The 71324-nt window shown below is 46.1% G+C and overlaps 2 protein-coding genes across 3 annotated transcripts in view; one reads left to right on the top strand and one right to left on the bottom strand.

Moving 5' to 3' along the window:
• Nucleotides 1-12597: 12597 nt before the first annotated feature.
• BTBD17 (BTB domain containing 17) lies at nt 12598-30453 on the bottom strand. The gene is made up of 5 exons (XM_085884696.1): nt 29402-30453; nt 28078-28399; nt 18763-18909; nt 18398-18536; nt 12598-13795 (listed from the first exon to the last, which is right to left on the bottom strand). The coding sequence occupies exons 1-5, from the start codon at nt 29484-29486 to the stop codon at nt 12941-12943; spliced, it is 1548 nt and encodes a 515-aa protein (XP_085740822.1). The 5' UTR covers nt 29487-30453; the 3' UTR covers nt 12598-12940.
• A 40469-nt stretch (nt 30454-70922) lies between these two features.
• The window catches only part of PLPPR4 (phospholipid phosphatase related 4), a 122956-nt gene continuing 122554 nt past the window's right edge, over nt 70923-71324 (top strand). Inside the window, exon 1 of one of the 2 annotated variants that reach the window (XM_085884693.1) lies at nt 70923-71324. This exon is cut by the window's right edge and continues 301 nt beyond it. The gene's annotated coding sequence lies outside the window, so the exon portion shown is untranslated. The other variant, XM_085884692.1, reaches the window with a different exon arrangement.

Genomic DNA, 71324 nt, shown 5'->3' with positions numbered 1-71324 from the left:
CAATGACCATTCATAAAAAAAAATCTTCGGACGGTGGCGATGAATTTATACCCACACCTCACCATCAAAATATTCTGGATATCCTTCTCGGGAATGGCAATTTCAAATGCAGTGCCAGGGATTAAAAAAAAAAAAAACAGAACCAGGGAAATCCCCTTCACCCCTACCCCCCCCCCCCCGTCAAAATCGTCCTGTGGTTTACTTTTCATCGGTGCCAAATTGTTAGTACTTTTACATCATTAACTTTGTTCGAGTTACCTGTCCAACCAATGGCAGTAGTGTCAGAATGTTTTTTTTTTTAATTTGGTATCTGACCAATCATTTTGCCCCACACTACGATCGGGCTCTTGGAATTCCTGGGATGAACAGCGAGGAGGGCTTTAACAGGAGTGTGAGAATGCTTTCCTGCCTGGCGGCTCGTGGAAATTACTCGTGGACTTGAGTTTCACTGGAGTTAAACTAAAGTTCACTGGAGTTAAACTAAAGTTTGTTCGAGTTCACTGGAGTTAAACTGCTTTCGTGGCCCTGACCTCCTGTAGTACTTTGCTCTCTGCTCCCGCAGCTTCGTACCACATTCCACGTTGCACCTCTATCTTCAGTGGGTTTTCGCTCCTTTCAACCGTGGGTCTACTATCATTGAACCCCTTTTGGTGAGCAACTTATTCCCATGGGCACTGGCCATGTATGTACCAGTCACCGAGTAGATCATATTATTTCGTGGACATGGCGCCGAATTGGTCCACTGGTGATACGTCATTTCCTGCTTTTTATTGAACTTGTGACAGTATTCACCACACTCAAGCGTAACAGCTTATGGGACACCACTCAGACTGGACGAAGTCATGAACCTTTAGCGTTGAGTAGAAGTCAATAACTCGATTTTCTGTAGCACCATGATAAGATGTATAGTCCTTCAGTGTGACGAAAGAGTGACCTGACATCACTGGATGTGTCACTGTGTGGGAAAGTGAGCACATGTTGGTGCCAGCGGTCTTTTGCCCTGAGGAAGTCTGTTGGGTAGCGGATGAAATTGCTTGAGATGATATAAGGTTCTCGTTCTCGTTCTCTCTCTCGTTCTCTCTCTCTCGTTCTCTCTCTCTCGTTCTCTCTCTCTCGTTCTCTCTCTCTCGTTCTCTCTCTCTCGTTCTCTCTCTCTCGTTCTCTCTCTCTCGTTCTCTCTCTCTCGTTCTCTCTCTCTCGTTCTCTCTCTCTCGTTCTCTCTCTCTCTCTCTCTCTCTCTCTCTCTCTCTCTCTCTCTCCCTCTCCCTCTCTCTCTCTCTCTCTCTCTCTCTCTCTCTCTCTCTCTCTCTCTCTCTCTCTCTCTCTCGGTTTATTTATTACCTCCGCCACCAAAGGTGGACAGTGGTTACGTTTTCACCCCCGACTTGCTGCGTATCTGTCTGTCTGTTTGTTTGTCTGTGAGCAGGATATCTCAAAAAGTTGTGAACGAATTTGGACAAAACTTTGCGGATGGGTTCGGTGTGTGCCAAGGATGAATTGGCTCGATTCTGATGAAAATCTAGGTCCGGATAGTGGAATTTAAAAGTGATTATGTAAGGTGCACAAATAATGTGAGTGCACCTCACATGGTGACAATGCCTTGTTGAATGGAAGGATGAAGCAAAAAAAAATTTAAATTATCTTTTCAACAAGGTTGATTCCTTTACTCGAATTGTTTAATTTGCTTGGGAAGTAGTTGCCTGGGGAACGGAAGTTGCAGGACCTTCGAATTGGGGAGCGGAAATTGTGTGGTTGTAGATGCATGCTGGGATCATGCCCGTGTGCTGTACATGACGATCGCCTCCATTTTTCCATTCCATCCAATGGCCTCTGTTACTCCTTTTCAGAAATAAAGTGATTTAACAACTACTCGGTTTGTGCGAGTGAATTGGGAGTGTTACATTTGGTGTCGAAACCCGGGATGGCATCCCCCACAGAGAGATTGGAAAGAGATTAGCATACTATTTCCAAGCATGCCAATGGATAATTTGAAGCACATCTGTGTTGCCCTGCACCTGATAATGGAGGAAGCAGCAGGTACCAAAACAGAAAGAACTTGATTTGGTTAACAATGAATATGCTGGAGAGTAATACCTGACCTCTGGAAGAGGAAACTGAAGAGGGAAGTCAGGAAGCTCTGGCAAATGCCCTTGAAAGGGTGAAGTCCTGCCTTCCTGGAAGTATCAGTAGTAGCAGTGAGACTTGTCAGGAATGGGAACAGGATAATACCAACGGCATCTGATTCCAATAGATTGTCAAACCCCCCAAGCCAAGTGGCTTCAGTATCTTAGTGAGACATCAACACATCAAGATATGTTGCCTTACCAGGGCAGAAGGAGTGATTACCATTCATGAGTTTGATTCATCAGATGGAAGCTGATTTGAAGAAGGGGTACAGGAAGGAAGAGGTTGTTGAGGCTGCCATAAGAGCAGTGTGACCTTGTCTGAAAGTGAGGAATTACTTGGAAAGCTGCCCTTCTTTGACCTTTTTCCAAATCTAAGACGAATTCAGAGATCTCGTTATCACGAGAAATATCCTCCTGAACTTTATCAACTGCTGAGTTCTGCAATGAAAGAAACTAAAGTAACCCCACAGGATTTTCTTATCTAGGTACTTGAATTGAGACATGTCCTATTTGCTTCTGAAGAGGCAGACTCACAAATAAAATATGATCCAGGACTAGTGCAAACAATGATGCTATTTGTCCTTCGAACTGGGCTCATAAACGATTCAATTTGAGCAGAGCTGAAAAATAACTGAAAGTTGTACATATTTCATATGAGAAGCTTATCGAGAAGGTGAAATACACAGCAAGAGGAAGAGAGGAATTCCGAATTTGAAAGCAAGCAGAGATCCAAAGGTTGTGCTGCATGTGCCATTATTGAAGAAGAACATGTTGATAATCCTGGTATTACTCAGCCTGAACAATCCTCCACAACTAAAGCTTCAGCAGAAAACCTACACAGTGAAAGATTATATCACTGAACTCAAGAAGGGCTTTGGGGCTGTTAAGCAGTTTCAAGTAGATATTGCTCATATGAAGGAATTACTGGCAGCAAATCCCCAGTCTGAGGGTATCGAGGGGTCAGTCCGTAGTATCGAACCTGTGTTTGCCCACGTTGCCAAAGAAAGGGCACTATAGACTATAGAGCACTGCCACCATTATTGGAATTGTGAGTCATCTAACCATTATTGAAGAAACTGTCCCGGCAATTGCTTCAAACCACCAGTAACGGGAAACAGTGGATGGGCTATGGGGTGGGGTGAACTATAGCTGGCAGTAAATGTCACAGGAGCCCCAGCAGGAAAACAGACAACCTAAAGTCTGAGATAAAGTATGTCTCTTCAACCTGCCTAGACACTGGTAGAAGAAATAAGGTGTCTAAATTAGTTGGTGAAAGGTGCATCCTGACCTGTAAGCTGAATGACTTTGAGGTCCAGGCCCTTTGGGATACTGGTTCCCAAGTTAGCATTGCTAGTAGAGACTGGCTACAGGATAACTTGTCAGACACCATTGTTAGACCAGTGGAGGAAATCTTACTGGATAGATTGGAATTACTGGCTGTAAAGGGGCTGTCACACATTGTCGATTTAGCCAGCGTATGCAAACGTATGAAAAATTTGTCTAAAACGCTGGCACACGTCGAATACGTTATGGGTAAGTTTTGTATACGTTAAGAGCACGCTGAAGCACGCTGGGATACGTCGTAGTACACCGAGCTCGTCGACAAATTTTAACATGCTCAAAATTTTTCGACGTATGCCGGCGTATGACTCACACGTTCCGCATACGCTGGCCATAAGTTGTAGGCACGTTACACGATCGTTGACACACGTCGACACACGTTACTTGTAAGTTACTCATGAGTCGAAACACGTCAAGGTAATGTTTAGCATACCCGAAACTTATTTCTAACCAACGAGTAACGTGCTTTGAACCAATGAGTAACGTACAGTATCTCCAATGCATATTGACGTATGTAGATGTATTTGACGTCTTTCGGATGACCACAGAACTTACTGAACGTGTTTCGAACTTACAGCTACCGTATAATGGCATATTGGCAGCGTGTATGGGAATTGGCATATAAAAATGGGGTTCACACAGGAGGAACCTGTCAGTGTTCCAGACTCCATGGTTTTTTTTTTCTTCGGCATGACGGTGATGTTGACACTTCGATTTCTAGTGCGGTTATGATTTCAATCGTCGAGCGGCAGCCTTTTAATAGGCTACGCCACGTGATCGTCGGCGATACGCTGCCGCGCTATGCATAAGTTAGACTATCGTTGGGCATACGTTGTGAACACCGACAACACGTTAAGCATTCGTTGGTATAAGTTATCTATAAGTTATCGAAACGTTCTGTGTACATTACTAATATGTTATGCATACGTCCAACTCGTTATGAATACGCCAAAAACTTAAAAACACATCAATAGTTCAGTGTACGCCAGCGTTTTACATACATTTTGATACGTTGCCATACGCTGGCTAAAACGTCAAGGTGTGACAGCCCCTTTAATGGAAGCCCCATTCGATTTGAAGAATGGTTTTAAGGAGAGTTTGAAGCTTAAAAACGGTGGCAAAGAAGAGTCAATTTTAGTCCCTGTTTTGTCAGAAAGAGACTTGTGACAGACCCGATCCATCCATCCATCCATTAGGACCATACTCTGTGCAGAGCGTTGGTGCTGCCGAAGCAGTCTCCTTGGCTATTGGGAACAATCCTGGACGGGTCGCCACTCCGACACAGTATACCAGCATGCTGGTACTCATTTTGCCGACCTCGGAAGGATGACAGGCAGAGTCAACCCCACCTGGTGTTAATTCAACAGCTGAGCGGGATTTGAACTCAGGACCCTAGGATCCCAAGCCCACTACCTTAACCATTAAGCCAACACCAGGCATACAGACCCGATAATTGGCTTCAACTTAATTTCAGAGTTAATGGTGCGGAACAAGGTCACGTCTGATGATATAGTCGGTCGTACCACCGGAATCATTCATTTCTTCTTTTGCCGGAGCTGAGTCGATCACAAATATATACAGACTACCAGACTGTTCAAAATGGAGAGGAGGGACCAGTTTCCATACATTCAGGGCAATGGCATACTCAAATTCTTCCCAGGAGAACAACAAATATCCCTTGTCATGTTCATTCTCATCCACTCGTGATCAAAACACCAGCACTATGAGAACCCGACCAAGAACAGCGCTGGCCAGAATGGCTGACATTTAGTGAAGCACTTGTTGAATTGTTTGCTGGGAGTTTCCACAAGGTGAACATTCCAGCTTATAATTCCAATAAACAGACTTACAAGGACCCTCCTCAGAACATTATCTCTCATTCACTCGATTGCCTCTGCGTGACCCAAAGAAGTTGAGCAAACCTCCACAGTGACATTTGAAGAAGAGTGGGATCCACCAGTTGATTTGAAATATCTGAGTGATTAAAAAATAAATATTGATCAAAAATGCTGTGGCAGGAGAGTTCGGTGTTTCCAAAAGACTCCAATGATATGAGGTGTATTCCGAAACCACAAATGGAGATAAATCAATTGGAGATTGGTGATGGATGGATAGATGGAGGGATTGATTGAAATACGGATTGATGGATTAAAACACAGACCGATGAATTGATGGGTTTAAAGGATTAAAAACGGATAAAAAGGTGGAAATTCACACCGGGGATGAAAGATGCTAATCTCACAATGCATTTCCCCCAATCCCCTATACAAGGGGCAAGGACTTATTTAAACACACATACAAATGAGATAACTAACTCAGGATTTCCCTCATGGATGCTCTCCCCAGGGTCTATTTCCACAACCATAACACTACACCCCTCCTCCATACAAGACTGGTTCTGAGTCTGCCAGCTCCTGTGCACATATAATACAAGGTGTAGTTTCCTTTAGCACAATTTCCTCATCTATCAGATCTCTGAGTGTGACATTTGTTTGTACATGAAAATTTCATGCATGTCCCTCCTTTGATAATAATGAAACCTCATGCGCTTTGCCAGTTACTCTACACATTCATACGATGCATATCTTACCTTACACAGTTCTAAATTCAACACCACACACATATCCAGGTAGGTTCAAACATTTCACATTATCTACACTCCTCTCATGGTACAGGATCTGCAACAAGAAAAAAAAAAGGGGGCAACACCACTGGGCACTAACCTGTTAGTGGCTGGATAAGATAACCAGGGAACCGCTGGTGAGCATGGATGACCCACAAAATATGTAACAGGGAAGAAAGTAAATACCTATGGATTTTTTTTTTATGCCGTGAACAAACTTTGGTACATCACAGGTAATAAAGGTTGTGGTGAAGTTTCATCCAAATTGTGTGTGTGGTTTAGAAGAAGGCAAATACCTCTTTGGGGTGGTGGGGGGTGGGGGTGGGGGGTTGGGAACCTCCTCGTAAACTCCCTCCACAGACCCGCTCAGATCTCAATTTTTTGATGCCGTGAACAAACTATGGTACATCCTGGGTGATGAAAATTGTGGTATGCCTGGTGTTGGCTTAATGTTAAGAGTGGTGGGGTTGGCATCCGAGCTTGGCATCCCAGGATCCTGAGTTCAAATCCCACTCATCTGTTGAATTAATACCAGGTGGGGTTGACTCTGCCTATTATCCTTCTGAGGTCGGCAAAATGATAATATTGCCAGAATATAGCAACTGAGTGCCAGGTTGCTGGTATTGGAGAGGTGAGTTGTCCAAGATTGTGCCCAATAGCCCAGGAGACTGCTTCGGCAGCACCAATGCTCTGCATAGAGTATGGTCCCAATGAATGGATGAAAGGTTGTGGTCAAGTTTCATCAGAATTGCATGTGTAGTTTCTGAGAAGAAAGCAAACACCTATTTTTTGTGGAAACCCCAGTGAACCACTTAGGGTCCGATTTTTTTTCATGCCATGAACAAAATTTGGTGCATACATGGTGATGAATGTTGTGTTGAAGTTTCATTTAAATTATATGTGTAGTTTCAGAGAAGAAGTTGCAAGTATTTGTGGATGGATGGATGGATGGATAGACGGATAGACGGACGACGCACCATCCCATAAGCTGCTTGGATCTATATTCGAGGTGAGCTAATAAGTAACACAAATGCTCTTCAGCCCTGTTCAGGGCAGCAGGTGGCCATTAAATGGTCTTTCGCTGTTGAAAACAGTCCTTACTGGCAAACAGCAGGTCGGCACAGCCACACAACAAGTGGTCCTTGTAGCTCACAACCTTGAGTCCTTAGGAAGGCATGACAAAGGCAGCAGGCAACAGGCATGGTACAAAGGCATGGTAAATCCATAGTAAGCCATAGTACAAAGGTATGGCAAAGGCAAACAAGGCAAGACAAACTGGCAAAAGGCAGAGCAAGCCAGGCCAGCGGATGATGCTGGCTGGCCTCAGTGTTGTGCTCATTCCTCATGGGATGGTGGCGGTGCCGACTGATCTGAGTATGGGCTTGGCCCTTACCTAATTGGCCCCCTAATCCCATTGGCCTATCCATGTTATGTCCGTACCTACCAGTCCCTGTCTCTGCCTGCTCTGTACCGAGCCCCCTTCTAAATCGTCCCTATCTCTCCTAACTAGTTGTCTGTTGCAGCGCTCTCTGTCGAGTGCAGCCTGTGGCTGCTGATTGCATCATTGGTTGGGACGCGGCTATGCCGCTGATAGTGTCCCCCTTACCAGTACACTGGTGCTCATTTTGCCTACCTCGGAAGGATGACAGACTGAGTCAATCTCCTGATGTATTTTTTTAATGCAGCGGCCAACGGGGCTTGAACTCAGGACCCTAGGATCCCAAGCCGCCACCCTAACCACAAAGCCAACACCAGGCTTTGGGTCCCACTGCATCAAGCCAATTCATAAACAATCCTCCTAACCCCCTATAAATCCTTTAGGAGGAAAAGGCAGGTCTTTGGGAACCTCAGCACAAGTTTGAAATGTGTCTGCAGGACACAAAGTGCTCCAGGCAGGCCAGTCCAGCAGCCGAAAATCATCCAAGTGGTGGATGATGCGAAGAGGAAACAAACCATTCTAATTACTCCAACAATTATTACAGCGACAATCAAACTCCCCGAACACATGTCTCTAAAACATGTCTTTACCAACCCAAATTACCCATGGTCCCGTGCACTGATACTTCATCACACTTGGGCGTGGCCATAAAATTTTCTCTCGTGCCCTCGCACAATTTTGTGGCTGGGTAGTGTGGTTCCACCAGCAGGGCTGCCCATGTACATACTCGCACAAATGGCACCCCCGGGATTCTGAGGCCACCTCCGAGCTGACCTGTTCCACTGGCAATTGATGCCCATGTCCTCTCCTAGGTACCTGGGTCCACAAATTTAGCATGCCCTTCTGAGCTTATGGCCTACCCGAGCCGACAGACTCCGAGCACCTAGGATGCTCTCTACAACAATACTTGCCTCCAACGAGCCACACTCCCAGCCGGTCAATCGTCTCTTGTACCCTGAAAAACAAAACTTTCCACTCACAGCATGTTTGGGCAGGGTTTGTCTCGGGACGTGTCCCGATACGTGTTTATATCCGGATGGGAGTTTGTTTCCGGACACGTCTTGGCAGGGTTTGTCTCTGGACATGTCCAGGCGGTGTTAATATCCGGACGGTAGTTTGTGTCCGGATGCGTCCTGGCAGGGTTTGTCTCCGGACGTGTCTGGGCTGTGTTTATATCCCGATGGGAGTTTGTGTCCGGACGCGTCTTGGCAGGGTTTGTCTCTGGACATGTCCAGGCGGTGTTTATATCCAGACGAGAGTTTGTGTCGGGACGCGTCCTGGCAGGGTTTGTCTCTGGACGTGTCCAGGCGGTGTTTATATCCAGACGGTAGTTTGTGTCCGGACGCGTCCGGGCATGGTTTGTCTCTGGACGTGTCTAGGCGGTGTTTATATCCGGACGGAGTTTGTCTCCGGATGCGTCTGGGCGGTGTTTGTCTCCGGCCAGCTTGGCTTCGGATGCGTCCGGGCGGTATTTATGTCTGGACAGGAGTTTGTCTTCGGACTTGTCTGGACGGAAGTTTTTCTCTGGACCGTGTTTATAGTATGACCAGTAGAAAATGGATTTCAGATATTATTTTGTTTCCATCTTCACTGTTATTCTTTGCAGAATAATTTTTATGAAAAAGTATGAATCGTAATTAACACTTCACCACACGTCTGCCTTCCCTTTCTCTCACCTCACACTGTCTTACCTTCCCCTACCCCTCCTTACCCCCCCTCCCTCCTCTCACCTTTCCCCTCCAACTGTTCACTCTCCTTGCTCTCTCTTTCCCACCCCTCTCTCCCTCTTCCTCCCTCTTTTTCTCCCTCCCCCCTTTCGTATTACCATCAGTGAAGCGACGGGTGGTATTTACTGGTCTATAATATTGTTGCGGTTCTGCAAAACCACATGCCTCAAAGGCAATGGCACCCAACAAACAGTGATCCCCAGGCAGTTATTTCATTAGTCTTTGTGGAGTTAGACCTCCCCTCAAATCCAGTGGGTTAATTGGACGAAGTGCGTTGTGTCAGTCTTGTAGTTAGGTCTCGTAACTATCTCTAACTCATATTCTGATTCCTACTCCAACCCTTTGCTTTCAGCCATAGTACAAAACAAGCATGCAAGCACACCTGCCATTCAATGTGGGATTGATAATAAGCACACCATGATGCCTCTCATGGCTCGGATCCACCACACGCCCTCCACGACACACGATCCAACCCACGCACCAGCATCATGCGCCATTAATTCGTTCAAATCTGCATGCCAATCCCCAACCAGAACTTCACCTTACTTCACACCTCGCTCACCAAACCTCACCACATCGACCACAAATGCCTCCCGCACACGGGAAAAAATATTCCCCCACCCCCTGGTACTACTGCATCACGACATTTTGCCACTCTATATAGAGGGGTACTGCATGACTCTGGATGGCCTCAGCACCGCGCGATGCTTGGCCAAGCAACAGATGTTAAAAGCTCGACCGCATCTCACCGAAGATGTCCCAAGTGAGCACACGGAATTGATACGATCCTCATCCAGTCGCCAGACCATGGCAAGACAGGGGCAACGAGGAGGGGTCGCAAGAAGGGCGACCCAGGAGATTGGTATGGGGCCTGGGTATGCATTTTGGCTCATGGGGGGGGGCATGGGTGGTGGGGAAAGTCCGTTGCTATTCGACATTCAGACTGAACTCTGAGCACGTCCAGGGCTCGGGTGCCGACTCAGGAAGCTTACGCTATGTTGAGTCAGGAGCTCTGACCTGTGCCGAAACGGATTGGCAACTGAGACAGTTTCCAGTCCCGGAGCCTGGCAGGGTGTTGCGAGGGTCGCTATGGCCCAATAGAGGAGCAGGATTCAGGTCACAGTGCGTCACTTTGAGTCATCACCCCACCCTTCACCCGGGGCTTATAAAAGGGGGAGCGTGGAACCGTTAGCTCGCTTCTTCACTGCCTCCCCTTCGCTGTCTCTTCCCTCACTTCTCACCTCTTCGCTTCGATCTCTGTCTCACAATTGGTATGCGAATGCCAGGATGTTCTTCTGCTTGAGAGCCTGATCCAGGGCGACTTCCGAGACTCCCTGCAGTGCTGTCAATGTTCCGCCACCCACGTGCAGCCAGACGGACCAGCGCAGAGCGCATGTTGCCGCTTGCCCTGGCAAAGTAATTAAGCCAGAGATAGCGAACCATATCATGAGGTGGGAACGCTCAGGCGGAGCATCCCACAGAGGTACACGCTACACAAACACACCTTTACACAGCTCACACAACACCACCCCCCCCACATTGCACAACACCACACCTCTCACTCCCACACCTTAGACACCACCAGTATTCCTCCCACCTACCTCTCCCTAAGCGTTCTGGGTTGCGTTGGTCTGCTGACTGTGCCAGGTATTAGGAGGTCATTTGTCCTCATCTGCTCTCTTTCTTCCTGGACTATATCTCATCTTCCTCGGGTGTGTGTGTGTGTGTGTGTGTGTGTGTGTGTGTGTGTGTGTGTGTGTGTGTGTGTGTGTGTGTGTGTGTGTGTGTGTGTGTGTGATGGCGTCTGTCCTTGTATGAATTAAGATTGCAGAAGATATTATGGGATAAGTCTGCTCTGTGTCTTATGCTATAAGATTGCTTGCCTTTTGTCACACCGCACAAATTCATTGCTATCCCCTGCTGTACATAAAAACAAACTCAATTCAATGTGCCACATACTTTTCCTCACCTTTGTAAATAAATGCGTTGTATAGAAATGTTCCCAGCTCGTTTTTGTCTTTTCCTCCATTGGTCCAGCATCATTCGCACCCTAGTTTAGCCAGGACGTTATCCCCCAACGATCTGTTTCCTAGCCGGTATGTGCTTGGCAGTTCCGCTCGGCTGCATCTGATCTGGTAAAGTGATCCATTTTGAGCAAGTGTGTACCGAGGGCGTGTCCCCTGGTAATTAGATCTTGTGACCTTCAGGTAAATGTATTAGACGGAGGACCCTAAGTCACGTGGTAGAATTATTGGTGTTCACGGTCGATTAGTGACCCGCAGTGTCACAAAGTTATTCGTGTGCGACGGCCTGCGATTCCGGAGAGTCTGGTGGGAACCCGAGGTAGTTCACCCATCGTGGCCTTCACCCCCGACCCTGGGTCAGCGACAATATATATGGACCTTTATGACAGCGACATTGGTCATATCTATCTATAATTCCAGCAATCTCTGTATGTGTGTGTGTCTGTCTGTCTGTCTGTCTGCGAATACATTATTTAATCCCAAGGTTTGATTATTATGCAAATTATTAATTAATCCCAAGGTTTGAATTTTCCCAAGGGAAACAGCTGTTTCTCAAGGGTTTGAAAGCTGTTTTTTTCCCAAGGTTGGAATTAATCGTTGTGCTTGGTAGACATTTGTGAATACATTTACAGAGAGAGGGACGAGAGAGGAGGGGAGAGAGGGGAGGGAGAGTGGGGGCGAGGGGGGAGAGAGGGGGCAAGACAGAGGAGGGGAGAGAGGGGGTGAGAGGGGGGTGGCAAGAGAGGGGAGGGAGAGAGGAAGGGGAGAGGAGGGGGAGAGGAGGGGGAGAGGAGGGGAGAGAGAAGGGGGAGAGGAGGGGTAGAGAGAAGGGCGGGAGAAGGGGGTGAAAGGGGGGCAAGAGAGGGGAGAGAGAAAGGCGAGAAGGGGGTGAGAGGGGGGCAAGAGAAGGGGGAGAGGAGGGGGGAGAGAGAAGGGCGAGAGTGGGTAGTGAGAGGGGGCAAGAGAGGGAGGGAGAGAGGAGGGGGAGAGAGAAGGGTGAGGGGGGGCAAGAGAAGGGAGAGAGGAGAGGGGGTGAGAGGGGGGAAGAGAGGGGAGGGAGAGAGGAGAGGGGACAGAGGAGGGGGAGAGAGGAGTGGGGAGAGAGGGGGGGAGAGAGAGGGGGCATCACAATTCTTCTTCTAAGTTTGATATGACGTCACAATTGATGATGGGGACCTGATACTGCAGGCACGAAGCTGCACATACTGGCACGCCCGTACGGGCCCGCACTAGTATATTTTAATTTAACCAATGACTTTGTGACACTTTTACTTTCTTTTCAAATAAAATAGGCAATCACAAGCCAAGCCACGTGATGTGAATTTGGTTATGTTTGTTTATTTTCAGCTTTTTAAATTTGATGACTTCATGCATTGTTATTCTGATTTTTATAAATGATTGTCCCATGAAAGGATTACCAGGAATCCTCATGGAGCTGAAAATAAAGGTTAGATAAGAAATTATTCGAATGCATTTGAGTTCATCCCACTTACTATATAATTTACAACAGATCAAGAACACATGATTAGAGGCAGTTATGTGAAGGGAGTGTCAATATAGCAGCATAACCAAAAAGATCGTTCATAATGGAGAATATAACACTCAGTGAAGAACCTTGAACTCAACATTGACACTTACACACTGGAAGCAAGCAAATACAATCACGACTGCATCTTGTCCTTTCGATAAACTTCCTTGGGGAATTTGTCATTTTTAATATTATTATTGTGTCCATCATTCTCATCTCCAAGAAGGGGTTGGTAGACAGGCTTGACAATGATGTGAAGGTGTAGGGCACTGTCAACCAAGTAATCTGAGAAGCGGCTTAAGAGATCTGCGCTCTTGAGAAACCCTCGTGCCTCTTCTGAACTCTGGTGAAAACTGTAGATACCTTGGACTACCATTGCCCCATTCTTTCTTACACCAACTAGCACAGTCTTCTGATAGTAGAGACCCGGAATGTCTGCCTTTCTTGACGAGCTTATGACCACGAGATGGGGATTGAGGCGTGTAGGGGAAACCGAGGACCCACTATGACCATATGGGGCCTCTGATGTGCGTCCACCACCCAATACCTTCTGCCGTGGAGAGAATATAGCATTCCAGGACACGCTTCGACTCGTGTCACGACTGCTGGGGCTTAGCCACGTTTTGAAGGTCATACTGCGGTCGTCTCTTGCTGGATTCTGGATGGCCCATGCCCGTCCCCAGCCCAATCCCAGGTAGTTCCTTGGTATGAAGCTTGGTTGTGTTAAATCCACAAAGCGAGCAAACTCATGAGGTGAGACAGAGTGGAAGCGGAATGCTGTGTTGATAGCATGTTCGATGGTGTGCAGGTGTCTTTTAAGTGTCGTGGATACCTTCAGGAGCTCCAAAAGCTCCAGTGAAGACATCATGGGGTAACGGATGGAGCTGAGCAGGGCCTCAACAACCGATGAGTTTGGCTGATTGTGTTTGATCCACAATTCTATGGCAGAAAAAAGGGCCATCTCGCTTTCGACAACTAGATCGGAGCGCTGCAGACATGAAAACAAAACAAACAAACAAAAAAACATCAAAATCGATCTAGATATCAGGGTTGTGACATTATTCAAGAAAATACAAGTCATTTAAACATTTCTTCACTCTCCAAGTATTTCACAAAATACAGTACATAAGTTCAGTTTCGAACTGACACAAAGAATCTATCCAGCAGAAAACACAAGTTTCTTGTTTATATGTTGGTTGTGGGATTCACAAACAAATAGTGAGCCAGGGTCTTCAAGGGCCATTGGCACGATTTTGGGTTCATTTCATATTATGACAGTTCATTTATGTGTGAATATGACTATGAAATTATTTTTAGGATCTTTAAGGTGACATAAGCCAAGTTCTCTCCCCACCTTATTCATTGCTATCCAATTTTACCAGGATAGGTGGTGATGTCTGATTATGTAATGTAGAGGATGACATGCATCCATGCATATTGTTAATGCCCTGATGGCAGAGCTCTTCATAATGCGAGCTCGCCTGGCAATGTGGTCAGACCAATTTTCCAGTTTGCTTAATCCCTTAATATCCCAACAGGTTTAATTTAGAGTAGATCGCAGTTTCCTTAATATCCGAAATGGTTTAACTTGGATGCCAATTACACCATGGAAGTGAAAGAGTAACTACCTTGATTATATACATAGTTTATTTGCATTCAAGAAAAACAAGGTGGCACAGAATCATACTCCAGAATCATAATTCGAGGTGTGGTTGTTTGTGTGTTTGTTACTTGCGAAATCGAAGATTCGCAATATGTTGGTTGGTTTGGTCTGTTATTCTGTCTTTCTCTCTGTCTGTCAATCTCCCACAAGTCGTATTTTTACTCTGATCTTCATAAAACATAGCCACCTGGTAGAGGTAGTCACAAGCATGAAGCAATCGTTTTTAGGTCAATAGGTCAAAGGTCAAGGTCATATATCGTCAATTTTCATCCGATTCATTTGATATCTACACATACACTGCATTTAAAACCAAAAAACATGGACGGATGGTGAACCATCTCGTTCCCTGGAACTGAAGTGTGTGTGTGTGTGTGTGTGTGTGTGTGTGTGTGTGTCTTGGGTGATTGAGGATGCCAGTTCTCTCTATGTAAATGTGTATGAGATACAGCCACCTGATGGAAGCTGATATTCCAAGTCAAAATAAAATAAACCAAGGGAGAATTAACTCATTTGTAAGAACAGGTTGTGAGTTACAAGTAATCACCAATTATTATGGTATTGGCCAACAAAGAAGCTATCGAACAACATGGAAGAAATAAAATAAAAACATATGAGGGCGTGTTGAAAACCAATTGCTCCTATTATTTTTCATTACAACAGGTAAACATATTCAAATTAAACATCAGCGCAGTCTGCACATCAGTCCTTCTCATAACTGGGTGGGAAGTTTCATGATTCTGACACTCGATGTTTCAGTGTTACATTAGTCAAGATGACAGAGGAGAGCACGACATTGCCAGTGGTGTGAAGCACTGAAGCTGAGGGTTGGTATAACTGACTGGAGATGACTGCATATGAGAATTGGGTGAATCATTATGATCCTAAGTGTAAAAGACCATCAACAAAGTACCACCAAAAAGGATCACCAGCTCCGACTTGGCTCCATCAGATTTTCATCTCTTTCCCAATCTTCCCCCATGGTAGAATAGAGGATATGGCCATGGCAAGTGCGAGCCAGGCATAGCAGATCAGGATCAAAACTAGCACCGTTATTATTTATTTATTGGCTGCTCTTAGAGCACCCTTATTCTGCACATTTCCATCTGTCTGTCTGTCCGCGAAACTTTGGTTAAGCCTCGGGGCTAAACCACTCAACCGATTCCAATGAAATTTGGTAGGTAGGACCAATATTTCTGGGAATCGTGTGCTTTCGAATATGGGACCCCGGGCCCGAGCAACGGCCCTTTAAAGTGGTCAAAAAATCGAAAAAATCAAAAAAATTCGAAAAATCGAAGCTTAGAGTTCTGTGCGCAATCTATATAGCTCCCTTCCTGCCAATTTGCAGCCCTAACAAAAAATATTTGTAGGAGGAGATAGGTTTTGGGCGAGTACATGTCGAACATTTCAGAAACAGTTAATTGCGAATATCTCTAAGAGAAAGAGTCTGATTTTGATGAAACTTGGGTGAAATGTGTACAATGTGGCGAGCATGTACACAAAAATGAATGGTTGCTATGCACACCTCCGTTGCTTAGCAACAGCTAAAATACTTTATCGTACATCGTACACTTATTGTGGACTGTACAAAAAAAAATCAATACCTCCGAAACTGGACCTCCGAGGGACCTGTTTTTTGTGCCCAAGGAGAATGTCTAACAGCATCATATAAAAAAATAAAATCTTTGGCGAATAGATAAATGGAATTACCAGGGCTGCCATTTGTTAGAGTCTCTTTGGAAACATGCCTGAAATTTCACAAGGCGGGTTTCTGGGCGCAAACTAAGAGGGCTGTGATAATCATATTTATTGTGCTAAATTGATTGATAGCATGTACATGAATATCGGCTAGTCGCGTCCGCCAGCTTTCCATCTCGAGCAAGCGGCCATGTCACCTACTGGCTTGTTATTTTTTATTATTTTGTATGCAACATGTGGCTGCTGGATGCGTCATTGCTGGGAGTGCAGCTTTGCCACTGATGCAGTTGCACCTGTTTCCGCTAAGCCATTACTCCTTTTACCGACCTCAGAAGGATGACAGGCTAAATCAACCCACCTGATGTTATTTAACGAGAAGACAGGAGCTCAAAGTCAACACCTTAATATATTAAGCCAACCATCTTAACTGTTAAGCCAAGACCAGGCTTGTTGTTATTCATACTATATACATCAATTATTTGTATAACGGGGTTAAGAGTCTGCATTCCAAATTTGCATATGACACAAAATACAAGAACAGGAATATTTTTAAAAAAGAAAAAAAAAGTTGGACAGACTGAGAATAGACAATGAAGGCTCATTGGAGTGGCTAAGAAGTGGTCAGCTTAACTGGAATGGAGAATGAATCATTATTAATGTCCAAGACCAGGGACACTACACTCATGGCTTTAAGAAAATGGCAGGACAAAGTCAATTGGACAAGTGTAGCTTCTGCAAGGTAGAAATTAATTATGAGTCACCTCCTATCGGGATGTAAAAATCTCATGTCAGAACAACTGTACGCACAAAGGCACAACAAGGTATGTAGAGTAATCCACTGGCACATCTGCAGAAATTTGAATATCCCAGTTCCACAAAACTCATGGAAACATGAACCAAAACGATAATCGTAAACAAGGAAATAACGCACACATATGACCTGATGATCCCATCGAGCGCAAACGTGGAAAACAAAGCATTGTGACCGCATATAGCACTTAGGTACAAAAAGAAAAGACATCCTTGCTAATTGAGGTGTCAGTACCCAGCGATTTTCGCGAAACAACACAGAAATCAAGACAATGATCAAATACCAAGAACTCAAAGTTAAGTGAAAAGATCCTGGAAGCTGAAGAACGCTGAAATATTACCAATGATTATATTGGAGCATTGGAAATGATAAAGAAAAACCTCATGGGGATCTTAAAAAACATCCCTGGGAATGTTATTCCAAATGAACTACAACTGGAAGCTGTCTGGGGCTCGGTGATGATCTTGAAAAGAGCCCTCAGAACAAAATTCTGAGAACAACAAAACTTCACAGCATGGTCCATGAATCATGGATACCTTTCCGGAACTGATGTGGATCTCCTTCGAGAGTCGAGACCTGGGAGGACCCTGTTCCACATTCTGAAACCCGCATATGAAGATAACAACTAACACACACACACACACACACACATACTCTTTCTTATCCTTTTACTAATAGAAGGTTATCTAATGTTCAGAATCCCGAGTATGTACATCAGACGAGTTTATTGCCGCTGACAGTTTATCGCACAATTGCGCCAATAACACAAAATTATACATGGGAGAGGGGTCGTGTGAGGGTAGGATGAGCTTCATCTTGTCACACCCTACTTTGAATGCCGTGAGACTGCTTGTTTGATTCTCTTATTCAGTGTTTATGTTTTTTCCTTTGAATGGTTAAACTTGTTAAACTCCTGGTTAAAGTTCCATCTCCTTGAAACCCAAACACTTCATGAATGCATGGTCATACATCTGGCTTGTTGATGGATAAATGAGAACGTTTAGTTTAACCTGGAATCGGGTTAAGAAGTGAATTTCTGCAAATATGAAAAAATTATCTCACTCATTTGGATATGATTTTTTTCTTTGTTGATGTTTTGGTTTTTTTTCAATGTTTTGGTAATACCATCCAGGTTTTTCATGAAAGGATTGTCCACAGTGTTAATGGGTTCGCTCCATTAACTGCATTAAGTTTGGTTCCATGAGTGGTCTGGTTTATTGCATTCAGCTGCTCTCAGTACGATTTTATCCAATGCATGTTGAGTGTGCTTGCCATCAAAGATGAATACCAAAAGTACTAGGAAAAGACAAAGGAACCACCCATTGAGGAGTACGTCCACTCATGAATAGTAGATCGGTAACTTTTAGCATCCAGCATTATCAAACAATCATCTTTTTTTTCCTGAATGTAAAGAGAATCACCTGAAGGAGTTGAAGAATATGTGTGACTGCGAGCTGAGGCCACTCTGATGAAACAGCAATCGTTGAGAAATTCCAGGCCATGAACCGGCTGCAATGGCTCACCAACATTTGGTCCTTGGCATGTATTGCATACGTGTACCTGGCCAGAAGGCAAACGACTTCCATCTTTGCTCGTGCTTTTGATCAATTTGTCTAGTGATGGCATGCTAGGAGTAAAAGCACTGCTACATCAAGAGAGCAATGAAATTATCACAGTTTACATCAGAGGTAATTTGAATGAGCTCCAGAAGCCAAGCTGTTCTATATAAACTACTCATTGTAAAGGTGTGCAGCTGAGCCAGAAAACTTAAGGTTGGTGGTCATACCACGAAAGGACTGGTCCAGAAGGAAGATTGTTGGCCATTAGGGTGGTGAGACCAACACACAATGCAGGGACGCCAAGCTCTGTGGCAAGTGCATGAAGTGCTGTACAATGGTCCAAGCGAACATCCACATGTCCTGTGTACAAATACCTGTGTACAAACACGTACAATAAGTAAGATTGTGAGATGAGGAACACGGTGAGCCAGAAATTGATGTCACTCAATAACAGTTCATGTGGTTCATGGAAGTAATTTTTTTATCATGACGACCTTTGTTACATGTCCACTACATGTTTCCATTGCCTGTTCCAAAAGTCTTTATTTAAGCCAATTTCAGATTGGCACAGCAAGCTTTATTGCTGTAAATTAAGCTTTCCTTCAACTTCACCATTAAATTGTGCTCTGATGATTGCAACCACAATAAAAGTATGCAGAGTAAAATCAATGCCAAGCATTCCCACAAGCTTTCTCTGATGACACAAAATATCAGCTTAATATATTAAGCCAACCATCTTAACTGTTAAGCCAAGACCAGGCTTGTTGTTATTCATAATATACATCAATTATTTGTATAATGGGGTTAAGAGTCTGCATTCCAAATTTGCAGATGACACAAAATACAAGAGCAGGAATATTTTTTAAAAAGAAAAAAAAAGTTGGACAGACTGAGAATAGACAATGAAGGCTCATTGGAGTGGCTAAGAAGTGGTCAGCTGCATAGTAGATCGGTTACACAATTGGGTAACCTATTATTACCATACCCCAACAGGTTTCATTTAGAGTAGATTGCAGTTTGGTTTTGGTAACCAATGCTACATCAAGCAGTTAGGGTTAGTTTTTTTTATGGTTCTTTGGGTCAAAATGTAAATCACGATTCATGTATGTGTGCATGTGTATGTGTGTGCGTGTGTGTATGTGTGTGCGTGTGTCTATGTGTGCAATTGAGTCTCTTAGAGACTCGCAGATGGCTATATATAAATATAGCCTCTCACAGACATAAATACTGGTATGCAATCATATGTCTGTGACATCATCAAGAAGATAGTTCACTGAAATTTGGTGATGAACATAATTTTGTTGTATTTGTGGGATATGGGGCAGTAGCTCGTTTTCAAGCCTCAACCAATGTTCATACTTACTTTGGCTGAGGACATTTTGAACCATGTATTAAGGACATGTGGTTGAGTTAAGTTGTCCTTTGTGGACTCGGAAGATGTTTGACTAGACAGGTTACGATGTCTTGTCCACACGTTCCCCTGAAATTGAACTGGGCAAGGGAAGGCAAGAAGATGGTAAAATGATGGTCTTGGGGTCTTAAGGATCTTTGAGGGTCTTACAGTTCTTAAGAGTCTTCGAAGTCTTAAAGGTCTTTAGGGTTTTTGAGGTCTTCTGGCTCAAAGGGGTTGAGTCTAAGGGATCTTAACCGTCTTTGGGGTCTAAAGGGTCTTTGGAGTATTCGGGGCTTTAAAGTGTCTTAATTGTGTTTGGGGAATTCAATGGTCCTAAGGGTTTTATGGTTCTTTGGGTCTTCGGGGTCTTATCTCTCAAACATGTAAAAAGTCTTCTCTCAAGTTTGTTTAAAAAAAAAGGTATTATGGTTCTTCCGGGTTTTTAAAGGCTGAGGTTGTGGATGAAAATACACTTAAGACAACCCCTGGATCGGACTTGGTCTTTGTGCCAAATTTGGTGGTTGTCGGTCCAGCGGTCCTTGCAAAATACGCGAACAGACAGACAGACAGACGTCCGATGAATGTTATTTATTTGATATGTGTATAAATCACAATTGTGCAGGTGAAAATGTAAATCACGATTCATGTATGTGTGCGCGTGTGTATGTGCTGCCACCACCAGTCTTCATATCCATCTGCGAGTCTCTAAGACTGAACGTCACCTTCCCCATTCCTGAAGCATCCATCTTCAACACAGCAAGGAACCACAAATCATTGGACCAAGTCATCTCGTTCCCCGGAACTGAAGTGTGTGTGTGTGTGTGTGTGTGTGTGTGTGTGTGTGTGTGTGTGTGTGTGTGTGTGTGTGTGTGTGTGTGTGTGTGTGTGTGTGTGTGTGTGTGTGTGTGTGTGTGTGTCGACGCCATAACTTTTTCACCATTTGAGCTTTTGCCATCAATTTTTCGTCATTTACGATGAGAATATGAAGAAAATAATGAAAAATTGTGTCAAAATGTGAAAGGACAAAGTGATACAGTGACTATAAATACGAGGTCCGTCTAAAAAGTAACGGGACTGACTTCACAGAAATTTTATTCCAAAAAATATATTGAAATCACAGCTTGTCCCCTTCAAAATACTTTCCCTCCAGTCTAACACACTTGTCCATCCTCTTCTTCCATGCTTTGATGCATCACCGGAAGGTTTCTTCTGGAATCCTCCAGAGCTCCGTCATCATGGCCCTTTTGATGGCCTCCACATCAGGAAATCGGGTCCCCTTGATCTCCCCCTTGAGCTTGGGGAATAGGAAAAAATCACAAGGGGCCAAGTCTGGCGAATACGGGGGTTGCTCCAGAGTTGGCACGTTCCTCTACTCCAGCAACTGTCGGATGCTCAGGGCACTGTGAGCAGGGGCGTTGTCATGGTGGAGCACCCAGGCGTTGTTCTCCCACAGATCCCTCCTCTTGTCACGGACTCATCTCATGAGGCACCAGAGGCTCTCCTTGTACACGTATTGATTCACTGTTTGACCCTGTGGTAGAAACTCGAAGTGGACGATGCCCTTGATGTCAAAAAACGCGATGAGCATCACCTTGACCTCCGACTTCGACATCCTTGCTTTCTTTGGTCTTGGTGATGCCAGACTTTTCTACTGACTACTCTGCCGTTTGGTCTCGGGATCGTATTCGAATGTCCATGACTCATCGACAGTAATGACTCTACAGAACAGGTCCGGATCGTCATCGAGGTGCTTGATAATGTCTTGACAGACAAAGGCTCTTTGCTGTTTCTGGTCCTTGGACAGCAGCTTGGGGACCATCTTTGCGCACACCTTGCGCATTTCGACATTTTCAGTGATGATGCTCCAGACAGTGTGCTTGTTGATGGAAAGTTCCTCAGCAATCATCCGCACCGTGAGTCGACGATCTGCGCGCACCATCTGCTTCACACGCTCGATGTTGTCTGCTGTTCTGCTCGTTGAAGGTCTTCCAGACGTTGGATCGTTTTCAACCTCCTGCCATCCCTCTTTTAACCTCTTGTGCCATTCAAATACACGTGTACATGACATCGTTTCTTCCCCATAGACTTGCTGCAGCATTGCGAAGGATTCGGAAGGTGTTTTGCCAAGCTTGGCAGGAAACCTCAGATTGGCTTTGCTCACGACTCATAGCACGATGACCCAGACTAGACAACGTGTAAGGCACGACCTGTAAAAAAGTGGAGCACACAGCAGGCTCAGTCCCGTTACTTTTTAGACGGACCTCGTAGGCCTTATTAGCCCGGGCACAGCACATCACACGTGACATGGTCAGTTTTTTTTTTCATCACTTCTGTGTTTCTTTCTTTCATAAATATACGTGGAAAAATTACAGACCCAGACCAGGAATCAAACCCAGGTCCTCTGGCAAATCATACCAGTGCTCTGCCGACACTAGTGCTCTGCCATCTGAGCTATCTGGGCAACCCACCAGCTGAGCAACACAATTCTTCCACATAAATAAGTGCCACTCTTTCCCCCACTGCTTCTGGGGCACTCGTTACCAACCGTAGGAACAGTTTGGGCCTGTTCTCGAGAGAGTCTCTCTCTCTCGAAGGTAATTTTTCCACATATATTAATGATGTTGGTTCTATCCTGTTAATTCTCATTATATTACTACACCCCCTGTTGTGTTTAATTGTGGACATGGATGTCCCCCCCCCCCCCCACAGGGGAGAAGACCCTCTTGAGAGCAGGCCTTAGCTGCTCCTATGGTTGGCAGCGAGTGCCCTGGAAGCAGTGGGGGAAAGACAGCGGCACTTGTATATGTGGAAGAATTGTGTTGGTCAGCCAATGGTTCAGATGGCAGAGCACTGGTATGGTTTGTCAGAGGATCTCGGTTTGATTCCTGGTCTGGGCCCATAATGTTTCCACGTATATTTATGATAGTTCTATCCTGTTCATTTCTTGTTTCTTTCTAAATTTACCGTTGAGCTGCAGCCTGTCTGTCAAGGCCACAACATTTTTACCAATTGAGTTTTTGTCATCAAATCTTCAACAAACCTATATTATGAGAAAATGGAGATCACAAAATTAATACACTATACAATTATTTTTTAAAACTCATTTTAATTAAACTCATCGTCAAGTTTAGTTTGAGTACAAAGTGGCTGTGGATGGGCTTTACATTTTGAGATGCTTTCTCGTTATCCGCGCACACAAACCAAGGAGCTGAGTTAAGCAATTGATTCATGTCCATCCATCCTTCCGCCCATCTGTCTGTCTGTCTACAAACGTCACATTATGATGGAGGAACAACATATTTAAATTGAATTATATTTTGAACATGAATCGGAACATGATTCGGAAAAGAAAGAACCTGCCATTTTACAGTACTTTGTCTCTGAATTTGTCCTGATCACACCTGTGCAGAGAAAAGTAAGATAATATTTTTTTTACTCTGTCTGCCTGCCTGTCAGTGAGAGAAAACTGAAAATCATTCCAAACAGGAAATGTACTGTTTTTAAGGGTGCCATAAAGGATACACACAGGCATGAATAACTTACATAACATGTGACATAGGGTGGTGTTATAGACACTGCGTAAAACGGTGGTAAACTCCAGAATTAATTTATTTATAGGACTTTTACAATCTTTATTTTATTTAAAGTGAATTATATACCCAAACACTGTAGAACACTAATCACCTTCTTTGTACTTTCAAAAGCCTTCCATTTCGCAGTACTTGGACATGTTAAACAAGGTAGTGTTTGAAGGTGATGTGAAAAACTGCTTCAGTAGTGCTAAACTTATGGAACTTTTTTAACAACATTATTTTATTTGACTTGAAGTATAGATTTGAACACTGCATGGGGTAACGTGTTGTATGAATTCAGGTCAGGTCAGGTATGGGAGCATGTGCCAGAACAGCGCGTCGCTGCGTCCACTTTCTGCCGGTACTCCAGGGGCCTCCGTCTGGCCATCCCCCAGGCAGATGCCAGGCCCATCCCCATCTCCTTGAGATGATGGTCAACCTGCTGCAACCACGAGGCATGTGGTCGGCCCACTGGCCTCCTCCACTCATGAGACTCCCTCGCTGAGAGAATCTGGTGAGCAGGATCAGCGTCAGGAAAACGAGCCACATGTCCATACAGCCGCAACTGACGCTCACGGACTATGCAGGTAACAAATGTCATCCGAGTCTCTCTCAGCAACCGCTCGTTGGACACAAAATCCGACCAGCAATAGCCAAGGATTCTCCGAAGAGACCTGGTACCAAAGGAATTAAGTCTCCATCTCAGATCCTTGGTCAGAGTCCAAGTCTCGCATCCAGAGAGCAAGACTGGAAGCACCAAGGACCTGAAGACTCGGACTTTCGTCCTCCCGCAGGGGTACCGGCAGCGCCACACCCCATGATCCAGTGAATCCATGACTCCCCAGGCCTGACCCAGATGTCTATTGACCTCTGACTCACAGCCAGCAGAGACATAAATATCACTGCAAGGTAAGTGAATCTCTCCACGACCTCAACATCCTCACCACAAACAGACACAGGCAGGACAGCAGCATCCAAGATGTCACCGAAAGCCTGGATCTTAGTTTTGACCCAAGAAACCCGTAATCCCAGTGGCTCCGACTCCTCTTTCAGCACCTCGAGGGCCCCCAAAAGGATGTCTAGAGTCTCCGCAAAGATGACTGCATCATCTGCAAAATCAAGGTCCGAGATCTTGACATTCCCAAACCATGCACCTCAGCTTGATCTCTCCGACATCCTCCCTAAAGTCCAGTCCATACAAGTGCTGAAAAGTGTGGGGGCCAGTACACACCCCTGACGAACTCCAGTAACAACTGGAAATAAGTCAGAGATGGTACCACCACACTTCACAGCACTCTCAGTACCAGAGTAGAGTTCAGACATCAGATCGATCAGTTTTGGTGGCACCCCACGAAGACCAAGAATCCTCCAGAGGACATCCCGATTCACTGAATCGAACGCTTTACAGAGATCAACATAGGCTGCAAGCAGCCCCTGCCGAAACTCTCATCTGCATTCGGTGAGGACACAAAGGGCAAGGATACGGTCAATCGTTGACCTCTTTGGTGTAAAGCCTGACTGCTCTGGATGCTGGTGCTCAAGCAGATGGTGGCGAACCCTATCAAGAATTATCCGAGCAAAGACCTTGCCCGGCACTGAGAGCAGCGTCACCCCTCGGTAGTTGTTGCAGTCTTGATGATCACCCTTCCCTTTCCAGAGAGGGACAACAAGGCCCCTCTTCCAGTCAGTTGGGATGATGCCTGTGTTCTAGGCAGAGCACAAAACTGCAAGCAACGACACGAGTGCAGCATTTCCACCAGGCTTGAGAAGTTCAGCATGGATGTCACAGATCCCTGGAGCTTTGCCCCGTTTCAACTGGGTTTGCCCCGTTTCAACGTATGAATTTGCGAGTTTATTATTAAGTTATTGTGCTTTCATTCCAGGATTTCATTCCTCATCCTCGTGTGTTTCATACATTATTGATTTCTTTAAGAGATGTGATGCACCTTGTGATCCCACCATTTTGCCATGCTGACGGTTTGGGTGAATTGATTTGCCTTGGGGGATTAAATTAGTGATAATCCTGAGTTTGGAAACCGATGTGTTTGAACATTTACGGAATATGAATGATGTTTGATTCATACAAATTGTAGATTGTTCGGTTCATCAGTGGAGCATTTGACTCCAGCAAGGTCAGTACCTGCTTAGGTAGTGAATAAGGACCCTTTGGGTGGGTGGTGTCCACGTGACAAAATGATGTTTTCACTTGATGACCACATTAATTTTCGAAATGGAAAAATATCAATCAGGACATTGAGGTCATAGTTTTGCTCCTTGAACACAAAAATGTCACAGACCATACCATACTGAGGAAATAGAGCCATCCCATTAAATATATACATATATAATAAGCATATTGATGCAGATTTAGACATTTAAATCTCTGCAAATTAATCAGCTAAGTTACTTTCACGTGTGTGGGGCATGGAGTAGATATCAAAATGTAAGGCATTAGTATGGACTCTGTGCTGATGTCAGATACATTATTTGGTTTTTTACATGTATGAAGGATTTCATGTTTAAGTTATGTTATCCTCTTGATGTTAGGCTATAAGAGTACGCTGATGGAAAGCAGTGTTGTTGGCTGTAGTAATTAGGTGAAAGACATTGTGCGATCTGCCCTTCCTGTTCAAACCAGTGAGCGCCAGGCAAGGAAGAGTGAGGGGACCCCCGAAAGGGCCATTTATATTAGGTCACCACCACAATTTGCATCGTTCCACTTCCTGATACCCTCCCTTCCCCACATTGAAGAAGAAGGCCAGAGGTAGCGATGTCACCACCAGTGTGAACGTCATCAGTTGTGATGGGACTCATGGTGAACTGGCTTGACACAGTAAGGATGTGTGGCTATATATTCCCCCCACTCCCTCCCCATCATCAGAAAGAATAAGCACCACAATTGGTCAGAGCCATAAGATGCCCAGTAATATGGTTGACGGCAGAAGGATGCTGCCTCAGAGGTCATGCTGCCTCTTGTGGCGGGTGGGCAAGAAGAGATTTTGTTTGGAGGAGGAGAGAGTATATCAGTCCCTCTTAAGCGATGTTGCTCTCTCTTTTGGCAAGGATGCTTGCTGGTGCTTGACTACCTTTCTCTTTTCTGGTCACACTCATAGGTGCTAGACCACCCTTCTTTTGCTGGAAATGCTCCCTGCTCACAAGTGCTGGACCACCCTTCTTTTGCTGGGAATGCTCACTGGTGCTAATGGCTGTGCTTTCACTGCAATCTCTGGTCAGTACAGGACTACTCTGTTCTTCTCTAAATTCCATCCTCCAGTGACCCTGAGCTCTTTAAAAGGCCATGCCTAGTTTTGTGTGTGAGTGTGTGACTGGACCCATAGAGGGGATAGTCTTATTCTTCTATAAGGTTGTACTTATCAATTATTATTGTCTGTCTTAGTCCCACTATATCTATCCATTTGTGTCTCATGACAGTGTCCTTTTTATTAAATCCATATTCATAAGAATGCAGCTTCATCCACAATCTACCTCTTGTGTGCCACTCGGTTTGGCATAATTGGTTATCCCTGGGGAAATTATTAGATTAATTAAAGGAAATCCTTTTGTTTGGTATACCGAGGCATTTGTAGAGACCCACGAGGTTATATCCATCCTCCACCGATCAGGAAAGTGAGATCTACAAGAGGCCGTAAGACGGCCATTTGCAGTAGTAGTACCTTCGAGCATGGACTTTCATCCCCAACATGACATTGGCATCAAGTGGGACTGGCGTTCATGTGACATTACTCAATCAGTAATTTAGTTGCCCGAAACAGGAAATATCTTGGATAAAACATTCATTTCCTTAACTTGACCACAGCCTTCTGCAGAAGGAATTTTATCATCCTGCTGCAAAGTGCCATCTTTGAGCAAACTGCAGGAATCGTTCATATCAACTTGAATGTTTGTCGATGTCAATCATTGACCAGTGTCCACTGATGAGTCTGTCAGTCTGTCTCTCTCTCTCTCTCTCTCTCTCTCTCTCTCTCTCTCTCTCTCTCTCTCTCTCTCTCTCTCTCTCTCTCTCTCTCTCTCTCTCTCTCTCTCTCTCTCTCTCTCTCTCTCTCTCTCTCTCTCTCTCTCTCTCTCTCTCTCTCTCTCTCTCTCTTTGGATGATTGACTGAACTCTTTCTGCATGTTGTTCTGTACTTGACAGGGTGAAAATGGAAACTAACTACAAATGTAAACACTTGGCCAAATGAGTTGCAAATGTAAATCCATCCAACCATCAGGACCATACTCTGTGCAGAGCGTTGGTCTTGCCGAAGTAGTCTCCTTGGCTAATGGGCACAATCCTGGACGGGTCACCACTCCGACGCAGGATACCAGTAAGCTGGCACTCATTTTGCCGACCTCGGAAGGATGACAGGCAGAGTCAACCCCAACTGTTATTAATTCAACAGCCGAGTGGGATTTCAACTCAGGATCCTCAGATCGCAAGCCCACCACCCCAACCATGAACCCAACACCAGGCATACAAATGTAAATACGAGGCTAACTTAGAAAAAAAAAATCCAGTTAAAGCTTTTTATCTCTTATACACAAGTATCCCACATCCCTACGAGTATTCTTGTGCTTACTGGAGGAATGTTGCAAAAACCGGTACAGTAAAGGCAGGCAGGCTGAGCTCCAATGACGAGTGTGAGCTATTTGATAGCTTTGCCCGAAGAATTGGGCTTTGAAGGGAAAGCAGCAAACGATGAGCTGGAAACAACAGTTTTGAAGTTGAAGAGCTGACAGAGCCTTGGGTGATGGTAGACCCAGTGGAGGTCAAAGAACTGAGGGAGTACCGTGGCCGGACAATAAGCGTGATGTCACTGGTGGCAGGGTTGTTGAGGAGTTTGGCAAGGTGAGCCAGCAGCTGGGCCGAATGCTGCACTGTGCCACTTACTGAGGTGTTTCCTGGCAATGCATGTACACACCAATAAAGTATTACACAAAGTTAAGTGGTAGTGACAACAGGAACTTGAATAATACTCCACTGACCCAGGAAATCACATCAGGTTCTCACAGTCCAAAGCATTTCTTTCTTTATTGCGGCCTTCGTATTGTGCTCCATTGTCTTCAGAACGAACTGTCGTTTTCTAGACAGTGGAATGTTGGGTTGTGAACCTACTTTTACCAGCCTCAAACAAGTGAACAATGACCATATTATTCCATCGGAGGATATGAATATATCAACCGATTCAAACTGACTTCCATACAAGGTGATATGTATACTCATCTCAGAGCCATCTAATCCTGGGTTTGGTTCTCAGAGGAATTTGAACAGATTAAAGTTGATGTCTGGTTTCATTTCCAGCAAGGGGTACTGCTTTGCGAAGTACGCAATCTTTTCAAAGGGATGTTAAGTTGGCTATCTCATCTCCAGTGTAGATTTGGCAGATCCCATGCCATCGCTTTCAACAATGAGCCTTTGCGTTGGTACTCAGCTCAAATTCCAAATTACCTGCGTACAGGTCAATTTCAGGTTTGCTTCTTTCATCCTTTTCGGACTCCTCCGACTGATAACCACTGACTGTATAAAACACATGCGAATCCATGAATAGTGAGGTTCCAAACAGGAAACGAGATTCCCTAAATAAACATGTACACCGTGGCAGCTGGTTGTGGGCTCAATAGAAACAGAAATCAAGTGTGTAATCGACACCTTCTGTTAAACAGTTTCACAAGAATTTTGATAACTACACATCTACATTCATGGACGTCTACGAGCCCAGATGAATTAGTGGGACAAACTCAGACTCGCTTTCTCGTATTGTCAGAAATTATGAGAAAACTAAGAACTCAGCAGAGATTTATATGCAATAATGCAATGAACTCCACACAGTCTTTGTGTACCACATGCATGGTCAGGATAACACACCGATATCTTTGCAGATGTAAGTAAACAGAATGCAATACCTGTTGGTGAAGCTTGCACACAAAGGAGGCAGCAAGCAGTCACGATCAGGCCACCAATAAAATGTCCCTGGTGTACAGACAGCATGGCGACTCGGAGCGTGCTTTGCTTGGTCTTGGGAATCGGCCCAATGGCTTCTCGGGTGGCTGAGTTTGAGATTTTGTGGGAAGAAACGTCTTGTGCAACATCTCATCACAAATTCCATGGGGGAAAGCAGCTTCATAGAAAGGCTGCCTCTCCATAGCAACCTTGGCGAGAAAGCTCGTTTGATGGAGAGGTGTTCAATGAACTACCTGCAGATTTCAAAGCTGAAATGTACATCCAACCCTCAAAATGAGCTTTGCAATGATGCATATTGAGAGGAGAGCAAGCAGACTATTTTTGTTTGAATAAATGCAGCATCTCATCTCACCAATAGTTAAAATTCTCAACCAGTTCTTGCCAATTGTCCACGTTTTCCTGGTTTTGGCCTTTTACGGTGGTTGGAGAGCCGGATATACACAGTGCGAAATGTTGATGTGGGATTCACGCTAAATACGCCTGTTTTGGTTTCACACAAAAGCAAGTTACATTCAGTGCCATCGTGGAATTTCCACCACTTATTAAGTACTGGCTTCACATTTTGTGCAAGATCTGGGCCAGTCTTTGGTCATTACATTCTTACCACTGATGAAAGAGATCTCTGGTGTTTAGTTTGTGGGTCATTAACGTCCATTGGTAAACTGTGTTCCTCACATTAATTTAGATTGGTATCACAATAATTTTATTGATGGAGTTAATTAATAATTATACAAATAAAAGCGAAGGCAGATATGCACAAAATCTGACAACTTTACTCTATATATACTAGCATCAGGATTCCCGGTCTCTATAGTGGGGAGGGGGGGGGGGAGTGCCCATCTCTGTCCGCATCCGGTGGCCAATATAGAGTAGTGATCTTTCCACAAAGTGATGTTTTCTGGAACACTGTAACCTGAAAATTATGTTTGTGGTATACTGCAATCATATTTGGCCTTGATGAACAACACTGTAGAGGTTATGTGCTATAAAATGCAAAAGAAGAGTTAAATTTACACAAAGTGATCATTTTCTTTTGAGGACACTACACCTGAAATTATTTTGGGACATACTATAACCATATTTGCCTTGTAGGACCAGAATGTAACATTTTTGTGATGTAAAACTCCAATACACACATATATATATATATATATATATATATATATATATATATATATATATATATATATTACACAGCCATACTAAGTAAAAGTAACAACAAGTAGCTGTCTAATTTGTTTGAGGTAACAGATCCAGTCACCAAGAAAGAATAGAGAAGAGTCGTATTAGACAGAGACCTCATCAAACTACAGCCTTGAATGGAGAAGTGTCCAAGCTCACAAATTCAAGAAACAGTCTTGGACCTGTATTCCTCGTATGAGAAACACCTTTTTGTGCAAGAAAAGGTCATGAAAACACAATATTGTGACAAAGCTAAACACATACATTTCAGCCTGAAAACCAAGGTATACCATCATACAAAGCTTGTCAAAGTATAATCATGTGGACAGCACCATCTTGTGCCACAGGAATTCAGATCTCAGGAGTAACCAAATCAATGGCATCCACGCATCACATCACACTGTGCATAATTATATTTATACTTTCGAAGATGAACTGAGCGATTGAGGAAACCATCTTTACTTTAATCCGAAAATTATTTCAGCCGTTAAGTATTTAAACCAATCGGTAGACCACTGGGAATTTTGCCCACCAGCCACGCGAAGGCCCAAACTGATGTTTATGTTCACCAAATTAACCCAAATTTACCCACACGTGGACGAATGGGAGTGAGTCAGTGTATAATTCCTGCTGCACACTATGTATTTCTTCTGATCAATGAAGTGTGATAAGCCTGAGCTTCAGGCTTGTTTCAGCTGACAGCAAAGGTGAATGCTGAACATGTCCCATGTGAAACTGTAGACGCTCTTTTTTTCCATTTACTCTCACAATATTTTTATGATGGGAAATTTTTTCTTGACTTTTATGTTTTTTGAGATCATGTTCCAAGCATTTCTTTATGCCTGGTGTTGGCGCAGTGGTTAGGGCAGCGGCTTGGGATCCAAAAGGTCCCGAGTTCAAGCCCCGTTCGGCCACTGAATTAATACACCAGGGGGTTGACTCAGCCTGTCATCCTTCCGAGGTCAGCGAAATGAGTACCAGTATACTGGGCCAGTGTATGCCCCGGTTAAAATAGGTGTACCATAACCCTGTGTCGTAAGAGGCAACCAGGGTTGTCTCAGCAAGGGCATCCGGCGTAAAACATGTGCCAAATCACTATGCGGATCATACGGATGATCCGCTGTGGCGACCCCTAATGGGAGTAGCCGAAAGAAGAAGAACAAGGAGGAGTTCCAAGCATTTCTTACCGAGTAATCTATGAAGTTTAGCAAATCCATTTGACATGTTTTCTTTTATTTGTTAATACTTTTTGTAGCAGGTGCTTATAAGTAGGTCTGATTCCAAAAATAATGTTATAAGTGAGTTCTTAATTTCTGAGTTTTCTAACGAGCAGGTGGCTAAGCTTCGGCAACATTCCATTTTAGGGACTCTCATGTTGAGAGGTTGTTGCCAGAAAAAGTTAGGGAGCGAACACCATTGAAAGTGTATTTCACTTTCACCAAGACTGTTGGCCAATCCTTATTTAATTACGGTAAATTTCTTTAAACTTTGAGAGTAGGTGCATTTTGGGATATTTTAGCAACTGACTGTGTATGTTGCCCACTCTTCACCTTTTTGTTAAGATCCATGTGGGCATGTGCTTCTGGGGATTTGAATATTATTAGTAATAGTAATAGTGATAGAAATTTTTTTTTAATGGCAGGACATAACATGCCTCCTTATGGTGCAGATCCTTTCAAAGCAATGACTTGGGACCCATTTTATTTTTGAAAATTGATGAGTGGATATTTCATAAATTCCTCTTTGTTTACTTTATCAGGTGACTCTTCAGATGAATACATCGTCATATATATATATATATATATATATATATATATATATATATATATATATATATATATATATATATATATATATATATATATATATATATATATATATATATATATATATATATATATATATATGTATGTATTGTTACGGCTATGGAAATTCGCAAAACACCATTCAGGTCTCGTAGGTGAGGTATCTCTTAAGTACATGTGTAGTTAGCCCCAAACCTGTTGTTTAGAAGGAATAAATGTGATTCATTCGGGCTGCGACGCTTTGAGATAGGCGTTTTTCTGTTCTATCTTTATTTTGAACCAACCACGTCTCAACCGCCATCACACAACAACCACCAACCACAACGCCGCTTCACAACAACAACAACCACACCTGCCTCTCAACAACCACGCCATCCTCACCACTCCGCCAGCAACCGTCAACATCTCCACGAACACAAAAGGGGAACAACAATAACTCCCGCCCCGATTTCTCTGGTAAACAAGAATGACGGTTGAGGCTCAACTCCCACCCCGATTTCTCTGGTAAACAAGAATGACGGTTGAAGCTCAACTCCCGCCCCGATTTCTCTGGTGGAATGTCCCCCCCCCCCGCGTGCCACGAAGGGAGGGGCGGGGTGCCGGGGTAATAAAAGGGCACACGGAGGCGCCGCTAACGAGAAGAGTGACACCAGAGGAAGTCACACCAGAGGAGAGTGACACCAGAGGAAGTCAGGTCAGAGGAGGTCAGGTCAGGGCGGTCGGTGAGAGTGTCAGTATCAGTCGGCGGTTCATGGTCTTCTGCCCGTCTGGGTCTTAGAGAAGCGGTCCGTAGAGCGAACCGCTCGTTGGAGCTTGCAGTCAGTGGGGAGTCCAGACGTCGCGGAGGGACGCGGACTGGAGGTGCCGCTCTGCCAGCTGTGTTGCACGGACCTGCGCATTTGTACAAGGAGCACCGGAGAGAGCTCGCTCACCATCGCACCGAGAGGGTGCAGGTAACCTGCAACGGTCTCGTGGGACTCGTTCGGTCTGCCAAGTCCCACCACAAAGGCCCACGGGCCCCGTCTGCCCCCTTGTCTTTGAGGGTGGCCTTTTCTTTTGTTTTTTTGTATGGATCTTGTGGCGCCATGTCTTGTAAAGTAAAACTGTATAAGTGCTGCCGTGTGTTCGCGTATTTGGTTAGCTCTGCATTGTTGTTTTTGTTTTAAATTGATATATGTGTGCTCTTCGTGTGTTGTGTAAATAAAGTGCATTATGTTGAATTGTTCCCCGTTTCACTGCGTCCTTTCCTTCGTTTGAATCTCCATCTTGCTTCACGTAAAGGGTTCATAGTGGGCTTAATATGCCCGATAATTAATCAGAACCGTCGAGGCCGACGATAACACCGCTCGGTTATCCCGATAGCACGGAACGGACCGCTGAAGCGGCCCGTGTCCGGAGTCGACCTGCGGCGAGGTGCGATCGCCCGGTCTACCATCCGCGTGGGTACTTAGGTAGGTCGAGTTTGGCGAACAACCCTATCCCACGCGGGTGGCCGATTGGCACGATCGTGGTGAGGCCGAAAGGCCCACCCGTGACTCGCTCCCGGCGTTAGTCCGAGAGGGTCACGACATAATTGTCCGTCCGGTGGGCGACGTGCCGCGATTCGAGTCACGTGGTCGATCGCACGCCGGCGGGCGCGAATTCGCATCACTGGTGTCAGAGAGCGGGAAACAAACTCTCCTGTTTCCAGCTAAATTCACGGGGAATCGGTCCAGGAGTGAGAGGAGTGACCCCCAATTCCCTCCAAATTACGAGCGAGCTAAATTAACCCGTTACGAGAAATAAGATGGCGTCTCAAGGCGAGCGGGAGCCGGGGGTATTAGAAATGGATTTAGAATGTGTAGAATCCATGGCCCAGGAAGAGATCCCTGTGCAGGAAATGCTTGTTGTGCAGGACGAACTCCCCCAACTAAAAGCAGAACCCGAAATGGGTGCGGCGGCGGCCGCGGCGTATGACGCCTCCCTTCCCCCTCTCCACCAAAGCCCCCGATCCTCGCCGAGTCGGCTCAGCCGAGTGCACTCGACATGGCGCAGTTATTTGCAATGCTGGCGGAAATGAATAACGGATTAAACAACAAGATGGATGGAAATGCGCAACAAATGAACGAAATGAAAAACAACATGAAGGAAGAAATGAAAGAACTGCGGGGTGAGATGCAGAACATGGGGATGAGCCTAAAAGGAAGCTTGGATGAACTAAAAAACGAAATGAAAAAGGAAGTCGACACGATATGAGCAGAGGTGACCGGGTTAAAAGAAAAAGTAAAAGGAGTGGGGGTCGCAATGGAAGAGAGCAAACAAGAGAGGGCAAACGAAATAAAGACGGTGGTGGGAAAGATAGACAAAGTAGGAAGAGGACTGGGTGAAGTAAAAAAGGGACAAGACCAAATAAAGGAGGAAATAGGGAAGAACACGATGGCGATAGAGGAATTAAAAAGAGAACAAGGGAAAATAAAGGAGGGATTGGGAGCCGTGAAGGAGGACTGTGAGAAAAGACATCGGGAAATGACAGACAAAGTTGAAAACCTGCGAAAGGAGGTAAAAGCGGAGACACAGAAAGGATTAAAGGAGGTGGGGGAGGAATGTAGAAAGAGACATGAGGAGGTAATTAATGAAATGGAGCGGAAAGCTGGAGAAAAGACAGAGGAACTGGGGGAACGGATAGAAAAAAACCGGGCGAGACGGAAGAGCAGTTTAGGACAACGGGGGAGAAAATATCCAAGACAAATAAGGTGGTGACACAGGTACAAGGGGAAGTGGAGCAAATAAGAGAGAAAGTCGGGGAACTATCGTTAGAGACGATAGGGGAGGAAGTAAAAGAAGTAATAAAGGGGAAAATAGAGGAAATGGAGAGGAGACTGACGGAATGTGTGGAGACCCGGTGTGAGAGGCAGGGTGACCTCCTTCGGGAACAGGGGGAGAGGATGTACTCCCTCGAGGCGGATCGTGCCCAGGTGGGGCCGGTGTCACAGGGCGGAGAAGGAGGCTTGCCCGATGCGGGGGTGAGTATGCCAAGCTTGGGGAGGGTAGAGGCCGTGGGGTCTTTTGGCTTAAGGGGGGTACCCAGTATGACTGTTCCGGTGGGTGTGCAGAGTGCGAGTCCAATGGCTTGGGGGAGTAAGCGGGACGACGCAGGGCATGGACAGACACGGACAGGGGTGGTAAATTCCCCGCGCAAATGGCTCGGACCCTGCGGGAGTGAGGCACCGTTGGGACTGGGGAGGTACACCACCCCCAGGAGTCCCTTGCGAACTGGATGGGGGGACCTCGAAAGGACCGAGGGTGCCGCTACCCCCGTACGATGGCAAGACAGACTTGAGGGCGTACATGGCTCAGTTCCAGTGTGTTGCCGGAGGCAATGGCTGGAACGAGGTGCAGGGTGTGGCACAACTCACGGCGGCCCTGCATGGCGCGACCTTGGAAGTCCTGACCACGGTACCCAGTGAGGGGGTGACCCTGGAGGATCTCCATTCGGCCCTAAAAAACCGATTTGGCATGGACCAGCAGAGCGAGCTTGTTAAAGCTCAGCTCAACGGGCGCAAACGACGCTCCTAGGAATCACTGGGAGAATTGGCACACGACATTCGCCGCTTGGTGGGGATCGCGCACACCAACATGCCGCCGGAGTACCGGGAGGAGATTGCCCTGGACCATTTTCTCCGAGCGATAGGAGGCACCGATGTCGGAGCATTGCTGACCGTATGGCGCCCGGACAACCTCCAGAAGGCGGCTGATACCGCCGCCTGCTGGGAGGCAGCCAGAACGCCATTGGGAGGGGCTGGGCGGCATGCGGTGGCAGTCCGACAGGTGGGCCCCGTGAACGACAGTGCGCTGGGAGCCAGGGCAACCCTGGGCGACCACGCGCGAATGGAAAGGATGGTGCAGGGCATGTTCGACCACCGGTTCGGGAGACCTGGGGAGAGGCGGTCGGGCCCAGGAAGGGCCGGGGATGGGCCGTCAGGGGGTACCCCAATTTGGAATGGAGGGGTGTATAATTTGGCATACCGGAGGCAAACACCTTAGCAGAGGAGGTGTTATAATTGTGGCGCAAGGGACCACCTGCAGCGGGAGTGCAACGCCCCCGCAAAGAGAAGAGCCACAGCCCCCGAGACCACCAACTCCGCCCCGGGTCAATAGGGATAGCCAGGCCCAATCATCACCCCCCCCACCAGTCCCCGGGAAACTAAGAAGTGCCGAACATGTAGGGCCGTGTTCGGCAGACTCGGACGGAGAAGAGCCCTCAGAACTGCGACAGGTCATCAATTGTGGCCAAATTGGCAATGGTAGCTTAACAATTCGGTGCAAAGTTGCCGGCGTAGGGGTAGACGCCGTTGTGGACATAGGAACAAGCGCCACGATCATTAGCCCTGTGGTCCTTGATTCGAGTGTAGATGGTTGGGATGAGATCCACCGTCTGCAAAACCATAGTTTGCAGCTAGCTACCGGGGAAACGGCCCCCATCATAGGACGTGGTTTTGTGTCGTTTAAATTGGGCACCGTGAAAACAAGGATAGAGGTTTGGGTGGCGAAGGTGTGCGACCCATGTCTAATACGGTTGGATATGCTAACGGCCGGTGGTTGTAAGATCGACTTGGGCCAGGGGGTCATGCAGTTGGGTGGTGAGGAGTTGCCGTTAGGGGGCGTGAGCACGGATGAGAGGGTGGAGCTGGAGGCTCCTGACTCCGTGGTCATTCCCCCAGGTGCCGAGGCGGTGGTCCCAGCCCGGTGGCGAGCACACCCAACGTGGCAGGGCTCCTGCGGCCTGGCGGAACTACCGGCAGGGCCGTCAATCCCGGGTTTAGTCATGGGCCGCACCCTGGTAAGTACCGACGGGCCAATAGTGCCCGTGCGGGTGATAAATGTTAGCACGGTACCACGCACTATCAGGAAGGGCACAAAGGTGGCAGATTGCACCCTAGTAAAAGAGGTCGCAGAGCTGAGGGATGATAACGTCGAGCCGGACCGGCCCCAGAGGGAGTCTCCAGACTTGATTAGGAATTGGCCCGGTCCCATTTGCGAGATGGTAAATCGGAGTAGTGTAGATTTGGAAGATGCCCAGCGGGAGGCCTTATACAAGCTGGTCGACCGACACATGGGGATCTTCTCCTTGTCACCCGAGGATATTGGACGTACGGGCCTGGTGCAACATCAGATCCACATCGATGGGGCCCGGCCTGTCCGTCAGCCTGCTCGAAGGCTCCCATGGAGCAAAAGAGAGGAGGCTGATGAACAGGTTGAAAAGATGCTCAATGCAGGTGTCAATGAGCACTCGGGAAGTCCTTGGATGTCACCGGTTGTGCTGGTTAAAAAGAAGGATGGGACCACGTGTTTCTGCGTGGACTATCGCCAGATGAACAACGTGACACTCAGAGACTCCTATCCCCTGCCTATAATTGACGATACCCTCGACGCCGTTGCAGGCTCTAAATGGTTCTCAACTTTGGACCTCAAGAGTGGGTATTGGCAGGTGGAGATGGATAAGACTGGGAAGGAGAAAACGGCATTTTCCACAGGGAAGGGACTGTATCAGTTCACTGTGATGCCGTTTGGTTTGTGTAACGCCCCCGCCACCTTTGAGAGACTGATGGAGCATGTACTAGGCGGCATGCCGTGGCAGTCATGCCTGGTGTATCTGGATGACATCCTGGTACACGCTAAAACATTCACCCAGGAGATAGCCAATTTGGACCAGGTGTTTGGGCGCCTCAGGCAGGCAGGGCTGAAATTGAGCCCGGAGAAATGCACTTTGTTCGCGACAGAGGTGGCCTATCTCGGACACGTGATAGGCCGCGAGGGGGTGAAGACCGACCCCGGAAAAATTACAGCGGTAGAGGAGTGGCCTGTACCTACAACTGTCAAACAGGTACGGGGCTTTTTGGGACTTTGCTCCTACTACCGGCGCTTCGTGGCAAACTTTGCGGAGACAGCCAGGCCCCTTCACCGGTTGACGGAGAAGGGGTTGAGATTTAATTGGACAGGGGAGTGCCAGGAGGCCTTCCTCAAATTAAAGGGGTGTTTGACATCCACACCCATTTTAGCGTACCCCACCGATGACGGGATGTCTACCCTGGACACGGATGCAAGCCAGGAAGGATTGGGAGCAGTCTTGTCTCAGACACAGGGGGGCGTGGAAAGAGTGATCGCGTATTACAGTCGGGCCATGAGTAGGCCCGAACGAAATTATTGCGTAACTTGCAAGGAGCTATTGGCTATGCTGTCTGCCGTGAGTCATTTCCACCCGTACTTGTACGGGAGGAAATTTTTGGTTCGAACTGACCATTCCTCCTTGCAATGGCTCTTACGGTTCAAGGAACCGTAAGGCCAGATTGCAAGGTGGTTGGAAAAATTGTAGCAGTACGATTACAGTGTGGTCCATAGAGCCGGTAAGGTTCATGGGAATGCCGATGCGCTCTCTCGACGCCCTGTCTGGGAGAAAACTGCAAATATTGCACGAGACATGAGGAGAGGGACCAATTGGCAGACGCCTCCCCGAAACTCCCAGTCCGTGCGGCCCTGGTGGTAGGCCCAACTTTGCCACTAACCGCGGGAGAGGAATTTGGTGGATTGGCATGGAGCACAGCCCAGCCGGAAGACCCCGTGATAGGGCCAGTGTACAAATGGGTCCAGGAAAACAGGAGGCCCAGTGGGGAGGAGATCGCCCCATTCGGGGCGTGAACAAAAGCATACTGGGCTCAGTGGAAGACCCTACAAATGAGGGACAACATCTTATATCGCAAATGGGTGGAGATTCCTTCCGAACAAACTTCTTGGCTGGTGATAGTCCCTGATAGGTTTAAGACCCAAATTTTGAAACAGGTGCACGGTACCCACACCGGCGGCCATTTGGGCAGGAGCAAAACAAAATCTCGGGTCCGCCGGCGGTTCTATTGGGTTAACATGGGGCGCGATGTACAGAACTGGTGTCGAGCATGCGACGCCTGTACTGCGAAAAAGGGACCGCCACAGAGGATGAGGGCCCCACTCCAACTACATCGGGTTGGGGCCCCCCTTGAGCGAGTGGCCATGGACATTTTGGGACCACTGCCCCCCACTCGCCAGGGTAATAAGTACATCCTCGTAATTATGGACTATTTCACCAAATGGCCGGAGGCCTTTGCCCTCCCCAACCAGGAAGTAGGGGTCGTGGCAAAGGCCTTCATAGAAGGATTTACATGCCGGTATGGGATTCCGCAGGAGCTGCACATGGACAAGGGACGAAATTTTGAGAGTGAATTACTAAAAGAGGTGTGCAGGCTCCTGGAAATTCGAAAGACACGGACAACGCCCCTGAAACCACAGTCTGATGGCCTGGTGGAGAGGTTCAACAGGACCCTGGTCCAACAGTTGGCCCTCTTCACCGCCACTAACCAGGAGGACTGGGACGAACATCTCCCGTACCTCCTGATGGCCTATCGCGCGTCCCAGCACGGGTCTACCGCGTGTAGTCCGGCGCTGTTGATGTATGGACGGGAGCTGAGAAGCCCCGTCGATTTATTGTGCGGTCTGACGCCTGAGCGGCTTGATAGGCCCCCGGGGGAGGGCTATGCCCGTTGGTTGGAGGAAGGCATGGAGAAGGTCCATGCCTTTGCACGACACAAGCTCCAACAGGCGGGCATAAAGATGAAGCGCAGGTACGACCACCGGAGCCAGGTGAGCAAATACCCACCGGGGGCGAAGATTTGGTTCTTTAACCCCTGGCGGAGGAAGGGCAGATGCCCGAAGCTCACCTCACCTTGGCAGGGCCCGGGGGTCGTCCTGGCGCAAATCAGTGACGTGGTCCTAAAAATTAAAATGGGACCACGGGCCCTTCCCCGGATCGTCCACGCGGACCGCCTGAGACCTTACAAGGGCGACCTTACGCCCTCATGGATATGTCTTGCCGGAGGAGTCGGTGCTGGAACAGCCGCTCCCGCAGAGGCGCAAGGCTCGCAGAGCCTTGCAACGAGTTCACGAGCCCAGTAGGGAGGGATGAGATCCCCCCCCCTGCAAATAAGGATTTGGGGACAGCGACAGACTGTGAATGTGTAGAGGGGACGTAGCTTAGCTACGTAGTGTTAAAAGGAATGTGCTGTAGTGTAAGGGACGACGTGGGAGCACGAGTTAGTTAGGGGATGCAGACAGAAGGATGGCAGAGATCAGCGATGTGTGTGTTGAAAAGTTGTGAGGTGAGTACATGATGAGTGAGTGTGAGGTCCGTGTGAGTGGAGCGAATGTGGAATGCATGGTGCGATGAGTGATTGGGGGGAGGAGTGATTCCCGCCCAAGGGACCCCGGGGTCAGTGAAGACTGAGTTAGTGGGTTAGTCAAATTAACAAAAATGGAAGTCGTTTTGTTGTTGGTGGGAAAGTAGGCTCGAAACCCGTTTGGAGGGGTGCAGGAGCCCTGTTGACGGGCTGGGAGCGTGGCTGCGAAAGGTGAGTATCGCTGAGTGGGTACCCCGGGCACCAGGCTAGTCGGCCGTAGTAGGCCAAGGGCCCATGGGGGGCCGGGATAGCATAGGGGGCACGGGTGCGCCCGCATGGTGCGGGGGCCCGGGGCGCCATTAGCCGCGTGGGCAGTGTTGTGGGCACGGGTGACCCTCGGAAAGGGGCCCGGGAAGCCAGCCTGCTACGTGTGCGTTTCAGGGGAGTTGCCATGGGGGGCACTCCCCGGTGTTTAGGGAGCTAGTAGGCTCGGAGGCAGTGTAGTGACCGAGGGAGCCATAGCTGGAGAATCAGCAGGGGGTTGTGCCTGCCAAGGCGAGCCACGCATCCCAGCCATGAGACCGTGTGAGGGCACGGAAAGAAAATTGGGGGGCGAAGCCCAAAATTGTAAGGACATTGTAAGGCGACGGGAATCTGGGTTTTTAGAACCAATAGCTGAAGCGAGAGGCGCTTGTTGAAAGCCCCAGAGTAGTTTAAAAGATAATGGTTAGGGTGGATTAGGAGATGTACCCCTCCGCACCATCCATCCCTTCGCTCTCGTTGTGGGCCACTGGACCCACTTTGGGATTAGATCGCTGAAGTCTGGGGAGGCCATCCTGAGGCTTAGATTGGGCCTCGACACAGGACGCTAGCTCTCCCTCATTCCCCTCCGGGAAGGGAATGTAGGGGTTGGGAGTAGGCTCGGTGACGAGATAGGTAAGCCAAACAAGGACGATAAAGGGGGTTAGGTGACGAATTATAGTGGGAGGTATAGAAATTTTTTTTTAATTAATTGGGGCTAAATTTGGTTTTACAAATTAAGGGAGTGGGTATGTACAGTGACAGGCCAAGGTGATAGGTGGGAGGGAGACAGGTAGGTAGGTCTGAGCCCGCCTTCTGAGTGGCCAGCACCATCGCACTCCCTCCACCAACCTCCATCTCAAGGCGAAAGGCAGGCCAGCTTCATTTGCTGCCTGTGTTACTTCACGGCCTGTGCCGGTCAACTTCATCAGCAGCTGTCGTTTTGCTGCGAGGCCTGTACCGGCCGAATCGTCTGCAGCTGCTGTGCTTCAAGGCCTGTGCCGGCCAGTTCGTCTGCCGGCTGTGTTTGCCTGCAGCGGCCTTGTTCTGCAGGCTGTGTTGCCTGCTCACCTTTGCCATGCCATGCCCACTGCCCTGTTCACCAGCCCCGTTCAACCTTGCTTTGCCCCCCCCCCTGTTCATTTCAATGCGCACCAGGATCCGCAAGGCAACAGTTTGCAAGCTGCAAGAACTGCCCTGTTGGCAGCTACAACTCGGGGCTGCATTGAGCAGCCCGTGCACCGTTTTATTGCTTGCGTCAGTGCCCGTTCAGTGTTCTGCAGGGACTGCCTTGCAGGCGCCGCACCAGGAGACTGCGTTTGTGCAGCCCATGCACGGTTGTGGTTCACTGCGTTCATTTTCAAAGGGGGAGGCCTTGGACTGCGTGTGAGCTGCCGGCCACGTTCCCTGCCACCTGCATTGCTTGAGCCAGAGACTACATACGAGCAGCCTGGCTCCCTGCTAACTGCTTTCTTTTTGCAGAGTCCATTGATCCTGGGCCACGGTTTAGTGTAAAATTTGTAAGTTAAGATGTACTGTAAATATGAGTGCGCCCCCGGCATGTCTGTCTCGCGCCGGCAATTTTATTTAAGTCGTCCGTATTAGTGGGTTTGTTTAGTTAGTTACTCAGCTCTCAGGTTATTTATTTTGGGGACACGAATACCATGAATGTCGCACTCAGGGATCTGTAGGTAAAACGTACTAGGGGAGCACTACACATGATGGCATACGAGAATTTGACGACTTGGGACGAGTCTGTAAAAAGGGGAGGGGGTAGTGTTACGGCTGTGGAAATTCGCAAACCACCATTCAGGTCCCGTAGGTGAGGTATCTCTGAAGTACATGTGTAGTTAGCCCCAAACCCGTTGTTTAGAGGGAATAAATGTGATTCATTCTGGCTGCGACGCTTTGAGATACGCGTTTTTCTGTTCTATCTTCATTTTGAACCAACCACGTCTCAACCGCCATCACACAATAACCACCAACCACAACGCCGCTTCACAACAACAACAACCACACCTGCCTCTCAACAACCACGCCATCCTAACCACTCCGCCAGCAACCGTCAACATCTCCACGAACACAAAAGGGGAACAACAACAACTCTCACCCCGATTTCTCTGGTAAACAAGAATGACGGTTGAGGCTCAACTCCCACCCCGATTTCTCTGTTAAACAAGAATGACAGTTGAAGCTCAACTCCCGCCCCAATTTCTCTGGTAAACAAGAATGACGGTTGAGGCTCAACTCCCACCCCAATTTCTCTGGTAAAAAAGAATGACGGTTGAAGCTCAACTCCCACCCCGATTTCTCTGGTGGAATGTCCCTCCCCCCCCCCCCCCCCGCGTGCCGCGAAGGGAGGGGCAGGGTGCAGGGTAAATAAAAGGGTGCACAGAGGCACCGCTAACGAGAAGAGTGACACCAGAGGAAGTCACACCAGAGGAGAGTGACACCAGAGGAGAGTGACACCAGAGGAAGTCAGGTCAGAGGAGGTCAGGTCAGGGCGGTCGGTGAGAGTGTCAGTATCAGTCGGCGGTTCATGGTCAGTATCTGCCCGGCTGGGTCTTGGAGAAGCGGTCCGTAGAGCGAACCGCTCGTTGGAGCTTGCAGTCGGTGGGGAGTCCGGACGTCATGGAGGGACGCAGACTGGAGGTGCCGCCCTGCCAGCTGTGTTGCGTTCGTACAAGGAGCGCCGGAGAGAGCTCGCCCACCATCGCACCGAGAGGGTGCAGGTAACCTGCAACGGTCTCGTGGGACTCGTTCGGTCTGCCAAGTCCCACGCCATAAAGGCCCAGGGGCCCCGTCTGCCCCCTTGTCTTTGAGGGTGGCCTTTTCTTTTGTTTTTTTGTCTGGATCTTGTGGCGCCATGTCTTGTAAAGTAAAACTGTATAAGTGTTGCCGTGTGTTCGCGTATTTGGTTAGCTCTGCATTGTTGTTTTTGTTTTAAATTGATACATGTGTGCCCTTCGTGTGTCGTGTAAAGAAAGTGCATTATGTTGAATTGTTCCCCGTTTTGCTGCGTCCTTTCCTTCGTTTGAATCTCCATCTTGCTTCACGTAAAGGGTTCGTAGTGGGCTTAATATGCCCGATAATTAATCGGAACCGTCGAGGCCGACGATAACACCGCTCGGTTATCCCGATAGCACGAAACGGACCGCTTAAGCGGCCCGTGTCCGGAGTCGACCTGCGGTGAGGTGCGATCGCCCGGTCTTCCATCCGCCTGGGTACTCAGTTAGGTCGAGTTTGGCGAACAACCCTATGCCACGTGGGTGGCCGATTGGCACGATCGTGGTGAGGCCGAAAGGCCCACCCGTGACTAGCTCCCGGCGTTAGTCCGAGAGGGTCACGACAGAATTGTCCATCCAGTGGGCGACGTGCCGCGATTCGAGTCACGAGGCCAATTGCACGCCGGCGGGCGCGAATTCGCAACAATATGTTGTTCGTCTTTCGGCTGCTCCCGTCAGGGGTCGCTACAGTGGATCATCCGTTATGATCCGCATACTGATTCGGCACAGGTTTTACACCGGATGCCCTTCCTGACGCAACCCTGGTCGCCTCTTACGACAAAGGGATAAGGATTGGGCTTGGCCATGATTCCGGGCTGCCCTACACGCTCTCATAGCGCAGCCCAGCGCAGAGTCCCGTCTTCAAGCGATCTTCTAACCCAAGCCTCCGAGTTGCCGGATTACAGGCGCACGCCACTGCACCCGGTGTATATATATATATATATATATATATATATATATATATATATATATATATATATATATATATATATATATATATATATTGTTATGGGGCCGAGTTTCGGCAGCGAATACGACCGCCAGATGAAGCAGTAGAGTAGGCTCCACCGAACATCCGGAATTTATGTCGTCACCCCGGATAACTCCGGAGCCGACGGGTCCCTTATCGGACCGAAGATCACCAATAGGTCCACCGCGTGGGATAGGGTCGATTGCCAATTTCAATTTACCTAAATACCCACATCGTCCAAATCACCGGGGAAATTCACCCTCGGCGGAGCTCGAGCGGAACAAGCTGTTAGCGTGCTCGAAACGTGCGTAACCCGAGCGGATGGTTACCGAGGTCCGTCGGTCCAAATGCACAATTTGCCGCTTCCCAATTTCCCAACATGCACTGTGTTGAACAAATGAAATAAACACAGAAATGAGCTGAAACATTTAACAGGGGATTTATTTATAATGGGGGGGGGGGGGAGGGAACACACAAAGAGCAGAATTATCCGACTATAAGAAATGCAGTCAATGTACAAGCAAAAGCACTTAATAATTCTACTTAGACAAGACAGGCCTGCACACAGACACGCACACCCAAAAAGAAAATGGACCCAATGGGTCTTCAGTTAGTAGAGCCAGCTCGAGGTACCTGCGCCGCCTCATGCAGTCACACCGACTCGAACCACCACGGTGGGACTCAAACCCATGACCCGAAGTCCACGACCACGACCGTCTGCAGAGCCCTTGTCGACAACCACTCACTGGCTTTGGATGCCAGGTTGGAAATGCCTGGACTGAGAATGTCCTCTCCCACCAGGAATGCCTCACACACGATCCTCGCTGCTTGGCAAAACGCCACGATCTCTGGAACTGGCGAAAGCTCCTGCCACGAGCACACTGTCTCTCAACTCTCTGGTCCAGACCACCACACTTTCTCCTCAGGAGTGAGGGGCTTCTTCTTTCTGGCCACTCGCCTCCTCATTGGTCGGACTCATCACGAGATTCCCTGGCTGTCCTCCATTGGACAGGCCCATGGTAGGCAGGGCAACTCCCACCCTTCTGAGTGGAATCCCGATCAGATGCATTTGTAGCTCCGCCCACCCCCTTACCTCTGGCCACGTGCATAATGGCGATGGTGTTGAGTCGGAAACGGGGCGGGTGAGACGCCCGCTCCTTGCCGATTGACCAAAGAGGGACGCCATGCCCATGTTAGACTCTGCCCACACGCGCGCTTGCTAGTGAGCGCACGAAGAATGCCACGAGCGTTATGGCGTCATGATGGAGCGAAGGTGTTGTTGTGGATGTAAGTAAGGGATGTAAAAAAATCTGATCTATAAAATAACCCACAGCACATGTACATTTAATTTCCATTAGACTAGGGACGGGAACCTAGCGAGAAACACATACTTACCGATATATGTGATCTATAGGGACTCTGACTGTTGTGTGCTCATGGCTTCCAGATTCGCAACAATATATATATATATATATGTATATGTATATATATATATATATATATATATATATATATATATATATATATATATATATATATATATGTATATGTATATATATATATATATATATATATATATATATATTGGGTCGCTGAAATAGGTGACCCTTATTGTCAGTAATTCTGTCTGTTTGATTGGATGTTTGTTCGTTTGTCATCAGCATAATTGGTAGTAAACGTGGGCGGATTTTGACCAAACTCGGGTGGTAGGTACATCTTATGACCTCGTGGTTTGGAAATTGTGATGGTCGCTAGGGACGCTTTGGTACCCCAGCAACAACCGAAAAACCTTCAAAATCGGTACCGTTCATGCGAAATCAATTCCGAAAGCCATTATCCCACGTAGGGTTATGAAATTTGGCACGAATCATCTAAAGGTGATGCTCTATCAAATATATTCTGGTTTTTGTGATATTTGGAATACTTTACCCGCAGCGCCCCCGACAATTAGGGTATGCGCGAAAATTGGTGAAAATTGAAGGCCCCCCTCGCGACCAGGTGAGTGCATCGATACGAATGAAACTTTGCAGGTTCATGGTACTCAATGAGTACTAGAACTTTGCCTCAGGACATATTGACCGATTTCGCTTAGGTCAGGGGTCAAAGGTCAATTAGTGCAAAAATCGATATGTGAGAGCTGGAGGTGCCTTCGTGCCAAATGCTACTCCTCCTAGGGTTATGGTCGGATGGTCATAAAATTCACACTAATCGTCTGGAATACATTGTGCACAAACGATCGAGCCGGATTTTCGATTTAGATCTTTGTTCACCCACAGCACCCCCTCAAACTTTGGGGATTTCCGATTTCAAACCGCATTTTCGGTACTTTTCATTCAAATGGATACTGAGTCGTTATCAGAAGATGGAACTGGATGAGATTTGATATGCATAATCTTAACGTGATTCCCTATCCGCGATATGACATCCATTTTGCTCTATATCTTATAGTTGCCATGCTCGGCGACCCATCACCGCCTTCCGGCTTGTATGTATATGTATATGTATGTATGTATATATATATATATATATATATATATATATATATATATATATATATATATATATATATATATATATATATATATATATATATATATATACAAACAAACACGACATAATAGTGACTGAAGCTTTTCGTGCTGCACTCTTCAGGGTAAAAAAATCGCAGCAACTTAAGGAGGAAGTGAAGGCGCGTGCTTTATATGCAGGTCTCAATAAGGTAGACGCTGATTGGTTCAACCGTAATGATGTCATGGTTAATCCGACTGCCCATTGTTCAGCTTATCATCTTCACCTTGAGCTCCCATTGGTGGAGCGGAGATTGTCGATGATTGACGTTTGTAACCACATCCTGGAGAGAGGGGGGATGGGTTTCCCCTCAGGTCCATTCACCATTTGTTACCGTACTTCCCTTGATGTTTTCATGTTGAAAGAGACACAGAGTTATCCGAGAGGTTTCTCCAGGCTTGTCTGCGGCGCAACATGGTCCCAGGCTTTATCACAAAATGCATTATCAGTTATAAAATGAAGCACAGCACGACAGTGGAGCAGATGTTTTTTTCTGGATGAGATCGGGCACTTGAATCGCACATGGTCCACGCTACGTCGCGTCCGACGCAATGCCTGGAACGAAGCACGTGGTTTCATGTCGCTGTGTGACATGATCTGGTTATGTAGATACATTGCAGCGATTGACCAATGTACAGAGATGGCGGCGCAGAAGAAATGCTATTGTACAATCGACTGGTTGAAGGTGAAACGATTCAGTTCCCTGATCAAAGACTCATCCCAGCATGTACTCAATAAATCGGATGATAAGCTGTCTGAGACGGAAAGGTTCGCGCTGGCGCACAGTTTTAACTTCGGCATTCCCAACAAGAATATCAAGAGGGAAGACATTTTTGCCGAGTTTGAAATCCTGCATGCTCAACTCTCAACACATCAGGATGTATCAAACGAAGCAGACCAGGCGCTGAGGGCTAGACTATCGGACCTCGCGCATGCGTACTGTGGAATTCCGAATGACGTCACCGATTTTCACATGCAACGGGATGTTCTCTTGGCAATACAAGGATTGAGGAGGAATGCTGCCATTCACATCTGCAAAGCGGATAAAGGCACAGGAGTGGCAATCATGAATAAGATTGGTTACATCGACAAAATGATGGACATCCTGAAAGAGGAAACCAAATTTAAATATCTGGGCGGTGTAACGGAACATGATCGCATGCCTGAGATGGAAGGTCAGATCGTCAAATGACTGTAACAGCTTCTCAAACGTGGAGAACTATCAAAGGAGGTGTATGACAGAATTAAACCTGTTGGAGGACAACGTCCAAGAATGTACGGCCTGCCGAAGTTTCACAAGGAGAATATCCCTCAAAGACCCATACTGTCCATGGTGCGATCAGCACAACATGAACTTGCCAAGTGGTTGGGAGAGGTACTGCAACCAGTGTTGGATTCACTTTCTCATTTCGTGGTTAAGGATTCCTTCACATTTGCAGAATCAATTCGAGCTAAAACGCCGACAAGAGAGGACAACATCATGGCATCCTTTGATGTTAAAAGCTTGTTCACGAATGTGCCATTGATGGAGACGATTGAGATAAGCGCACGTTTGCTGTGTCACACCGATCTGGAACAACCAATGATCTCGGAACACGTCTTCGCTGAATTAATGAACACAGCAACAAGGGAGGTGGAATTCAGTTTTAACAACATGATGTCTGTTCAAACGGACGGTGTGGCCATGGGTTCTCCATTAGGCCCAGCTCTTGCAAATATCTTTGTAAGCTATCATGAAATGCAGAAACTGACTGGTCGGCAAGGGGTCGATTCCCCCATCGGAAACTATCGGTATGTTGATGACATTTTTGTTTTGTTTGAGTCTCGGATGGCATTTGACAATTTCCAGGTATGGCTCAACACTCTCCATCAAGCGCTGAAGTTTACCACGGAGCTGGAATCGTCAAACACGTTATCATTTTTGGATGTGTTGGTTGATAGATCCAACCTTGGTTTCACAAGATCCGTCTACCGGAAGCCGACTTTCACAGGGCAGTGTACTCGGTGGGACTCCTTCAGCTCCATGAGAAACAAAATTGCCATGATCAATATCCTGGTTAACAGAACACAGAAGATTTGTTCACCTTGTGATCTTCCTGCTGAAATTGACAAAATCATGAATATACTCTGTGAGAATGGTTATCCTGAGCATATAGTTAAGAAACTATGAGACTGGAAAATGAAGAGCAGGAGAGACTGTGGGATAGGAAACAAAAACAAAATGAGGTTGAAATTAATGAACTCAAGGAGAGAGTAAAATTGAAGTCCAGAGAGATGGAAAAACTCTGGAGGGAGAATGAACAGCTAATGGGGCTCAGAGAGGAAGAACGACTCCAATGGGAAGGAAAATGGAACCAGGAAGAAACATAAAAAAGGACCAAGGAGAGAAAATGTACAGAGACATGGGAGATAGAGGGTGAATTGGAAGGACAATTCACCGGAACGGACAATTCAGTCGTGACCCTCCGGGAACTATCGCCCGGAGCCAGTCACGGGTGGGGGTTTCACCTCACCATGATCGTGCCAATCGCCCACCCGCGCAGGATAGGGTTGTTTGCCAAACTCGACCTACCTAAGTACCTGCACGGGTAGTTAACCGGGCGATCGTACCACGCCACAGGTCAGCCTAGGACACGAACCGCATAAGCGGTCCGTTCCGTGCTACAGTGATAACCGAGCGGTGTTATTGCTGACCTCGACGGACGTGATTATTTATTGGGTGTCTAAACCCCACTGCCAATCCTTTACGTGATGCAGGATGGAGAGTCAATAAAAAGAAGGAGACGAAGCAAAGCGGGAACAATTGAACAAACACATTTAATACACACTCAGACAAGCACAGAAGGCACGTATTCAATCACAATAATAATACAAGGGAAGTAAATGAAAGGCACGTATACACAATCACAGTAATAACAATAAAACAAAAGAGATATTCCGACTAAAGCCCGACACACGGCAACACTTCAAACAATACTACTTCGTCAGACAGGTGCCACCCACAGACATTCACACAAAAACCCCAAGGAAAAAGAAAGTTGCGACTTCCCTGAATGCGTCGTCCAGTGTTGCATTCTCGACCTCAAATCCGAGCCTCCCCCGATGCGGTCTGCGCCTCGCACGTGTAGCCGCTCAACGCCACGAACGGGGCTTCCAGCACGATCTCAGCGCGGATTATGGGGGAGGGGGGATTGTTGATGCTCGAGGTCGATGAGGGGAATAGTGGATGCTCCGTCCCGCTGGCGTGGCCTCAGAACCACGGGCTGATCACCTTGGCACCTGACAGAAGGCTCGTTCTCCTCCGAGGCAGACGGCAACAGGGCCCAGGACAATGATGCGCCGACTCGACTATCTCCACTTCCCCGACTTGACTCGTAGACGAACTCTGACTTGACTTGACCCGTCTCCCGACTCTGCCCCACCGATACTGCCAGACTGACTTGAGCTCCGTTCGGTTCTCCGACCCCTTCAGACTCCACAAGCTCCGTTCCTACTCTTCCCCGTCTCACTGCTTCCAGGCTGCCGCGATCTCCGTTCCGACTCTTCCCCTTTCCACCGACTTCACTTCTTCCAACCCGCCCGTGTGTGTCCTTTTATACCCCGAGGCAGGGGCGGGTATGGTAATTTTCGGATCAAAATGACCTCGGGGGCGGAGCCACGCTTGCCCATTGGACGGAGGAAAAGGGGGCCTGAACCTCCCTTGATCCGAACTTCTGGGAAAAGTCGCTATTCTCCCGTAAAGGAAGGTACCGGCGGTTAGAAGTCCGCTGCAATTCTGGGCCGATGTTGGACGTGAAGAGGAATGTGAAGGCGGTTAGAAGTCCGCCGCGATTCTGGGCCGATGTTGGGCATGAAGAGGAATGTGAAGGCGGTAAGAAGTCTGCCGCAATACTGGGTCGATGTTGGGCGTGAAGAGGAATGTGAAGGCGGTTTGAAGTCCGCCGCGATTCTGGGCCGATGTTGGGCATGAAGAGGAATGTGAAGGTGGTTAGAAGTCCGCCGCGATACTGGGTCGATGTTGGGCGTGAAGAGGAATGTGAAGGCGGTAAGAAGTCTGCCGCAATACTGGGTCGATGTTGGGCGTGAAGAGGAATGTGAAGGCGGTTAGAAGTCCGCCGCGATTCTGGGCCGATGTTGGGCATGAAGAGGAATGTGAAGGTGGTTAGAAGTCCGCCGCGATACTGGGTCGATGTTGGGCGTGAAGAGGAATGTGAAGGCGGTAAGAAGTCTGCCGCAATGCTGGGTCGTTGTTTGGGCGTCGTTGGAGAATGGCGGGCGAGGCGATGTTTGCAAGGTTGGGTTTGTGGGGGTGAAGGTAGTGGCGGTCTGGTGGAGTTGTTTGGGGGCGTTGGGGGTGGTGACACTTTGGTGGTGGAGTGGTGTTTGGTCCAAAATAACGACAGCAATAGAAAAATAGCTAACTGAAGATTGCAGCCCGAATAAGTCACACATAGTCCCTCTATACAATGGGTTTGGGCTAACTTCACATGGACTTCCCGAGATATCTCACCTGAAGACTCTTTATGGTGTAATGCGAATTTCCACAGCCGTAACAATATATTTGTATAGATGTATGTATATACAGTATGAATATATATATATATATATATATATATATATATATATATAAAAATATATATATATATTGTTGTGGTTACCAAATTCGCAAACCACCATTCAGGTCCCTTAGGTGAGATATCTCGGTAAGTATATGTGTAGTTAGGCCCAAACCCGTTGTCTAGAGGGAATAAATGTTATTCATGCGTGCTGCGACTCTTCAGGATAGCCGTTTTTCTTTTACTATCTTTATTTTGGACCAACCGCCATTGTTACCACCGCCAACCGCGTCTCAACAGTCATCACAACATCAACCACCCACCACAACGCCGCTTCACCACAACAGCCACGACCTTTTACCGTCACACCTCGCAACCGTCGCATCGCCACCGTTCTTGCGCCGCTTGTGGGTACCGGTATTGGACTCGTGCAGGGCGCGCGCCGAACAGCGTGTACAAAACCACGGATTTTCCGCTCCAAAAACGGATCAAAAACGACACACGCCCACTTTTGTTCCGTCCAATCGGTGAGCGAGGGGCGATTTGGCCCCGCCTCCAGGGCGTTGGAGGGCGGTCGCTATATGCAAATTCATGGATCAAAATGCATTCACGCCCACTTTTTCTCGGGCCAATGGGGAGCGAGGTGAAAGGTCGAAGGCAGGGGGTCAAAGGCGAAGCCACAGGGCTTATATAAGCGGCTGCATTCGTCAGAAAAGGGTTGGTCGTCGTCGTCGTCGTCGTGTGCGTTGGAGTTGAGTGCAGTTGGGAAGTTCGCAGGAGGAAGAGTTGGGAGTTGGAGTCGGAGCGAAGAGGACGGAGCGGTGGAGAGGCGGCGGCGGAGAAGGCAGACGAGGGGGTGCTCGCGTCGGTGCCGGGAGCTGCACACCAGGGAGGCCGACGGCGCGACCTGGTCGAGGTGGAGACGCTCGTCGCGGGACTCGAGACAGAGTAAAAATCCTCCTTTCCCCGAGCATCAGCAACCCCCTCCTGTTTCCCCCCGCGCTGAGATAGTGCGACCAAGGGGGCCCCTTTTCCCACCCCCTACCAGACACTGTCCGCGAGGCCCGCGGAGTTGAGGCACCATCGCCGCTCCGCGTCTCATCACCAGACGGGTAGGCCCGACCCGGTCTCGGCCTCAGGCCCGCCTCATCCTTGAGGGTGTTCTTTTTCTTGGTTTTGGGTATGTGTTGTCGGCGCCGTCTGTGAAGTAGAATTGTATAAGTGTTGCCGTGTGCTCGCGTAGTCGGTATTAGATCTGCATTGTCGCATTTGCTTTTTGTCTTCCTCTTTTCTATGTGCTTTTGGTGGAATTGAATATGTGTGCTTCCCGTTCATCGCGAATAAATGTGCTTTGTGTTGAACTGTTTCCCGTTTCGCTTCATCATTTCTTTCATTGAATCCTCATCTTGCTTCACGTAAAGGGTTGGTAGTGAGCTGAATACGCCCGATAATTAATCGAACCGTCGAGGCCGACGATAACACCGCTCGGTTATCCCGATAGTACGGAACGAGTCGCTTAAGTGGCCCGTGTCCGAAGTCGACCTGCGGCGAGGTGCGATCGCCCGGTCTACCCTCCGTGTGGGTACTTAGGTAGGTCGAATTTGGCGAGCAACCCTATCCCACGCGGGGGCCGATTGGCTCGATCGCGTTGAGACCGAAAGGTCCACCCGTGACTGGTTCCCGGCGTTAGTCCGAGAGGGTCACGACTGGATTGTCCGTCCGGTGGGCGACGTGCCGCGATTCGAGTTACGTGGCCGTCAGCACGCCGGCGGGCGCGAATCAGTAACAATATATATATATGAAGACCACAAGGGGAAAACCAGAGATGTCAGTAGAAGTCAATTTTGAAGAAACTGAAAAACAAAGTTTCAAGACTTTGGTGGACTGTTTAATAACTGTCATATAGATTTCTTTTCCAGTAAAAGGAAGAGTGATCATTGGCCGAACAAATTAAGCATGTAGCATTTGCCAAGCTTCTGTGTTATTTAATGAAAGAGCAGAGAACGAATCAATGTCGCAAACTGACATCACTGGTTATTCCCTTGTTTCATAACTGCCATGCAATTTTAACCCAGGATGTGTCGCAAATTCATGCTTGTTGGTTATTATCATACATTACATGACTTTGGTGATCACAGATTATTTTTTTCAACATTAAACGGTCATTGTTTTTTTGTTTGATTAGTGTTCAATGCCATACTCAAGGGTATTTCGCTTATATGACGACGGATTCTCCATTTCTTACTCCGTACTACTTAATATGATGGAAAACCGGGAGAAAACCAAGGATAAACCACCCCCGCGATAGCCGAAGTCACCTCATGCGACTCCCTCATATACCTAAGCAGGTTGATTGGGCGGTGGGTACATCGAATGAGGATGGGTACTCAGACATGCTAACCATTAAGCCACAGCGTGGGTCCCATAAAAGTCACAATAAAGGTTTGACCAGGCTTGAACCAAGATATGCACCAACCACGGAGCCCATGAAATAACCAAATAGGCTATGTAGTGCTCAGAGTTTCTGCTGTGAAAGTTTTACAACCTTTCATTTTTTAGTTTCTCAACTCTGAATATTATGGTGGAACAGTTAACATGAATGAAAGTGAGATAACCAGGAGTAAAGTACTGACAACTCTGGGTTTCAACTTGTTCAGCTTTGACAACACTTGTTTTTTCATTGCACGGCTAAACTTTATACCATATAAATTATGTGACACCCCTGGTTATTTGTTGGAGTAATATTGTGAGAGGAAACCTTATGTTGCCAACTATTGGCAGGTGCAATAACCCTGAAATTTAGAAAAAGTGACATCTCTGGTTTTCCCCTTGTGGTCTTCATATATATATATATACAGTGGAGAGAACAAGTATTGATACACTGCCGATTTTGCAGGTTTTCCCACTTACAAAGCACGTAGAGTTCTGTAATTTTTTTTTTATCATCGGTACACTTCAACTGTGAAAGACGGAATCTAAAACAAAAATCTTGAAAATCACATTGTATGATTTTTAAGGAATTAATTTGCATATTATTGCATGAAATAAGTATTTGATACATCAGACAAACAGAATTTAATATTTGGTACAGAAACCTTTGTTTGCAATTACAGAGATCAGACCTTTCCTGAAGTTCTTAACCAGGTTTGCACAGACTGCAGCAGGGATTTTGGCCCACTCATGCATACAGATCTTCTCCAGATCCTTCAGGTTTCGGGGCTGTCGCTGGGTAACACAGACTTTCAGCTCCCTCCAAAGATTTTCTCTTGGGTTCAGCTCTGGAGACTGGCGAGGCCACTCCAGGACCTTGAGATGCTTCCAACGGAGTCACTCCTTAGTTGCCCTGGCTGTGTGTTTCGGGTCGTTGTCATGCTGGAAGACCCAACCACGCCCCATCGAAAATGCTCTTGTTGAGGGAAGGAGGTTGTTGGCCAAGATCTCGTGATACATGGCCCCATCCATCCTCCCCTCAATACGGTGCAGTCGTCCTGTCCCCTTTGCAGAAAAGCATCCCCAAATAATGATGTTTCCACCTCCATGCTTCCCGGTTGGGATGGTGTTCTTGGGGTTCTACTCATCCTTCTTCTTCCTCCAAACACGGCGAGTGGAGTTTAAACCAAAAAGCTCTATTTTGGTCTCATCAGACCACATGACCTTCTTCCATTCCTCCTCTGGATCATCCAGATGGTCATTGGCAAACTTCAGACAGGCCTGGACATGCGCTGGCTTGAGCATAGGGACCTTGCGTGCGCTGCAGGATTTTAATCCATGACAGCGTAGTGTGTTACTGATGGTTAATTTTGATACTGTGGTCCCAGCTCTCTTCAGCTCATTGACCAGGTCCTGCCGTGTTGTTCTGGGCTGATCCCTCACCTTTCTCATGATCATTGAGGCTCCACGAGGTGAGATCTTGCATGGAGCCCCAGACCGAGGGAGATTGACTGTTATCTTGAACTTCTTCCATTTTCTAATAATTGTGCCAACAGTTGTTGCCTTCTCACCAAGCTGCTTGCCTATTGTCCTGTAGCCCATCCCAGCCTTGTGCAAGTCTACAATTTTGCCCCTGATGTCCTAAGACAGCTCTCTGGTCTTGCCCATTGTGGAGAGGTTGGAGTCTGATTGATTGAATGTGGACAGCTGTCTTTTATGCAGATAACGAGTTCAAACAGGTGCAGTTAATACAGGTAATGAGTGGAGAATGGGAGGGCTTCCAAAAGAGAAAACGAACAGGTCTGTGAGAGCTGGAATTGTTTCTGGTTGGGAGGTGATCAAATACTTATTTCATGCAATGAAATGCAAATTAATTATTTAAAAAAATCATACAATGTGATTTTCAGGATTTTTGTTTTAGATTCCGTCTTTCACAGTTGAAGTGTACCTATGATAAAAATTACAGACCTCTCCGTGCTTTGTAAGTGGGAAAACCTGAAAAATCGGCAGTGTATCAAATACTTGTTCTCCCCACTGTATATATATATATATATATATATATATATATATATATATATATATATATATATATATATATATATATATATATATATATATATATATATATATATATATATATATATATATGCCGGTGGTCAGAATTCAAGTCACATCTGCAGAGCAAGATTGGAAGCACCAAGGACCTGACGACTCGGACTTTCGTCCTCCCGCACAGGTACCGGCAGCGACACACCCCATGATCCAGTGATTCCATGACTCCTCATGCCTGACACAGACGTCTATTGACCTCTGGCTCACAGCCAGCAGAGACATAAAAATCACTGCCAAGGTAAGTGAATCTCTCCGTGACTTCAACATCCTCACCACAAACAGGTACAGACAAGATAGCAGCATCCAATTTGTCAGTGAAAGCCTGGATCTTCGTTTTGATCCAGAAATCCATAATCCTAGTGGCTCCGACTCCTCATTCAGCACTTCGAGGGCCCCCAAAAGGATCTCCAGAGTCTCCACAAAGATGACTGCATCATCTGTGAAATCAAGGTCAGAGATCTTGACATTCCCAAACGATGCACCACAGCTTGATCTCTCCAACATCCTCCCAATAATCAAGTTTATACAAGCACTGAAATGTACACACCCCTGATTCACTCCAGCAATAACTAGAAATAAGTCAGAGATTGCATCACCACATCTCACAGCACTGTCAGTACCAGAGTATAGTTCAGACATCAGATTGATCAGTATTGGTGGAACCCCACAAAGACCAAGAATCCTCCAGAGGGCATCCTGATTCACTGAATCAGACACTTTGCAGAGATCAATATAGGCTGTAAGCAGCCCTTGCTGAAACTCTCATCTGCGTTTGGTGAAGACCCAGAGGGCAGGGATCCAGTCAATCGTTGACCTCTCTGGTGTGTGTAAAGCCTGACTGCTCTGGTTGCTGGTGCTCATGCAGATGGTGGTGAACCCTATCAAGAATTCTCCGAGCAAAGACCTTGCCCGGCACTGAGAACAGTGTCACTCCTGGGTCGTTGTTGCAGGTCTGGCGATCACCCTTCCCTTTGCAGAGTGGAAGAACAAGACCCCTCTTCAAGTCACTTGGGATGTTGCCTGTGCTCTGAGCAGAGCACAGAACTGCATGCAATGACATGAGTACAGCATTTCCACCAGCCTTGAGAGATCAGCATGGATGCCACAGACCCCAGGAGCTTGATTTTATTTCAACCGGTTCATCACTGCCTATGTTTCGACAAACAAAGGTGGATCACAGTTAATTGGAGTGTCAGCAATAGGGAGAGTAACACCCCTGAAATCCAACTCAACAGCTGGTGGATCAGCCAGGTACAGCCACTCAATCAAACGACCTAGCGGGCCTTCACTTCGGACTCCTCTGTCAAGAGCCCAACACCCTTCACTCTAACTGCAGTGCACCAAGGGACAGGCTTGGAGGAAAGCAATATGAAAATTCTCCTATAAGCAGGACGACAATCACTTGACCATAGGCGATGTTCTACCCCCTCACAGATTCCTCGCACATTGGCCTCCTTATCCACCATTAGTGCAGGTACAGTTTTATGCCTCAACTCCCTGAACAGCTCATCTCTAGCATTAAACCTGGCCTTGAGACTCTGGTCAATGGTATCCAGTGTCCCTTGAGAGAGACAAAATTCTTCTTTGCCATCCAATGGAGTTCCAAGTCATCCACCTGCAACATCAAGGATGGTGGTCTTGAAGGCACTCCACAACTCTTCAGGATTCTCCAAAGCACCCAGACCCCCCAGATCCCAACTCGGCCTGTTTGCAAACTCCTCAGCTACCCTCTCATCCTTGAGCTTTCCAACATCCAGCCGAGGCAGGGATGGTACCATTCTCCTGGATTTAAGCTGAAACTTCAGTGTTGCAACTACAAGCCTGTGGTCGGTATTGAGGAAGTAAGCACTCCGGTGAACCCTGCAGTTCTGGTTCATCCTCCAGTGACATTCAATGAGCACATGGCCAATCTCGTTTGCCACACCACCAGCATTAGAATACCAAGTCCAGCGATGAGCCTGTGGTGCAGAAACCATGATCCAGCCACCCTAAGTCCAGGACTTCTTGCAAAGTCAAGGAACTTCGTGCTATTCTGGTTCACAGTTCCAGACCCATGAGGACCAACACATGTCTCATAAATATCCCCATCAGTTCCATTCGATGCATTGAAATCCCTAAAAACGAGAAGAGTATCTCGCCTGGGTCACTGATCAACCACAGACTCGAACGTGGCAAAGAATTCATCGTTCACAGTGAGATCACTCGCCTCAGTCAGAGCATAAACAGAGACCAGGGAAATGGCACCGAAGGAGTGACAAAAATCCTTTGTCTCATAATGTGCTTGTTGACCGGTGTTACTTCAATTATCATTGGAGTCAGCTTATTGGACACAGCTCCAGAAACTCCTTGGACATGGTAACAATCAGGGTGACCAGACCAACATAGTAGGTGTAACCACCCACCATGATCTCGTCTCTATCTGGTCTCCAAACATCAGAGTGCTGCAATACCCATGTTCAAGCGCATGAGCTCAGATGATAACAGATACAGGTGATCATCCTCTTTTAGGGATAGAACATTCCAGGAACCCACCCGAAGGGACTGCCTCAGGGTAACCCAAGGAGCCCGCCGTCTGGTGGAGGACACCTCAGTATCACCCCGACAAACACGACCGCAATCTGACTCGGGAAAGTTACCCCATGGTTTTACTCATATCATTAAAGAGTGGGGGTCCCAAAGGCTTTGCCCCAATTCAGTCATCCTGTGAGCTGTGCTGTGGGGGGCAGCTGCACAGGAGGTACTCCCACAGAGTGGGTTTTCAATTTCCTTTGCGTTTTTCTTGTGTTTTATTGAGCGAAGAGTTTTAAAGTGGCCGGAGTGCAAATTCTGCCACCAACCTCCTAATAAAAAGTCACCCAACTGCAGGAGGATGCCCACAGACACAGTTGGCCACTAGATTTGGATGGTTGTTGGCTCACAAGGATCTCCTCCACCCTTTGACAGGTTTTGTTTTTAATCCTGCTGGGTGTCCATATCATACATATTTTATGACCATATGATTTAGCGGTCACTCTTGAGGTCAACATTGGTCAATTTTCTAAAATCCTCAGTTTTCTTCTGATTGACTCGAAATTTGAAGAGGACTTGCATCTCATCTCAATGAATTCAACCACCAACTATTTTTGAGATCAACATCAGCCAAATTTATAAAATTGTCAATTTTCATCAAAAGATTGAATTGAAATTTCAACTGCAATTTCAAATCACCTCACTGAATTCAACCGCCAATTAATTTCGAGGTCAAGATTCGCCAAAAGGTCAATATTGGCCACATTTCTGAAATCCACAATTTTGATCCGATTGACTTGAAACTTGAACAGGATTTGCATATCAGGTCACTAAATTCAAACATCAACTATTTTTGAGGTCAACATAAGGCAAAAGGTCAACAGAGACCGAATTTCTGGAATTGTCAATTTTCATCTGATTTACTTGAAATTTGAAGAGGATTTGCACATTTGGTCAATTAATTGAACCACCAATTATTTTTGAGGTCAACATAAGCGAAAAGGTCAACATAGGACAAATTTTTGAAATCCTCAATTTTCATCTGATTTACTTGAAATTTGAAGAGGATTTGCACATTTGGTCAATTAATTGAACCACCAATTATTTTTGAGGTCAACATAAGCGAAAAGGTCAACATAGGACAAATTTTTGAAATCCTCAATTTACATCTGATTGACTTGAAATTTGAAGAGGATTTCCATAAAAATGACCATCATGTGTCATGTGGTCTGGCAGCCATATTGGATCGAAGAGAAAATCTGAAAATCTTCGTAAGAGAAACAGCCTAACTGATCAATGCAAAATTTAACTAATTGATCAACTACCCATGGGAAATATGGTTTGATAAAGATGATGTCATCGGTCATGTGGTCTTGCAGCCATATTGGATGAAAGAAAAAAAACCTGCAAAAACAAGAGTTGGCTTGCAACAAGTCCTTCACAAGATTGCAAGGGGTATGCATTCTCGAAAATACCATCTAGTTTGGTCAGTTATTTGATTGTACCTATTTTTAGTGTCGCAGAGTGATAATTGATCCATAATTCAGATGCAATTTGACTGGGGTCTGTTTCATGTTGGGAGTACCATCTTGCAGACTATTGCTCAGATTATTGATAATTAATCTAACACTGTGTCAATGCTGATCATACCATCTTCAACGAGCTTCACATCTCTCTTCACATTTTCACCTTCAGCATATTTTTCCAAAGTGATTCATTTTGGCACAGAACCCGCATTATTTCCCAAATGCTGGGTATGCTCGCTCGTCTGCCTTGTGGTTTCCACTTCAGAACCTACTGTGCATGAAATGCCTTTCTGGATGTATTTTCCTTTATTAGTCAGTGCTCATGACTTTGACTTTTCTCTTCCTTTATTCTGACTGGATGTGTCGTTAACATCTTCTACTTCGATGTATATTGTACTTGCACCGCGTCTGAGCTGTGTCACAGTAGCCTTGCTAAGTTAGAGTGATGAGATAACCTTCTTCAAGTCTGTCCCTTTCACACGTAATAACCTGTCTTGTGCGTGCTTATCGCAGCAACAGAATACTCGGTGATCTCTAATAATTTCTTCATCTAATGTGCTGGATTTACATGGTCATGACAATTGCCTGAGTCTGACAACGAACTGTTCCACTGGTTCATTTACCTTCTGCCCAGCACTGTGAAAAAACATATCTATCATCGAGTACCTTGCGTGCAGGAGCGAATTGTTGTCAATTTATCCATGATAATTAGTGGGTCTTCTAAATGGGCTGGTGTAAGGTTAAACCTGACAGCCTTTGCTTGCATTCATGACCAATCACAGTTCTCAAAGTAGCAACTTGCACTGGTTTTGCCCTTTCGGATAGCTCTGTCGCTATCAAAAAATCGTTCCATGCCTCTTGGAGATCCATGCCTCAGAAATTCTTCCAATTCTGTTCCAAATCACCATGACAGTTCATCAGACTCGGCAACGGCAGCTGTACAACGGATGCCATTTTTCTTGGATTGGCTCACACATATCATTTACTCATGAGTTGAGCTTTCTGGCAATTCATGGCATCTGTCACTTCAACACCAGTTCCAGTCACAACAGCAGTTGGATTGATGTTTTTATACTTCCGACACCATGTTTCCGTTTGTGGGTTGCCCAGAAAGAACGTACTTCGTACCAAGAAGTCACAAGACCATGACAAATCCTGTCATCGTTCATTCTGCCATAAGCACTAAGCTGCTTACATCACCTCATGCATGTGCACAATGGATGGCAACATGCACTGCACACATTAATGTAAAAATAAACATAGATGCAGCATATGAACACTCATTTAAACTGAGGCCACCAACTTGTCTGCAATGGAAGAATAGCAGGCAGGCCCTGAGATTCAGCTTCGTTGTGGGAGATTCAAATGATTTTTTTTGGGCCTTGATCTCCATGGCATCAACACAAGGTGTGATGCAGAGGCACGATCCCAAGTGGAAGAAAAGAGCAGCACTCCACCAAGCTGTGGATGAAGGCCTGCAGTTCGGGATTAAATGAGCAGATTTTGAAGGCACATTAGCAGGTCAAAGTACATTTGAAACACAAGTATGTCTGCCTTTCTTGATTGGAAATCGATGAGTGAAAACGGAGAATTTTTATCACTGGAAACACCTGAGCCATTGCGAGTGGTCAGGGGGGGGAAGGGGACATGTTGTTATCATTATTGTGATTGTCAATTAGTATTACTATTATTTTTAACAATATTATTATTACTAGTACGTGCCCATATGTACGTGGCCGTACGTGCAAAAAAAAAAAAAAAACTTTCAAACCACGTGCCAGAAACAACAACCACACAGGCCATTCCTTCACTCTCGCGTGCCCGTACGTGCAACCCCCCCTCACCCCCCCCCCAAAAAATTTTCAAACAATCACACAGGCCGTTCTTTCACTCTCGTAAATGACGACTGGATTGGGGCATTGTGTTTATCTATAAATGCGCATAAGAAATCGATAAATTATTAGAATACAGTGAGTCATCACGGAAGCCTGTACGTTGTAACCCGTAATGGGGAACGCGGCTGAGGATCTCTTCCCCATCGGCCACGCCTACGCAGCAACATGTCCTTTCATTGGTTTGGTAAATAAATGACCATAACTTGGGAAGCACTTGTCCAATTAATATCAAACCTTGAAAAGGCACATCCACAGGGCCCCAGCAATATACCTGGCAAGTTTCAATTAGATTGGACCAGTGGTTGTCGAGAAACAGCGGTCACACACACACACACACACACACACACACACACACACACACACACACACACACACACACACACACACACACACACACACACACACACACACACACACTGCTGGAATTATAGATAGATGCTATTGGCATTATTGTTGTTGTTGGATGTCGGTATTTTTTTTTGTTATTGGAAGCAGCCTTGGAAAAATGTCATGACAACATGGAATGATGCTCAAGCTGCTATCCATACACCTTAACATGGCGTTTCTCCAAGGTGGAAAAAGGCAATAAAACATGCAAATTCCTCTGGATTTCTTGAAGTCGAGTTTAATGCAATATAGGCTAAGTGAGTGTGAAAATAAGGTGAAGGCCTCTTACTCATGATTGATGCAATTAAGGACTCTGACGTGTCACTCGTAATACCCCGTTCCACCACCACCGGGAGCAGTGCGACGCACAGTACACATTTACTTATGTGGGCCCAACCTTTGGAACCCCCGAGGGACGGGGGCAAACCAAGTAGCTAAAATCTTTGTCTTATGACCCGTAGTCGCCCTGTTAATTATGGTTGAGATTGGAAAAGCAAGGACCAAATGTACCGGCTACAGACATTCAGACACAGACAGAGAGACAAACACATGATTTGATGATTCAATTCAAAGGTTTTTAACCACAACCATGAAAGGATGGTCCTGCACCAAAAAAACTTGGCATAGATATTCATCCTTTTCTATGTATAGTTTCAAGCTAGTGTCACACATTCCATCGAGCAATGGGTGAGATTTTATGTAGATGTAATGAACAGATTCATCAATAAGAATAGTTTGGAACAGCATATTGCAGAAAAAGTATCATCTCCACCTGGCGAGGTAAGAATTGTATGCCAGTTTTAATTAAGTGCCGATGTAAGACGACACTCCAAATTTCTGATACATGTGGAGTTGACAGATAAGGACTACTGGAAAGTCATACCTATAGAATGTAACGCAAACTCCATTTTACTCTATGTATGTGCTGTACAGTAATGACACTATTACATTCAAGAAATGAGGAATCTGGTAACAAATCTTGTAAGCTCAGTTTGTATAGAAAGAGTCGAAAGTCATTTTCTCAGTTGTGATTGCTTCCTTCATTTCCTTGTTGTTTGACGTGTTTGTGATTGATTACCGTACTACCAAGCATGATTGATTGTGGCTCGGCCCTTGCAGGATCAAATGTTGTGTGTGAAGAAAATTTTATGGTTTTCATTTTGTAATTTGTGACAAAATCCCATTTTTGACTCACTTGGACTTTAGGCCGGTGAGTTTATGCGATCGAGCAGTGTCCGTAGGTACGTCAATCAGTCCGTAAACACTTCAGTCACTATCTCTTGAACCAAACACACGGTTTTGATGAAACTTGGCCACAAGCTTCATATGTGATGCCCAACGAAGGTTTATTGACTGCATCAAAATTTGTGCTCATTAAGGGGGTCTACAGGGGAGGGGGTTGACCCCCCAAAATAGATATTTGCTCTCTTCAATGAAACTAGAGACATGATTTCGGTGAAACATGTTCACAACCTTCATCACCCGTGATGCAGCAAAGTTTGTTCATGGCATTAAAAAAAACCCATCAGGGTGTATGGGAGTCTTTAAGGGGTTTAACCACCCCCCCCCCAAAAAAAAACAAAACAACAAACAACAAAAAATGGGGAATTTACTCTCTTTTCTCTGAAACTATATACACAATTTTGATGAAACTTAGCAACAACCTTCATCACTTGTGATATAGCAAAGTTTGTTCATGGCATAAAAATAAATCAGGGTCGAGGGGGTTGCGGGGGGTTTGAGACCCCCAAATAGGTACTTGCTCTCTTCTCCAAATCTACATACATAATTTTGATGAAATTTGACCACAACCTTCATCACTCGTGATGTACCAAAGTTTGTTCACGGCATAAAAAACGTCAGGTCTAAAGGGGTCTGCAGGGGGTTTAAGTGACTGTTGCTCCTGATGCAGGAGAGCTTCAGGACCCACGGTCCTAATTTAATATCCAGCAGGATGGTGCAAAGGTATTGAACGTCCCTTGGAGATGTCTGGTCTGTTTGATTCTCGATCCAAAAATAAAACTGTTGAATTGGTGTTCAACAAGTATAGAGCAATGAATTAGAGTGTACTGTTCCTTTGGAAGGATTTTAACCTGTGGACCTGCTTCCGAGCATGAGCTGGTGACTTTAAAGAATCTTTTCCTAAAGAGTAGGGGGGTTATCATGAGCCCCCAGGGTAAATTTAAAATTATTGCCCTCACTGATTAGTGTTCATGCAAACCACCGAGAATAACACTGAACAACAAAAAATTTTTACTGGAGATGTGTAAAGTGATTTAGACTAATTTGGGTATGCTGATTTCAAAAATCATAACCGTTTTGCTGTATCACGTCAGGATTTTCAGTAACAGAAATATTCCCATTGCCTAGAAGTCAGGATTTCAATGAAATTTACAAAAATTCATTTATTCATTTATTTCATCATGAATGCTTCAAAATTATAGAAATTACAGAAAAACTCCACGAGAATGAAATTAAAAATGCTTTAGGCATTTGGCTTTGCGTTTGTGCTGCTCTGTGTCAGTTTCACGATGCAGGAACCAGCAGAAATCGCCCATCATGTTCAGGTTGTGCCGCCCTTGGTAACGCGTCTCCATGAGTGAAATCTCTTGGTGGAATCGCTCGCCGTGCTCGTGCGAGACTGCTCCCAAGTTGTCAGGGAAGAAGTTCAGGTGCTGGTGTAGGAAATGGATTTTCAGGGACATCCTGGAGCCAAGTTTCCTGAAGGACTCCAGCAGCTGCTGCACTATTTCTTCATAGTTGTCCGCGCGCTCGTTCCCCAAGAAGTTGTCCGTCACAGCTTTGAAGCTCCTCCACGCTGCCAGCTCTTTGGGGTTTAGAGTTGTCGGAAAAGTTTCGTCCTTCATAATCTGTCGGATTTGCGGTCCAACAAAGACACCAGCCTTGATCTTGGCCTCCGACAAGGTGTTGCCAAACTTTTCCTTGAGGTATAAAAACCCACGCCCATTCAGATCCATTGCCCGTACAAAACTTTTCATCAAGCCGAGCTTTATGTGGAGTGGTGGAAGGAAAACCTTGGCTGGGTCGACAAGGGCGACATGCTTCACGTTGTGTCGACCAGGTACATGCTCTTTTCGCTCTTCCCAATCTTTCTTCGTCCAGTGATTCTTGTCGTCTCTGCTATCCCAGAGACAAAGGAAGCACATGTATTTCGTGTAGCCTGACTGCAGCCCTAACAACAGTGCCACCACTTTCAAGTCTCCGCAGATGTGCCAGTTGAAGTCATTGTACTTGATGGAATCAAGCAGCTGCCGCATAGTCTCATAGGTCTCTGTCATGCCGAACGCGTGAGCCAGTGGGACTGATGGTTTCTCGTTGCCATTGTGGAGCAAAACAGCCTTCAAGCTGTTCTTCCCCGAGTCGATGAAGAGGCGCCAGTCTGCAGGATCGTGATCACACCCAAGTTCTTTCAACAGACCGTTGATGTCACTGCAGAATGTCATCGTGTCTTCCATCTCAAAGAACTCAGCCATGTCTCTGTGACGTGCTCTGAACAAGGATATCTTGGTGTTAGGTTCAAGTAGATTCCACTGCTGCAGCCTTGATCCAAGCAGCTCTGCCTTCGCCTTTGACAGCGAGAGATCTCTTACAAGATCATTTAAGTCTCCCTGGTTCAGAAGGTGTGATTCTTGAGTGTCGGGTTTAAAAGGTTCATCATCACCATCCTCTTCACCACTGCTTACAGCTATGTTCTGATCAGCTGGAGATGTTGGAACGGGGTTCTCGTCATCATGAGGCACAGGTTTACGAGCAGAGACGCAGTCAGCATACTTGATGTGACCTTTATTCTTCTTGTTGAAGCCGGCGATGCTGCTTGTGCAGCAGAAATAACAATCATCATGATGATTCTGCGGCTCACGCCATATCATGGGCACCACAAATGGCATGCTCGCGCGCTTGCCCACCAACCACTGAGTCAAGGTTGTGTGACAGCTTGTGCAGCAGATGTGTGGTGCCCAGCTCTGTTCTTGGTCCCCCACCTTACACCCGAAGTAGTGAAAGTAGGCGGCCTTCATCTTCACTGCTGTAGATATACTTCTCTGTTGATCTTTTTTGGTATACCGACCACAGACATAACAGAAGTTGTCAGGATGATTGGTACAGGAACGCCTACTCATCTTTATCTGAAAGAAAGAAATATAACACAAGTTAACAACAATTGTACGAAATAGACATGTTAAAGACATGTAAATTTCATTGAAATCCTGACTTCTCGGCAATGGGAATATTTCTGTTCCTGAAAATCCTGACGTGATACAGCAAAACGGTTATGATTTTTGAAATCAGCGTACCAAAATTAGTCTTAATCACTTTACACATCTCCAGTAAAAAAAAATTTTTGAAATTTGTTGTTCAGTGTAATCATTGCCAGGAGAATGCTTCAGCTGCACCAATACAACGTCCACAGTGTATGGAGATAAAATTAATTCTCATAAAATTGACACAGTAATTGCAAAAGCAAACCATAAGTTGTGGTCTACTTGTTTATCGAAACAGACATTTGAATTTCATGCAATGTATATATATATATATATATATATATATATATATATATATATATATATATATATATATATATATATATATATATATATATATATATATATATATACATACAGGGTGGCCTGAAAGTCACTTTACCCCTTCCCAGTGAAGCATTGTTCTTGAACTCTTTTAATACAGTATACAGGTTTTATTGTACAGTACTTACAATAATTAATTTGTCATTGTATCTGTATGTGCTCCATCATTCTTCTGAATCAGTGTTTCCGCATACCATAGCGGGTGAGGGGGCGAGGGGGCGAGGGCAGAGGGGAAAGGACGGAGGGAAGTGCTAGAAATTTATCAGGGATAAAGTAACTTTCGAGCTACCTTGTATATGTATATATATATATATATATATATATATATATATATATATATATATATATATATATATATATATATATATATATATATATATATATATATATCAAAACATGGGGAGTGTGAGGAGCACTCCCCCGATCCTCATTGGACATAGTCCTACACCAAAACATCACCTCCAACTCAGAGGCCTCAGCCCGACGACTTTGTCAAACAGACAAAGTTTACATGGTCAATATCAGTTCAACATCAAAGTGAGCCACCTATCTGGATTCCGGACTTGTTTGCCCTTATCAGGACAGCATACCAATACATATCGAACCAACAATGACCACATCCATTGTTTGTACATCAGACAATAATTAATTTGTTATTAATTTCCTGACTGTTATGACTGTCAACTAAGACCATTTCCTGACTGTTATGGTGAGCATCACCAGGGATTATGTCTCACAGGGTAAAACCGCATAATCCACAAAGAGCAACCGTCCATCTGCCACCCAGACGATTGTTCCCACCAATGCAAATCATTCAACCAGAAAGCACATGATATGATTGGTGGGTAAATCAAAACATGTGGAGAGTGACGAACACTCACCCGATCCCTATTGGACATAGTCGTACACCAAAGCGTCAATTACATCCCGTGAGCGTCATGCCATTTGGCTGAGGTTGGACAACGGGTTTCACAACATCATTACTGATCCCGACCACATTCAATTAATGGCTCCAGGTTTGTGTGGTTGAGTGAGAGATAATGTTCCTGCCTGGCAGACGGGGCTTATTGTTCCTGGGACGTGCAGCAAGGACTGTATGGGACATGATCCTGACACTCACCACTCACAGTTTGGAGACATATAGTGATTGGTATATAATCGAATGTTTTCAGAGTCACAAGTGGATGGAAACTTGCTATGTTACCCTGATGATGCTCCAAGGAGGGCGAAACCGGTTGATGACTGCAATTTTTGTTCACTTGTGACAGCTTCTGACATGTTATTACATTTAACGTAATTGTAATTTGCTCTGCAAGATGCTCTCTTCCGGGAGCCACAGACATGGCTCTGCGTTGTGACGGTGACGTCATGGCATTCGGCTTAGGTCGGAGAATGGGTTTCACAACATCAGATATAGATATATATTATCGATGTAGACCTTTTAGACCTTGAGACTCATTGGACCCTTCAGATGCCTTTGACGTGGTAGACCCTTTAGACCTGTAACTACTGTTGAAACATACTCTATAGAACATTTAGAACACTTTTAGACCGTTTTGACGTCTTCGATCCGTTGACCTTAGAGACCACTTAGACCCCTTGACGCTTAATAACCCCCAAGACCCTTAAGATTCCCTAAGACCCCAAAGAACCTTAAGACCCATATGACCCTTAGAACCCTTTGACACTGTTAGACCTTTTAGACCCTAACTACTATTGGAAAATACACTTTAGATATTTGGACTCTTTAAGACCCTTGTAGACTATTATAGACCCTTTGCAGTCCCTTTGGACAACTCAGACCCTTTCGAGTTTAGACCTTTACACCCCTTAGACACCGTAGGCACTTTAGAGCTGTGGACCCATTGGACCCCTTTCAAAAGGTTTAAAGCATAAAAAGGCTCTCTGGATGTTTGACACACACCACACAAACATCTCGAGATTCTTCTTGCAATATACAGACTATCCTACTTTTTTCAGCAAGAAATGAGCAATCTACACCCAGCAGATGGTGGGTATTCTGCTTACTTGAACAGAAATTGCACATTGGGTCATTGAATTAGTTCACGAATCAAAACCTCGAATCATGTTGTTTTTGAGCTCAAAAGCTCAAAGGATCATAGGTCAAGGTCACATAAAATCATCAATTTTCATCCAATCGATTTTACATTTGCACCTATTTAGCCTATTGTTTGAGGTGACATGGTCAAAGCTCAAGGTCACAAAAAAATCATCAATTTTCTTCCTATTAACTTGAAATTTGAACAGGACTTGTATGTTGGGTCACAGAACTAGTTCACCAAACATCAGAATGATCAATTTCGAATTTTTGACATGTCAGTAGTTTCCATGACAACAATTTCACCCGCATTATAATGAAATGGGCCTTTTGTGAATTTATTACCACCATACATCAGTAATTTTCCAAGTATCAAATTGAAACTGACACATCTTATTTGTCAGTATATGTAGTATATGTGAGGAAACATTGGGCAAGCTTAATCAAAGGTCAATGTCAAGGTCAAGGCCATCAGAAACATGTCAAACACTTATTAGGCCACACTTACAAAATGTATCAACCAAATTTGGTTCTCCGATTCTCTGATTGGTTCTCTGAAAGCGATATCTGATTGCCTTTTTCTAATTTGTCAATTGCATCACAATGGCTTTGTCATTTTACACAACCTTCACCAAAAACCTACGATAATTATTGGCCGAGTCATACCAAAGACTTTAAAAAGTGCTTTGTGCTGCTTCCTTGCTTGACATTCTGTATTTTTAAAAGGATAGAGCGCAGACAAACAACCACAGGTTGGTAATACTAGCACATGTTTTGATGAGCCAAATGGCCTCGTCCTCCTCCGTTGACTTTCCTTATTCAGCAACCCATATTATGATGAGATTTTTTGATGCGCTATGGATTCGGCCTGTGGGTGGTGCTGTCGGACAGTGTTACTGAACAGTGTTTCCTCGTCGTATCGGATCTCTCCGATTTGTCAGGATTAAAGCTTTCGATATTCAATTTGTGTCGTGTTTATTCACAATGTGAGGATATACTGCAGTCATTGAAATCCACACCATTCAAATGTGGATGTTTTCAAGGTGGTTTCCTCTTCCCCCTTTCGAGTTTAGACCATTACACAACTTTGACGCTTTAGATCTGTTGGACCCATTAGACGCTTTTATATGCACAACACACTCATCAAAAGTCTTCTTGCGATATACAGACTATACTACTTTTTTTCAGCAAGTAATGTGCAATCTCCATACCACCTGTTACATTTGAAGGACGACGAGTATGTTGTGCATATTATCACAATTTACTGGGGACTTGAGAATTGAACTTCCGACCCGAACATCAACTCCAACAAACATTCTGGTATCACTACACCCAGCATGAAATGAAGACAAGAGTGGACATATTGATGATGATGAAGGACGGATGTGACTGAAGACTTGGAGACAGATCGAGGTGGAGGTATGGACGGAGTTGTCGATTTCTATAGATTTGGGTGAGTATATGTGACAGTCGATGAGTAAGCAGAGATGATTATGGAGGTGGAGGTGGCTGTCTGCACGGACGGGTAAGAAAATTGAACACAAGGGAAATCTGAGTGAAGTTTGAGATGAAGATGCAGGTGGAGGTGGAGATGGAGAGGAAGGTTGAAAGGCAGGCAGAGATCGTCCGATGCTTGCTGCTCTTTGCCTGATATTGGAACAAGCAACTTGCGGGCGCTGCCAGAATAATAATGAGCAAGATAGGGCATGGGGGTCGTCGGCTCTATGGATGGAAGCAACGAGAAGAGATTGAAAGGAGAAAGCTGATATGTTTGGAGCCAGAGAAGCGTGATACCAGTGGGGATATAGTGTGGATGTCGGAGAGGGAGGAGGTCTTCGATGCGAATGGACAGAGAAGATTCATGCTTCTGGATGGAGAAATGGTGGGGGTGCAAATAAATGTGGTGCGAGAAATGGATTGGAGGGTTGGTTGGAGGGAAGGACATCATTAAAGGTGGTAAACTGTACAGAATCAATGGAGGCATGGATGGAGGA

The sequence above is a fragment of the Eptatretus burgeri genome, chromosome 6 (genome assembly GCF_056783735.1).
Source record: "Eptatretus burgeri isolate ZD-2024b chromosome 6, Ebu_testis_v1, whole genome shotgun sequence".
Lineage (NCBI taxonomy): Eukaryota > Metazoa > Chordata > Myxini > Myxiniformes > Myxinidae > Eptatretus > Eptatretus burgeri.
The sequence above is the reverse complement of the archived record's forward strand: the minus strand, read 5'-3'. Positions and strand labels throughout refer to the sequence as shown.

Coding starts and splice junctions, on each gene's coding strand:
- BTBD17 (XM_085884696.1), bottom strand. CDS start 29,486: ATGCTGTCTGTACACCAGGGACATTTTATTGGTGGCCTGATCGTGACT. Junction 18,910..28,077: donor GTTTTTGCAACATTCCTCCA/GTAAGCACAAGA, acceptor GTTTGTACACAG/GTATTTGTACACAGGACATG. Junction 18,537..18,762: donor TCTGGACCAGTCCTTTCGTG/GTATGACCACCA, acceptor CCTTCTGGCCAG/GTACACGTATGCAATACATG.